Below are 72089 nucleotides of genomic sequence, written 5' to 3'. Positions count from 1 at the left end.
ATAATGGCACCTACTTCATAAAGTTTTTTGAATATTAAATAACATTTACAAAGTACTTAGCACATGTTAAATATCATGTGAACTTAAGATGTAACGTTTACTGTAATTTGACATTGAAGAATCTCAGCTGATTAATTTGCAATTCTAATGTAAAATGTGTTCTTGAGTAGTTGAGTTTAGGTTTGATTATTTAAGGATGTAAGAAAACTGCTATGTTTGAAAAGAGTGTTTTAATATTTAAGAACTTCTCAGAATATACTTGATTCATAAGTTTAAATTTTTAGGATTTACTAGAGTTTTTTGAGTATTTAAAGATTTGCTTTATGATAGTGGTTATAGGGGATTCTACTAAATTGTCATGCTTTATATTTTAAACCAGGTGGTGAATACAAGAGTTTTTATTATATTGTCCTTTAAATCTTTTTGTTTATAGTACAGTAATTTTTTAAATTAGAAATTTGACTGGTAAAGTTGTAAAAGAAACTGATCATTTAAGGGTCTTTAGACAGTTATAAATTGAATGTAAGGTCTTAAGTTTTAATTTAAACCCAGGTAACTGTCCAGTCCTTACAACTAATCAGCCCAAGGGTCAATCCCTATCATTGACGTGCAGACAGCAGCCAAGGCTTAACTACAACAGGAAGGCACCCACAACCCACACAAGGGACACTGCTCCACTGGGCCCTGCAAGACACCTACTACATTCATAAAGCCACTCTTGAAGACAAGGTAACTTAGGAGCCCTACCTAATACATAGAAACAAACAGGGAGGCAGCCAAAATGGGGACACAAAGAAACATGTCCCACATGATAGAACAGAACAAAGCCCCGGAAAAGAGCTAAACAAAATGAAGACAAGCAATCTACCCAGCTGTCCTCAACCTTTTTGGCGCCAGGGACTGGTGCTTCTATGAGAATCTAATGCCTGATGATCTGAGGTGGAGCTAAGACGGTGATGCTAGCACTGGGGAGTGGCTGCAAATACAGATGAAGCTTTGCTGGCTCAAAGCTCACCTCCTCTTGTGTTGCCCGGTTCCTAACAGGCCACAGACCAGAGGTTAGGGACCTCTGATCTATCAGATGCAGAGTTCAAAACACTGGTTATAAGGATGCTCAATAAACTTAGTAGGGAAGAGAAGATGAACTCAGAACTTTAACAAAGAAAAAGAAAAGATAAAAATGGAGATGGAAAACATAGAAGGGAACCAGTCAGAAATAAATCCAAGTAACTAATACAGCCCTTTTTATATAGGCATAGAAGCTGTTCTCGGACTTAAGTTACATTGACAAAAAAGTACTAAGGGCAGTAATTTCAGAATGTCAATAGAAGAGACAGAAAAATATATCTAAGCAATTATAGTCTTGTCACTGCTGTTGTGCATTTATCTGCTAGCCTGTCAGCCTGACCTCAGCAGTTCATAGAGAAGGAAAGAAAAAGGCAGTGAAATCAGAGGTACTCTAGCCTTTCTGTGGAGTTGGAATGTTCTTTTCTCTCTTCCTTTTTTTTTTTGCATCTCTTTTCTTGTTATGGCTTTCTTCTAAGGAAAAGAGGAACAGAAATGGTTCTGACAGCAGACATCTTTGAATTTTGTGCCTTGTCCAACTTATATAGTTTTGGCCTTAAATTCTGTTTTATAGGCTATTAATATAGCTTTACCAACTCTCTTTTGGGTACTTGCCTGTTTTTCCATCCTTTGGCCATTTTTCTGTTGGGTTAGTTTTATGAATTTTCATAAGCCCTCATTGAATCCTGTAATTACTCTGTAGTCTGTTGCAAATATAATTTTTCCAGTCTGTTTTTATTTGTTGAATCCCTTGCCATACAAAAGTTAAACTTTTTTGTAGTCAGATTTATCTTTCTCTTTTTTATTAGCTTTTGGATTTTTGGTCTTGATTAAAAAGGCCTCCATACCTCAAGACTGTAATTTCCTAGAATATTCTTCAAAAAGAATATCGTTGTGATTCAGTCTCTCATCCATGAAATGAAAAGTTATATTTGATCAGTTGTTCCCAAACGTAGCCAGTCCACAGGATCACCTGGAACTTGTTAAAAATTCACATTCTCAGATTCCACCCAAACCTGCTAAATCAGAATCCAGTACTTATTCTCTGTAAAACTACAGATACCCAGAGATGTAAATAGAGGGTTGTTGGTATTGGAAGAAATAAGGAATGATGTGGTGGCTAGGTATTAATGTAAGAAAAGAGAAACAAGAAACAAGTTGAGATTTTTAAAAATAAGGTTTTCAAATACGATTTTTGTAAGCTTGCAACTATTTTTGAATGTATAAATAGTACTAACAGCTCACATTTCTTCATTGTTTACCATATGCCAGAGACTGCTTTATTTGAAGTATTTGTAATCTCTAAAACAGTTCTTCCAAATAGATACTATTATTAATTTACAGATGAGAAAATTGATGCTCAGTAAAGTTAGTTACGTGCCTGGATTCATATAGCTAGTAAGTGGCACAATCAAGAACCAAACCAGGCGATCTGGTCCTAAAGCACTTGCTGGTAAATATGGGAGGCAGGAGAGTTTATGGTTAAATCTAGCTTCCCTTAATTTGAGACTCTGTGAGGAAGTAGTACAGCAAATGGGAAAACATTTTATGGCATCAGTTCTTTGAAAAGAAAAACAAAAGAGAAAGGAGTTAGGGGAAGAGGATTGATCTTTACTCGGGATTATACAATTGCTTAGGCTCACAGGAAAAGTATATAAGAAAGGCATATGTAAAAATCTTGACCAGTGTTCAAGAAATGCAATATTGTGAGTTCTTTTTCTGCACAGAAAAAAGTCTTCTGGTGTAACTGCAGTATTAATCTAGAAATATAATCTGTCTTTAAAGTATATAACATTTAAGTGTATTAAAATAGCTGAAATAAACTTATTTTACTTTTTAAATGAAAAATTTGTTTAAATACTGTCTCAACAATAAACATAAAAATTGCTCTAATAGTAATAGTTTCAGTTATCCACACATATTTTTGTGAATATTTCATTGGAATGAGTTCTGGCAGTAATATTTTTAAAGCAGATTTTTACTTCCATATAATAAGAATTAGAACAAACAAAACTATATTCTGGGTCATAAACCGAATGTATGCAACTGCCATCTCCATTAAATGTAATGTTCTGTGAAACTTGCCATAGTAATCCTAAACTAATAAAACTGGTGTTACTCATTGCAGAAAAAAATATATATAAATGAGTAATGACATAATTTTAAAGAGTAAAAAAAAATTTCCTTGATAAATATTATCATTTTAGAACTTCTAGATAAGTGACATAGAAAAAAGTTAAATTAAAGGTGTTAAATTAAAATTATACATGACATTGGCACAGAAATAGATAGTCAGTGGAACAGAGTATAAAAACCAGACTAAGCATATATGTTAGTTTTTGATAAAATTGACATCCCAAATTAGTGTGGAAAAAATGGACTCTTTAGAATATATGTCAAGGCAGTTAATTGGTTAACCATTTGAATTTTGTTAGATCCATACCTCATGCTAAATGCCAAAATAAATTCTATATGGGTTAAAAATTAAATGTTAAAAAAATATGAAATTGGTTGAATAAAAGCTGCTATAATCATAAAGTAGAATATTAGGTACCACTGAAAATGATATGACAGATTATTGACTTATAACCAAGTTCACTGTATGCTGAACAGTATTTAAATTGTAGAATTTTAAATTGTAAAAATAAAAATAATAAGTAAATTTATGTATTTATACTGAGGAAAGTCAGGAAAGAGAATTATGCTGACTTTTGTCTTTTCAGTATTTTCTGCCGGGAACAGTGAACGTGTACAACCCAAGTACAGGATTATTGTTTGTCTTTGTCTTTTTAAAATTCTGCAACAGTGAAAGAACTAAAAAAAAGACAACTTGGCAAGGGAAGGACAAGATATGGCATTTCCCTGAGGGAAAAAGAGAAAGACACAGAAGGTCAAGGGCAAATGAAATGTTAGGCAACTGAGGCAAAAAATAATGCAAAGATGTCCAAAAGCAGTATAGTGTCTCAAAAAGAGAAAGGTAGCTGAAATCAGGAGAACCATACAATAGTCAGAACATAAAAAGTATATTCAAAAGTGGAGGATTACCTTGATGAACTTAAAGAGCCAAGTAAATGCTAACCTAGCAGTTGTAGAAAGGAGATTCACATACCCAAATTTATCTCCTGTCTGTGTAATGCTTTATGCATTTGTGTTTGGGGGGCAGGGGGAGGGATTCCAGCTTTTATTTTTCCTTCTTTTCACAAAACAAAGTAGAAGAAATAATACAGGATTAAAACCACAAAAGTAGTTAAATTGGTAGAACACCTACATATACACAAAAAAATCCAAATAAGAAGACAAGCTTATTTACAGTTAAGAAATACATGTAAATTTAGTTTGTGATTTTCATATGAAACATTAAAAAATAATCAAAACATGCTACACAGGTGCCACTGTTTACAGCAATATTGAAGGGATGAAAACAACACTCATTTAGGGACAGATACAGCACAAAGTCCAGGTTTTACAGCATCAGTGTAATAAAACCATATTTAATCAGAGTTTAAGAATTGTTCCCAAATCTGCCACATTTTTGGCCCTCAGGTTCATTCCTACAGATTTCAACTACTCTCTATTTCTAGCTATTAAGAGGGAGAATGATTCTAAGATGCCTTCCAAGGTGGTCCAAAGTCTCTGCAGACCTGAGGGCATCTTCCACCCCCACAGTCTGCTCTCACCAACAGCCCTTTTTTGTTGTTGTTGTTGTTGTTGTACTCTTCAGAGAAATATCTAAGAAAAAAGTCAGCCTCCTAGTCACCACCTCCTAGGCCAGTTCTAGGCAGACAAAAGCAGCCAACATTAGCATAAAATGAGAGTCTTGAGGCTTACCTTTAAAGGCTTATTCTGGTCTTGAAAAATTAGTAGGAAAAGATTATTTTCTACTGAATCTCAACTAAACACAGCAAGACTTTTGTCCTTTCTTTATTGGCTGGTCTTGGAGAGAAGGTCACAGACATGAGTCTTAACCTCTTAGTACTTTAGTTTCAGTCAACTGAAAATCTGAAAAGTATGCTAAAAACTAAATCCAAGCTTTCGGAAGCCGCTTTTGAAAAGTCTTTAAGGACCTACTAACTTGAAGTCTTAAGTGCAAGGGGACAAGAGCCTGTCAGATCCCCCATTTTGAGGGAAGGATCAATGTTTCCTACAAATTGCTCAGTTTTGCATGAAGAAGAAACAATACATACTAGGGTATGGAACTAGTTGCATTTTATTCCATGAGGATTTTTCTCCCATGGTTTAGAAACAGAATGAGGAATGCATCTTAATTAGTCTCTTTATCGAAGTGTTAAGTTCTATCTCTATTCTTAAAGCCAGTTTTTTAAGCAGACTGTGGAAGCAGTCAGTATAACCAGCTTCCTGTAGCCACAGACCACCACATCTACATCTAGCTAAAGCAAAGGTCAACTCAGTTATCCAAAGTCACTGCTAACCATACTAAAGGGTGAAGTTCACCACTATATTATTTTAAAGGAAGGTGCCTAAAAGTAAGAATTCAATTAACCCTGGGTGAGAAAAATCAAAACAAGTGATAGTTGTGAATGAGCTGTCCATATAAGGCCAGTTGATGAGAATGCACTCAGCTACACTTGACATGAAGACACCGCATAAAGCCTTAGTTGGCAAGTCTGAATTTCTAGTAACTAAGGGCAGGCGGAGGGCAAGCAAAGAGCGACTTCTGTAACATTTTAGTATCCAGAGAGCATTACAGAAACTGGTCCCGAGGACAATGTATACACCATTAATCACACTGAATAAGGCAAATGTATTCATTTTTCTTTTTGTTTGAGAAGCTTATCTCCCTTTTGGCCATTCCACTGTACTTCAAAATGATTCCACGTTAGTTTAGTCTGGGAAGCAGCAGTAAGAAAGTTGCTGTCAGGTGCATAAGAAGGTTGTGGACTTGCCATCTCAGCCAGGCAACCACAGCAAGAGTCACGGTCATGGTCACAAAGTACATTGTCGGCTTTTCTTCCAGTGTGAAGAAGCGTTTCCACCAGTTCACAGCTCTGCATTGAGTTTTTACTAGACTGCTGCAGATTTCAGAGAATCTCTACTGTTGCTCAGTGGTCCATTTATTGGAGCCAAAAATTCTAAGCGCTAGAATGGAAATAAGGTAGTCAGCCAAGCACAAAAACATAACAAAACTGGAAACACTGGACAGATAGATCTAGATAGTAGGCAGTCAGAAACACCAATGAAATCACACCCATGATGGCAGGTGGAAACCAGGCTCTTTCCCATCGCAGGACTTTATCGGCCATCAGCATTACTTCTCTCCATCCTTGCAGCTGCTCTTCCAGACATGCAGTCTCTGCAGCCTGCACATTGGTGCTGCGATTATCTCCCTCCACTGTTGTCCCCGAGGTCCCGCCTCAGTGAGCGCAAGCCACACTCCAGAGGAGCCACCCTCTGAGACCCACACAGCAACCCCAACCTTATGCTTTTTGAGGGCTTTTCTATACATCTTAATTTAGTAGTGGCACATAGCATCTCATTTTTATGGATGAAAACACTGACGCTTAAAGGACATTTTCTTGGCGATGTGGCTAGTTAATAAAGCCAAAGCCAGAACCAACAAGGTATGATGGGTTGTCTTTGTCCTATCTTGTTGTCCTCTCACAGACTTCTTGGGAGATGTAAGCAAGTCTTGGGAAACTTCCAGTGATTCCAGTAAAGCCTGACAAACTCGATATGAATAAATCACAGCTATTACTAGTATCCACCCAGCCTGTTTGTTTTTTTGTTTTTTTGGTTTTTTTTTTCCTACACACGCAAAGCTTTTAGGGCTCTCAAAGGTGAAATTTTAGAAGTATTGCTGAAAATGAATGGCTTTTTAAATGATCACATTAGAATGAGATCATATTTCACAGATTAACAAAGATGAAAAAAACTGAAACACTGACTTTTAGCAAGGGTTCTGGAGAATAGGTACTCCATGCTGCTGGAAGGAGTGTAAATTGGTATATATATAAAAGATAATCTAATAGTACATAACAAAACTTAAAAATTATTTTCCTTTTTCCATAGTGATTTTATTTTTAGGAGTTCATTCCAAGGATACAAAAGGGTAGATGCCCAAAGATTTGTGTGCAAAGATTTTACCACAACTTTGTTGATTTTTCAATATTTGTATCTTTCTATAGTGACTGAATTTTTTTTTAATGAGCATATTTTTATAAGCAGTAAAATGAATGCTATTTTATTAATAGAAAGATGTAATCATTCTGTCACAGGTTTCTTGCATTTACTACCATAATTCCTATTTGATAAGAACCGCAGCAGCAGTGACCCTGGAAACTCCTGGTTTTCTCTTTCATTTCTGACAAACAATAGAAGGAATAACTCTTACGTTCAATAATGGATGAAAGGCAAGATGGCTTAAGGGAACCAGTGTGATTGGTTGGAAAGAATGTAAGAATCTAAGGACCTAAGTTTGGAATCTGTCTTTGTCTCTTAGCTAGAGGTGTGATTTGGGGCAAGTTGCTAACTTCTCTAAAGCTTTATTTTTTTTTTTTTTCAGCAGTAAAGTGAGGATAATTAAAAATCTCTCCCCTGGGATTGTTTTAGTATTAAATAAGATTAGGTTTGTAAAAGATCTTTGTAGACTGTATGGTTTGGGAATAATAACAATAAACATTTATTGAATGCTATGTGCCATGCAGCATTCTAAGCACTTTAAACGTATTACCTCATTTAACTTAACCAACCCTGTGTGGTTAATGGTTATTATCTTCTCTTGCAAGTGAGCAAGTTGAGATACAGAGAGACTTAGGAACCTGCCCAGGGCCACAGTTATAAAAGGTAGAGCCATAATGGAAGATCATACATGGGGAGAAATGTAGCAAGAGGTCTCTAAGAAGTATTCATGTCTCACCAGTGTGCCAGAGTTCTTAGAGGAAGACACAGTAAGTCCTCCTCAAGTGAGAAGGGAGGACCCAGTGGAATTAACTTACTAACAAGGGTCTTTCTTTTTGCTAACTCAAACAGCTAAATTATTATGAGTTTGGGGACATAAGGTAGGAAAACTCCAAGATTTAGAAATGTTAATAGAGTTTATATGGGCTTACTACTGGAATAGTCTTACTCAATATTTTTAGAAATAATCTGGAAAAAGGAAAAGCAGAAAGCCTTAAATAGTCAGAAGACAGAATTTTTTTTGAGCTTAGAACGTTAGGGCTGCACATGCAAAGGGAGTGCATAGAACCATGATAGAAAAGCTTCAGTGAAGTTGGTTTAAAAAATACACACAACACACATACACACCATTTCGAAGATGACAGTCTCTTAGCTATCAATAACATCCTAGAAGGTGATCCTGTACACATTTTAGATTGTATCTATCACCTCTGTTGTCTCTTCCCTACCTTCACCCCTTTTTAACCTATTCCCAGAAATCCTGGATATCACCAGAGAGCATACGTGAAGCAAAACTGAACCTTCTCACCTCTAATAGAAAACATTAGCAGGGTTCTCATTACTATGCGTAAAGAAAAAAAAGCATAATAGAACTAGACCAAAGTCAATGACAAACAATTAGAGAAGTTAAAGAAATGTAGTGTGTAGTGATTTTCACATAAGAACAGACTGAAAAGACTACGATTTGTCAGTCTGAAATGAATTTTTGGCAAAAGTGTAATTACTCTCTAAATTTGGAGTATAGATGAAGTGTACATTGGTTTTACCAAATTCTGTGGCATTCTACCACATCTTCACCACCTAGCTCTTACACAGAGCAGAGACATGGCCCTGAAGTAAAAGCTCATATCCTTGTACCATAACAGTCTGAAAGCATTATGTTTTTGAGATGCATCCATGTTAAGTTTGATTGCATTGCAACTAGATTTTTTTCCAATTAGATTTTTTAAATCTGAATTGTTCAGTGGCATGATAGTGAACTTAATGGAACAGTGATTTGTGTAATTATCTTGTTTTCCTCATAAATAATTGATTAGAGGAAACTGAAAGTAAGAAGAAAATACATTAACTTATGTAGAGATTATTTTGGATTAATACTCAAGATGATTATGTTCTAAAGAGAAACCAGTGTATCCTTTTTTAAGTGCAAGGAATATGTGGAACTAATTCTATCAAAGATCGTATGTAAATTTTCCAAGATGAGATTATGATGCTAAATGTTTTGCTGTTCCAGATCAACAAAATCAAGACTTAACAAAAATATGGGCCTTCACGGACATAGGGGAGGGGGATGGGAGGCTGGGAGAATTGGGGTGAAGGGTTAAAGAAGTACAAATCAGTAGTTGATGGTTGAGCATGGGGAGCATGGCAGAGGGAATGCAGTTAGCATTAATATGATGGCTAAGTGGAGGGCCAGGGGAAGGAGGGAGAAATTGGGGGGATCGTTTTATGAACATTATAGATGTCTAACCAATGTACTGTATACTTGAAACTAATTTAAATAAATAAATTTACAAAAAACAACATAAAATATTTGAATCAAAAACAACATATGGGCCTTCATAGGAGATCTGTAGAATAAATATACCACTCTTATGAGTGCCCCTCCAGCCAACTTTTCACTACGCAAACATTGGCGACATTCTTTTGTACCTCGGGAAATCTACGGACCATCTACGATAGCCAGAAGTCACCCGTGAACTTCTGATGCACTTGGCCCTGTGCCATATGCTTAAAGAAGTACAAATCAGTAGTTAATAGATGGTCACGGAGATGGAGAGCATAGCATAGGAAATGCAGTTAGCATTAATACATTGGCTAGGTGGAAAACGAGAGAGAAGGAGCAATTAGGGAGATCGTTTTATAAACTATATAAATGCCTAACCGATGTAGTGTATACTTGAAACTAATAAAATTTGAATATCAAAAAAAATGCTTTCGTGTGCGTCATAGAAGTGAAGCTTGAGCTGGCTTGCTGGATATTAAGTTTTCTTTGCGTTATAGCAATACAGTCTTGAGTTTCATTAATATATGTCTAACTCCTAGTTCTTTTCTGGAGCAGTCTCTTCAGTTACTGTTAGGTGTGCCAGGGATGTCATGATCCTTTGGTTCTTCTAATTGTACATTACTATGACTTTTAGGACTGTTGGCCAAAAATAGTTTTGTAGCAATAGAGAACTCTGTTGTCGAAGTGCTTTGCTTATTTCTTTTCCTTAGATCTGTTCTGAGGACCAAGATTCATTTGGGGGATGGTTACAGAATTGAACCATGGTAGGCAATGAAAATATACACTCAAAGTTAAATGAAACAGCCATCCTGTAAGGGGAGTAGACCCTTACTATTAAGTTTCAACTGGCTGCTCTGGCATATGTTGAAGAACTTGGTATCAGTCACGTTTACTTTTTACATTTCATAGGTCAAGAAAGTTTTGTTCTGTCATTCAAGGATTATAGAGCAATTAGTTTATAGGGGACTTTCAGAAATGTTGGATTAGGTGATTTCTTAAAGTGTGTGCCAATAAGCATTAATCCTGAGATGGTTTCTTAAAAAAAGGAGTTCCGAAGCCAAATCCATTTGGGAAAACTCTGCACACTGGATCCTCTCTTGGAGTTTCATAGTACACTTTAATCTTGTTCATTAAAGCATTGTTTGTAGTAATAGTTAAGTCAAAAAAACTTACATATTGGTTGATAAGAGTGCTGACTTAGGATATTATTCAGCAGTTATAAAGGGATGGACTAGATCTTGATCTTCCAACATGGATGGATCTCAAAAACATTAATTTAGAAAAACTACAGAATGGGAATGATGCATATAGAATATAGTTTGTGTGTTTTTAAAAAATTATATGCTTTTACCAGTATATCTGTGTAGTATAAATGTATTTTTATAAAGTCTAAAAGGATTCATACCAAGCAAGTAGTGATAGTTATTTGCAGAAGTGACTAGAATTGGGGGTGATGATCAAAGGGTCTTTTTTAAGAAGGGAAATATTCATGTATTATTTGTAATAAAAATTAACTGAATACAAATCAAATGACTATTAATGTCTAGCTAGTTACTTTCTTTTCTCTCATTGGAGATATGTACTCTGCTAATTCCGAGTGTATCTTTATATTTATTAATTCACTGTATACAAGTTAAACTTAATTTTGAAGACTTCTTCTATAGAATAGGAAGAAAATGCTTTCATTCTAATAGTTTCATTATAATGAAACTATTTTTGGTACATTAAAAGGAATAAAGTAACTTACACAAATCGTCTAGGCTATGCACATTCTCAAGAGCTAGGCTTATGCAAGCTTATTATATATTGGTCTAAGAGATTTTTTGGAAAGCAACAAAGAAGTTTGAACTTGGTTCTTGAGCAGCTAGTGAAGAGCTGAGAAGCAGCAGTTGTAAACTGAGTGAAACATTGTAGTTCAAAACCAGTTAAGCCTAAAGAAGCAGGCCCCCTTTTGGTCTTTCCATTTTTGGTAATAATGCTCTTTCCAACTCCATCAATCTTCTTTATCCTGTTCTTTAGACCTCATTTTGACATCTTCCAAATAGAATTTGAGGACAGTTGATGGTGGTTCTATTCGATTTCACCAATCCCCAGGACCATGCACTTTTTGTGTGTGTGTAGATATGTTTTTTCTTTAAGAAAGGGTAATCCTGAAAAAGCTGTAGCCACATACCAAATTTTCTATCAGAACATTCACTTTATTGCCTCAATTTGCTGGATGTTTTAAGAGCTGTTGTCTGAAAATAAAAAAATTCATCAACTGAAAGTACCTCTTCTCTAAAATAATTTGTTTTCAGGAACATGTATTGACTCATCTTTTCAAAGTGGTCATTTTTATATTTCATCCAAGTTAAAACAGGGACTAACTGATCAGTCAACTTTATGCTCAAAAATGTGTTAATACAGGTTATGAAGGGATTCAAAATTTAATTCACATTATAAATGTTTATAGCACCCCTACATGCTTGCATGTCAGGAAAATTCAGAGTATTAAAACATGTTATTGTGCTTAATAACTTCTTTCTAAATTGGAGTTAGCTTACAGTCTATATGCATAAAAATTGCTGGTGATGTAAGATGATTCTTCCACCTAAACACCAGGTGGAAATCAGTACAGTATAAACTATGAAATTACTAGTAGGGTGAACTTCAGGAATGTTTTCAGTAGTCGGGTAGCCCCCAAGGATGGAAGGGCTGCAGAGCATGACTACCTGGAAGAAAGGTATGAAGGCTCCTGCCTAGCCTCTCCATTCTGCCTAATCAACAAATACCTTGCACATGGCATTTACTCAGTAGGTAGTGTTCATGATGATCTTGCGCTGCTTGGGGGAGTTAGCTTTATAACCAGTGACATCTTGTGAGTTTGAGGTGGGATTGAGGGTTGCGCATAAAGCACAGAAAGTGAGAGAACTTATAAAGGAGAACTTGAGCAAAATAAGTAAAATTTTGTAGTTGTTTTTTTTTATTGCAGGTGATTTCTAGTTTCTACTCTCCTATATATCTATGGTATAAACACCAAATTATCACACCACCATTTAATATGTAATGTTGATCATGTATATGGCCAAAGTCAGTGCATTTGATGTCTGTTTATGGATAGAGCTTAAAATTATTCCCTAGTAACAGATTTATCAACATTCTTAGTGATTTGGTAAAGACCATTTAAATCAGCCCAATTCCTCTCAGTATAAAATCACAGAAATGTCGAAGATATTTCTTCTCAGAATAAGAATGAGGGCTGTCTGTTAGTTCTTTAGTTTGTCTTTCATGACATGGAAGTCCTTGGAAACCTATTTTGAGAGAGTTCTAAATTATGTGTATTCCTGTCTTCCAGGATTTTTTTCTGATCAAGCAGACAGTTGAGCATAGAGTCCAAGGATGAGTGTTCACCGTGACAGTGAGAGCAACAGGTTATTGCGACAGGAGGCCAACTGCCTGATGGATGAAACCTCAGCTGCAGCCCAAGAAAAAGAAACAAACAGCCTGACTTCTGGTCTTCAAAATCTTACTTATTCTCTAGGTCCCAGGAATGATGGTATGGTAATTAGTTTCTGACTTAATGTGGAGGGCTTTCTGACACCTGAACATCCACTCTACCCAGAAGATATAAATGTTCTTAATCTGAATAAAATATCCAATTAATTGGCTTAGCTTACATATCACAATTATATAAGCTAACCATCACAGAAAATCTCCATTTATTTAATCAGTCTAGCACATCTAACTTGGCAATAATAGTGTAAGAAAAATAGTCATGGGTTTGCAGTCAGACGGCAGATTCATATTCTAGCTCTGCTACGTATCAGCTTTAACCATGGGTGAGATCCTTAATCTTTCCGAGCCCCACTTTCTTAATCTAGAAAACAGGGATATTAATATTCTTCTTACCTCACAAGGCTGGAAGATCATTGAGTTAATGGATGTGCAGCCTCTTGATAAACTGTTAGGTTCTTTTTAACTTTCAATAAAGACCATAGCAACAATAATAATAGCAGTTACTATTTATTGAGCACTCACTGTGCTAGAAATTTTACATACATTTTTTTAAATCAAGGGTGGCAACAGTGGTCAAATCTGGACAGCTGCCTGTTTTTATAAATAAAAATTTGAGATACAGCCATCATGCCCATTTGTTTACATACTGTCTATGGCTGCTTTCCTGCTACAGTGGCAGAGACTGTGACCCACAAAGCCCAAAATACATACATTCTGGCCTTTTACAGAAAGTTTGCCGATCCCTTCTTAGATTTCTCCTCCTTTTAAAAATGAGGATACATGCTTCAAAAACTTAGGTAACTTGCTCAGGCTCACACTGCTAGGACATAGGGGACTAGGATTTGAACCTGTGTCTTTCTGATCAAGCTGTGCTATTTTATATAGAGCAACTGACAGAAAAGCAGACTGACTGTCACCCTAGAGTATACTGTTAGGGAAAATTTGTGCAATGAGTCTCTTCCTGCTCACCCATTTAAGCAGGGTAGAACCTGAGACATCCTTCATTAATCAACCCAATTTAATTGCCTCAATGCTGGAGGGTACATCAGGCTTTCTAAATAACTGAACTATTGATTTAGATACGTACTTTCATTTTCATTGATTTAGATACCTACTTCCAGTGTGAAAGCCTATCTTGGTGATTAAAGTGTTTCTTGTTACAAACTTGCCTGTGGATTGTGTGGAAATGTAGCTCTTGGTATACATAGGGTCACACTGAAAATTTACATCCTATAGAAGCTATAGAATGTGAACTCTAGGTAGGTTTTTGGTCTAGAAGCAAATGAGAAAAAAACTGAGTATACTCTAGCTTACAATTCAGTTGGTTATCTAAGTGGCTGAAATCAGACTAATTTCCCACAGGTCATGGGCAGTAATCATGTTCATGAAATATCATATACAGATTTAAAATACAGGATAGGTGAGAGTGAGACATTCAGTTATACCTATAATATTTTATTTATTTAAAAAAATTTTAAGATAATGTAGAAAAATGTTAACTGAGCTTGCCAAATCTAGGTAATGGGCTATATATTTTATATTAACCCTGTGCTTTAGTATATTTGAAATTTCTTTAAAAACATTTTTTTACATTGAAATAAAATATATTAGGACTCTCTATTTAAAAGAATCCTCTGGTGTAATCCTTTTGTAAATACTTGCTCCTGCTTGTCTTCTGTAGACATCCAGATTTCATATATTTAGTTTTAAGCCTGTAATTCACAATATAGTATTGCACATTTTTATGTGCTCTTACATACTTTCTTTCAGTTGATAGTCAAAACAATTCTGTTAGGTAGGTGGAATGAACATTATTCTCATTTTATAGACGATGAACCAGGTTTAGAAAAAATAAATTGCTTAAAGAAAATGGCTCTTTGGTGATACTAGAACAAAAACTGAGATTCCTTACATGAATCCTAATCCATGCACTGAAACTTTGCTGCTGAGAGCAAGACCTGCCTATTCAAAAATGGTGTTGGTGATGTTAGGATTCTCTTATGCATTGTGAAAATGCATTTTTCTGTGATTTTCTAGGAAAAGTGATGAATTAGACAATTGGAAACTATCATTATCCTTTTGGAAAATAAAATTTAGAAACAATTTTTGAAGAATGTGGAAAATGAATAGTTTAGCACACAGAGGTAGCAGGTTCCTTAAGTAAAACACAGGAAATATGAGTATTATTTAGAGACAGAAGTGAAAACAGAAGTAAAAAGTGATTGCCTCTGTGAAACAAGACTGGGAGAGGTCATGAAGTATGGCAGGGGACAGGAGATTGCTGGTTTTTTTAACATGTATGTAGTTTACTTGAAAATTGTTTAGCCATTTTATTCTAAAGTGTGGGCATTACTGTCTTTCTTTCCTCCGTCCCTAGTGCACTTAGAGAAAACAGCTCAGGGGATCCACTATAAGTCTCTTTTGTATTCTTTACTTGCTCTACGCAAGAGTTTTTGCCTGTGAACCCCTAAAAATTTGTGGCTTTTAAAATTTTTTTTTAAGGAGACAGGGTTTATTTTTCCCCAAGACTGTTTGCTATCAAATTATTTTGCTTTGTTTGTATGATCTTTTAGACCTTTCACATGACTATGCCTCTCAGCCAGCAAATCTTCAGTTTCCTCATATAATGTCACTTCCCGAAGACATCAAAAGCTCCTGCTTCCAGAGTGGGAATAAACGGAACCATGAACCCTTTATTGGTCCAGAACGATTTGGAAACAGCACTGTGGGCTTTGGCACTAACATTCATTCCCAGGCACCAGAGAAAGTGACACTTCTTGTAGATGGCACACGTTTTGTTGTGAATCCACAAATTTTCACTGCTCATCCGGATACCATGTTGGGAAGGTAATTGATAATTTCCTTCCAAATGTACTCTGTTGTCTATGAATAGAAATACCTGCTGTTTATCTTGCATTAGGTATGAGCATAAAAAGCACTGTACTGCTGATTTTTCTACCTTAATGCTTTGGTGAGACAGGGCAAGTTGGTAAAAATCGTTATTATATATTTTGGTGATTTGGGGTTGGGCTTCTTATTTTACAAAGCCAGGATAGTGAACAAAGGGAAGTGAAATCAGAACTATGGGAAATAATCTGCTAAATATTATTCCCTATTCCTCTGTAAACTTACTCTAAAGCAGAAGTCAGATACTTGATTTCTTTTACCCACAATTTGTATAACCTCACAAAGGCCATGTTTTCTGAGTTCCACAAGCCGAAGATGCTGGGATGTGGTAAGATCTGTAAGTCATGTTCGTTTTTTTGTCTTCTGTCTTTTAATACAAATTAGAATTAGACAAATGTTTCACATGATACAAGAACAAAGTCATTTCACTAAAAAGCATTAGTTTGCCTGCCATCTATTGCCATTTATGCTTGGCAATAGATGTTATGCTGTCATTTTTTAAAGCCTCTATCACTAAGTTTTCTGAAATAGAATCTTTATAGCTGGCTGTTTTATAGTTTTATGAGTGCTCTCTTTATTCTTCATGTTCCATTCTCTGTGCTGTTTCATTCAGACTATAATCTTATCTTCCTCCTGCCATCTCCTGCCCCCAGCTTTTTAGGGTTAGAGTTTAGGAAGTGGAAGGAGCCTGCTTAGAAGGAGCACTGTCCAGAAATACTCTTGGAGCCTGGGCTGGGAGTTAGGAGATCCTCTGTGGCTGATCATAGACCTTAACTTGAAGAACGGCAAATTAAGTTGATCTTATTTAAAGATCTAACCTCACTCAGGATATTGAACTAATTTCAACTGAGTTAGAAATCAGAATGGACCACACTAATTTGCTGAATTTTAGTTTATATGGGATCTAGCTATTCAAAAATGTGTATTTTTGGATATATACAAATTCACAATGAATCATTTTAACCAAAACCAAATCTATATATTTCTCAAACATCTGAATTAAAGTTAAACTAAGACATAAAAACATTTTCTAAATTGGCCCTGTATTTCATCAGACTTGATTTCCTGACCTCAGTTTTGGTGTCATCTGCACTACTCGCCCCCACAGCACCACCCCCAGCCCCACCTAAAGTGTTCCTCGGGGCAGGCTGGCTGTTTGAGGTAGGTTTCCTCTGAAAGTGGTGAGAAAGAGAAGAAAGGTCAGCATTTTCGGGGTTAAAGATTCTTGGGTGACTGGTTCTTTGAATTTAGGAATGGGTTGTCCCATAAAGAAAAAAATCTGATTTCTTTATCTAAATAGTTTATTAACTGAATCAGCGAAGGTCATGAATTCTGAGTTACTTAGGTTTGGTCTGTCCAGTGGCTGCATACAGTATTTGTAACCCTAGCCAGTGAGCTTACATATGCAGGCCACTAGTCACAAAGGCGACAAGCTGAGAAACTGAGAATGGATTAATGCAAATCCATGCCACTACTAGATAAATAACTCTGAGTTTAGGTTCTGCTAATGATAAGGGCATTATATTTATGGCATCTTATTTTAATTCATGGCTGTCTCAGCTAGACTTCAACCAGAACGTTTCAAAAAATGTCAGCATTCTTTGAAGACTGTTTTTATCGGGATGGCTTTCTTATGTATGGTGTAGTGATTTGGAAAGCATGTGATATGGAGTCTTTTTCTGGCCTTTGAAAAGCAGCCAATTCAGGGTTGGAGGATAACAGTTTCAAATAGTTGAACAGTATGGCTTCCCAGCAATTTAAGGAAGGAAATGGCAGTGAGTCCCTACTAGGAACTCATATTAGGCTGGCTGAAGATAGCAACTGTCTGCCCTGTCCTTCGTGCTGGCTTCTCTTTCCACAGCTCATATATAGAAGTGCAACAGTAGTAGTAGAAGTCATGGGGCCAGTTTTACTAGAGGGGATCTGAGAGAAGGGAGGAAGGATAGGAAAAGATGAATAAGAAAAGCAAGACCTCCTCCCTGTCTCCTCATGACCTCTGAGTTCATGCCCAGAGCAGGCCTGCCTCTCTGAAATACATCAAACTGCTGATAAGCCTAATACCTAGTCTCATTTTCTACTTGACCTGAAATTCTGAGCTTAAGTTATTCCTTGAATCAAAGGACATTTTTTTCCAGAGCTCCACCATTAAAACATATGAGAAAAAGGAAAGCATTAACATCTGCACCTACTCATACAGATTCATCTATCAGATTAGATGTTGAAAAGCAAAACTCAGAAATATTGAGGACTGGCATACTGGATAGGTAAATATTGGTAGAGGAGAGGAAAGGTCAGGAGCATGAGACACTCTGACCTCCTGAGCTGCCCAGTGTGTATACAGGCAGAGTCCTGGGCAGTGTGGGGAGCATGAGAGGCAACCCTCACGCACTCCAGAGATTTTAAGGGCCAACTCTGCAGATGCTGTTTTACTGCATTTGCTGTCACAGAAGCTCACCACAGGCAAACTGTGAGGACTTGCTGCTTCATTCCTCCTTGTACTCGAATGCTGAAAGCAATGGCTGTCTTTCCTGTCTGAAGGGAGTTTCCTAAGCCTTGAGTACATTTTATAGGGGTTGGGTCCCAGCACTCCGTTTAACTTACACTAGGAGAGGGTAAAATGGAGTCTTCCAGAATGAGGTGAAGAAAGAAGTCTCATCTGTGAAGAATCCTGCTGGAGAAGGTAACGTTATTCCCTGGGTGTCTTTTAGGATGTTTGGACCAGGAAGAGAGTACAACTTCACACGGCCCAATGAAAAGGGAGAGTATGAGATTGCTGAAGGAATCAGTGCAACTGTATTTCGAACAGTATTGGTATGTAGTAGCCTTTTATTTACATCCTTTTCCCCCAGGGGCCTGCATGGTCAGAAGCCCGAGAGTTCCATGAGAGTGTATTACTGACTTTCGGGGTCTCTAGTTTCAGTTACTGCCTTTCCAGCTTTATTTCACATTCCTGTAACTTCTAAGGCTTGCTGTGTGAGCTCAATCAGGTATCAAATAGTGATTAAACATGTCAAGATAGCCAGGAGCCACTTTACTATCTAATGAATCGACCAACTTGGTGGTAGTGCTAGTAACCCATCACTTTAACAGAACCAGGAATGAATAGGGGGTTGAAGAAGTAATTTTTCATCTTGTTCTTTGCTTACATTTCTTCTTCCTAATCTGTTTATAGGATTATTACAAAACTGGTATCATCAATTGTCCTGATGGCATCTCTATCCCAGACCTTAGAGATACGTGTGATTATCTCTGCATTAACTTTGACTTCAATACTATCCGATGTCAAGATCTGAGTAAGTGCAGAAGCAGCTGAACTTAGAGTTTGCTTGGAATTGACTGGTAATTTTAACTAAACAGAAAGAGTTTCAAGTGTGGGTTGAAAGCCACCTGCAGAGGCCGAGATGTGATACGAACCCATTCCCTCTCTCGCTTCAAAATACTATGAGGAAGCAGAGTAAATGAACAAAAGGGAACGTGTAGTGGATTTTAAATCTAACTTGACCCTTAAGTCACCAAACTATTTCCTTTCCCTCTTGAGACTTTGGCATTTCAGCCTTTTAACAAATAATGATACAGATTCTCAGATACGCAGGAAGCTTTACTAATAAAGACAAATAGCATAAACTGGCTGAGTTCTTTTTACAATTATTTTTTATCATTGTTATTAACTTAGTGTTTGCTAAGTGCTTTATAGATGTGAACTTGCAGAAGTCTTATTATAATTAACCCTGAAAAATGGGTGATAACTCATTTAACAAATAAGACTGAGAAATTAGCCTGTTCAGAGCTCTAAGCTGAAATTAGAACTGATTGTCCGTCTACAAACTCCATGTTCTTATCATTACCCAGGCTTCCTAAAATTATTTTTAAATTGTTCTTTGAAGTTCATGATACATTTCCCTGCATATTCCATGAAGTTCTCTGGACTTGAGGTTTCTATACTAGGTCTACTACACACTTAGAGTAAGTGCCTTGGTTTTGCCAAGCTTCAGGTTCTTTGGTACTCTGACTCCATGAAATTGGCATCGAGAGCATCTTCAGAATGGGTACTACAAAGAGTCATCCCCAAATGATGGTTCTGGCCCTTGAAGAATTAATGTTTATGGTATGACACTGTATGTCTAACAAAACTTTCATTGATCAGAATGCTCAGGGATTATTAAACATGAGGAAATGGAAGCGTAGTAGAATATGAAACATTTAACAAAATCAGTTTAATTATTGCCTTGGAGCAGGAAACAATCTGTGCCTTTAAATGAGTCTCTTCTCTGGAACTTATCAATGATAACAGCTATTATCCAATAGCCTTTTTCACTCCAGTAATAAATACACTTGGGCAGAGAGGATGTTCATCTGAATTTTCTCCCCCCAGGTGCTTTACTGCATGAACTGTCTAATGACGGTGCTCACAAGCAATTTGATCACTACCTCGAAGAACTAATCCTGCCTATCATGGTGGGCTGTGCCAAGAAAGGGGAACGAGAGTGCCACATCGTTGTGCTGACAGATGAGGATTCTGTAGACTGGGATGAAGACCACCCCCCACCCATGGGGGAGGAATATTCCCAAAGTAGGAGCCACTTGCATGATGTAGATGTTTTTAAGCAAGAAACATGCTACTTAGAGTAGCAGCTATATTCTAGACTGAGCATGAATATCACTGTCAAGCCAGTGATGAATGAGCACAATCACCTGGATGATCAATTCAGTCTAGTGATGCAGGTTAACTTTCATGCTAGGGAATATTGTGAAAGTTGTTATACCTTCCATTGCTACCACTGGTGTCTGGTACTGTGTCAGTGCTGAGGCAGCACATTAAATGGTGATGTCTTTCTTCTCTCCATTCATTTTGTTTTAAATTCTTTTGAATTGGTAATAATTCAGAATTCAAAAAGTCCAGAAGGATATACATTGAGAAGTCTTGTTCCCACCCCTGCCTCCTCTACCCAGTTTTCCTTCTCAAGTTTCTTTTATGTCCTTCCAGATGTATTCAGTGCACATACATAAGCGATTATATACGTTTTCCCCTTTTTTTCAAATGATACCGTATTATACAGACTGTTCTATACCATTTCTTACATAAAAAGCTTCCATGATCTTTTTTTTTTTATAGCTGTATCATATTCCATTGCATGATTGTGCCATAATTGAACCAGCTCTGTTGATGGACATTTAAACTATAAGTTATAAATTATGCTGCAATGAATAGCCTTTTAAACAAAGTCTTTTCACACATGTATATCTCTATAGAATAATATTCCTAGAAATGGAATTTGTCAAAAGCTATGTGCTTTCATAATTTTGATAGATGTTACAAAATTGTCCTCACAAAACAATATATGAAGATTTTCCTCACCCTCACCAAAACAGTGTTTTCCTAAACTTTTATTTTTTCCACTGTTAAAAAAGCACTTGACTTTTAATTTCCATTTCTCATTTCATGTATGAGATTAAATACCTTTTTAATGTTTAAGAGCCACTTTAATTTCCTTTTCTGTTAACTGTATTTTTTGCCCATTACAAAATTGGATTGTTAGTCTTTTAGTGATTTGTAAAAGCTCGTTTGTGACCACTCTTTATAGACAGTAAGGAAATTAGCCCTTTATGAGTTACAGATATTTTCCCCAGTTGATTGTCTTTTTAGCTTTGATAATGGTGGTTTTGGCTAAGTAGAGACATTCATTGTATTTTTATGTAGGTGAGTGTACCAATTTTTCTTTTATGGCTTCTAGGTTTTATGTCATACCCAGAAAAGCCTTCCTTACTCTGAGACTATAAAAATTTCTTGTATGGTTTCTTTCTTATGGTTAATTCATTTTTTAATATTTAATCTGTGATCCATCTGGATTTTTTTTGGCATCAGGGCCAAAAGAGATATAACTTTCATTAGTCTGATTCTGTTAGCTCATCTCTTTCCTCTTACGAAGGGGGTCTTTGCTCCATGACTAACCCCAGATTTATTTTTTCCAGTTCTTTATAGCTCCAAGCTCTATAGATTCTTCAAATATATTGAGAATCGGGATGTTGCTAAAACAGTGTTAAAGGAACGGGGCCTGAAAAACATTCGCATTGGAATTGAAGGTAAAAATGTCCCAGTCATTATTCAGTTTGTGTGGTTTATGGAGTAGGTTGGAGCTGTGGCCACAGCTTAGATCCTTAAAGCCCAGCTTTCAGGGGACCTAGAGAATAGGTACACATGAAAACTACATTCCTACCCAAATTTGAAAGAGTCCTGTTTCTGTTTTTGATGGCCCTTAACATTTATTTTTCATTTTGTTTCCAGTTGAAAATGTTTTAAAGCAGCTGCAGGAATAAGTTCCAATTTACTACCTCAGGATAAAGAGCAGTGAGGGCTAAGGCCACTGGCGGGTAAATGTTGCAGGGCTTGTGGGTTCATCAAGTGGTGGGGGTGCTGTTCTGCCAACAGTCTTGGTGGGGATCTTTCTGGGATCTGAGGGGTCCTTCTGAAAACTGTAGCTTTGGGACTCAAAATTTAAGTTTATTCCACTACATACCGTTGAGGAATGTCTGGATGTATTGACAGAATCGCTTTACATGATCATGAGCACTGACTCCCAACCTGTGGTCTCCACAGAAGGCTCTTGGAGACTGATTCTTAGAGAGCGGTGAAGCCATCCTTTCACCCCTCCATGGTTCCTTGACTTCTGTGTCTTGTTACTCTGTCTTAGTCTTGCCCACAGAACCCATTAGACCTTCACTGTTTCCGACTTAGATTGGAATTTTAAAGTTGAGAGAGATTTTTGAGATCATCTATTAAACCTTTTTCCACTGTGTACTTCTTCCCTAGTCTCTTTGGAAACTCCAGCGATAGGGTCAGAGGGATCACTCTATGTCCCAGAGGAGTCAGTTGAACTGTCCTACTATCAGAACATTCTCCCATATGTCTAAGAGGTTACTGCCTCCCTCTTCAGTCTTCCTCCTATTTCTAGCCTCTGAAGCTACTCTGAACAAGCTTTCTCTCATTTCCACGTGACAGCCCTCCAGATATTTTAGGTGGCATTGTTTTTTTCTTTAGGCTAAATACTCCACATTTCCTTAGTTCTTATATAGAATGCTCTCTAACCAATAGAATTAGAGGACTGGAATAGCCGTGCCTTAGCAGAATTTTTGTAAAACAGTATTATTGCCAGTAACTAAAGGCTTATGAAGTTGTAAGTGGCTTCTCCAGGCCTTTCTGTTAGAAGGGACAGAATTTTTGTTACTTCCCTTCTAGGGATAAGACGTACTAACCTGGGTAGGAGGGAGGAGTGGTTAGAGCTGGGAGGGCATGGTCCCACGCTGGTCACTCCCCCAGCAGTTTTCATGCATAGTCTTTGGATTTGGGAGGAAATTGATGTGGTTATGAAGGAGGAAGTATGGAAGCCAGGGTGAACATTTGCTGACGTCATGAGAATGGTCTTTTTGTCGGTTTCAGGTTACCCTACCTGTAAAGAAAAAATTAAGAGAAGACCTGGTGGCCGGTCTGAAGTAATCTATAATTATGTGCAGCGCCCCTTTATCCAGATGTCATGGGAAAAGGAAGAAGGAAAGAGTCGCCATGTGGATTTCCAGTGTGTTCGAAGCAAATCCCTCACTAATCTGGTAGCTGCTGGAGAAGATGTCTTGGAGGACCAGGAGATATTAATGTATCACCCGCCCCAAGTGGATGAACTTGACCGGCTAAATGCCCCACTTTCTCAGATGGTTTCTAACGACTTTCAGGATTAAGGCCAGCTGTGGGTCCACCTCTCTCCAGAGCTTTTCTGTCTGGGTTGCCCAAAGCCAGTCCTCCCCATGAGTAAGACATGCTTCTCCCCCGTCCTTTCCCTTTTTCCCGTAATTAACGTGTGTCATTTTCAGTATGTCTGTACCTCCAGCAGGGGATGAAAAAGCACTCACTGGTAATTAAGCTACCAGCTTTGCAGCAGCCCTGGTAACTTGAAATTTTATGTCTGGTGCTGTTCACTAAGTCTGCATAATTGCAAAAGCAGGAAAGGAAGTCGAGACTCCTGTTGCCTCATATTCAGCAAAGCAGTTCTCATCCTTTATGCTTTGTTCTTGGCTTTTGTTTTGTTTTGTTTTATACCAGGCAAATTACTTAGCAAAGGGACCAAACTTAAAAGGTGACAATCTCTATCTTCTACAAGTAGACATTAATGGGATACTTGTTAGAGGTTAAAGAAAATGCTGTTCCTGGTGGCATCTGCCTTCAGATTGCATCTGAGAACTAGACTCTCATTCAAAATGTCTAAAAGGAAATTCTTAAGTGCTTAAATTCAGTTTTGTTTTTTCATTAAGGCAAAGAACAATCCAAAACCACATAGATTCTGTGACAGGAAGGATAATGGCATAACAATGTTTATGAAATCTTTTTAGCTTCATGGTGTTTGAGCCTAAATAAATTACTCATTTGGAATGAAACTCACAACTCAAGTAGAACCTCCGAATCAGGCCACTTTGATCATCCTGGCTTGGAATCTGGTGTGAAGCCATAAATCTTCACCCTAAGGCAACACAATCTTCACCCTAAGGCAACACATTGCTGTGGGTATGTCTGGCAGGCCATAGATATGGCTTAAAGGTCTTCAAGATGTGGGTAAAAATTTCTCACAGGTGTTTATTTAGTTTCTCAATAGAAAGACTTATAAGAGCTCCAGGCAGGGAGCATTTGGGGTGAAGCTGGGTAGGGAAACATCACCTGCCCTGGCTTTGTCCCATTACAGGGTTTTTCTTTGTATATTTTCATACTATGGAATTTTTTTGGATACTATGATATTTCAGTTTTTGAAGTAGCCTGTGCGTTGCTCACACTGGGTAAGTAAACTATACTAATGTCATCCCCAAAGGATGAGTTGAAAGGAAACTAGACCTAGAAATTTTGCTTGATCTGTTAGCCCTGTGTTAACAATGCATCAACCCAGATCACTCTCCCCTGTAGAGGTAAATCTGCCGGTGTCACCAGATCACTCTTCCTAAGAAAATGCTCCCAGTACTGAACCATCTTTCCAGATGTCCCTATGGCTGTTAACAGCGGAGCTAAATTTAAACTCATGTGTCATGGGATTATCTCCCATTTTGTGGTAGAGGTCGGCCTTCTAATAACCTACCCAGAGCATTTACTCGTCACAGATTACAAAGAGGCACATAGTTTCCTCCAAGTTAAGAACATGACTAGTTTTCTTAAATTCCATTCCCATAAGATACTATAGGGCAAGCTACTTGATTTCATTTTGTGACTGCTCTAGTCAGAGTCCTCTCAAAGGTGAAATCAGATGAGTATTGAAACCTGCTCTTTCCAGGCCTTTAGAACAAGTGTTCTCAAGAAGTGTGTTCTCTGTGCATGTGATCAGCGTCACAGTGGATGCTCTGTTCCTTTCTCTGAAAAAGTAATGAGTTAAAGTGAACCATCTCCCACCTCCAGAGTTCTTCTGATTGCCATTGGCATCCATTTGTAAGGCTGTTGGCCGAGGTCAGGATTATTTTGTAGCCAGAGGGTAGTTTTATTTTTGTGAAGCTAATTGGCTCATATTTGAGGTCAGGTTTCACTTTAACCTTACCAGTACTACATTCATATCCACTAGTAGTTGGCCAACCCAGATAATTGTTTAATGGTGCTTCCTTTAAATTTCTCAGTTGACTTCCGTGTCATTACAAAGGAAATTTGCATTGATTGTGTAGTCTGTGATATATGTAACTTGTTATACAGCTTATGTGTTAACATTTAATAAGTGTAAACACGCAGCTAATATTCTTTAAAACTAATTTAATTAGTGCTTGCTTAGGTAAAGTCAAGTATGAAAGTATGGCATGTACTTAACACTTTTTCCTATGTAAATGATTAATTTCCTCAGGCTTTCAAGAACTAGATCACCAAATTGGGTGAACATAGTTTTAACCCCAACCCTGTGGGGGTTTGAGTAAGCTGAAAATCTGTAGAGGTAAATCTGCCGGTGTCACCAGGCAGTTGTGACTGAGGGAAAAGCTGGGCCCTCAAATTCTTTCTGGTAGAGGTGGTTTCTTGTGTGTCCCATACCCTCCTGGCCTGTAGCTCAGCATCACTGTGATTCAGTGGCTCCCCTCGGCTGTAGCTGCTCTGTTCCCAGGGCCGGGACATTCTGCAATGGCAGGACCTCTTAGTTCTCATAGGGACAAGGGCTGGGTTGTGGTCATGCCCTTCAGAATCAGTTACTGGCCACCTGGGCAAGAGGTGTTTCTAATAAAAAGATGGGAGTCAGTTTTGTTTTTCTAAGTGCCTACATAAGTAAGCCAGGCTGTTTATATAGAAACATTTTCCTAAGAAAATGGTTTTAACCTACACTATCTTACTCAGAGGTATCTCAGTAAGCCAAGATGAACCTGAATTTGAGGTTTAGAATGTGAGTTTGTGTCTGCATCCATTATCACGTATAGTTGAGGAAACATTTGACATTGAGGAGTTGGAGAGCAGTGGGCAAGGAGACAGCGTTCAAATGTGCCTGTTGAGATTACTTAATGGTTTCCCCAAAGTGGAAGAAAGGTACTGAAAGAATGACAGCAAAAAAGGTAAGGAAGCTAGAAAGTAGCTGGATTTGTTGCCACACAGTATGCATAAGCCAATATTATTTTAAACTAAAATTCAAGAGAATGGCGTTATCTTATGTATACAGGTCTATGAAAATACTGTTCCAACGGGTCTTTGTGGAAGTAAAATCAATCAGAACACAGGCTTTAACTCATACTGTCAAAGTGTGATAAAATGCCCTCATTGAGTGAAAATAGAAAGGGTTTTAGTAATTTATTCAATGCCACTTCTTGCCATCATTCTGAAATTGTTAAAATGGGCGTAGTGAGTTCAGAAAGCAAACTTGATGCCTTCTTGGGAGATGGAGCCCCATTCGTGCTCTGGGTGGGACCACCTCTGCAGGAGAACACATTTTCTCTTAAAGGCAAAATGCTTATAGGTTTTGCCTCTTTACTTTGTACTTAAAGTTGCACATGTTCACCTACCAGTTGTTTACAAAATCCTATATTCGAGATGCTTTTTTTTAATAATAAAATATTATCATTTGTGTCCGTGTTGTTTTTTTAGCCAGAAACAAACTTGGAAGTCAAGACTGTAAAGGTGACTGAAAGGTGCAGCACCTGGACTGCCCAGAACAGTGTCTCTCCTGCAGCAGCCATGAGGCTTGCCTCAGACTTGTGTATTTTCCCCACCCTGCTATTTCTTTATAACTCTAGGTTCCAGAGCCCTAATAGTCTCCCTTCTCTAGTTCCTGGTTAAACTTGGATTCAAGATTCTTTCAACCCTCCAATCCAACTAAGTAGGACCCCACAAAGCTACATGTAAATTTGAAAGGTAAGAGGACTCTAACTTCTTGGATGTCCCAGTTTTGGTTTAAAGCAAAGTGAGGAGCCATGGCAGCAGTGAAAGGCAGTTGAGAAAACAGAGTGGAGTCCAGACATGTCCCATGGAAACACTGCTCTCAAAGTTCTTGCTCATCCTTTGGTCCTATCTAGTCAGCTGAGTTCCCTCAGCTCACTTAGCCTGGGAGCTTATCGGTGACACAACTTCAGCAGGGCACCAGCAGGCCTGCCTTTGCACAGAAGTTAAGAACATGCTCTGAAGATCTGGCCTGCTGAGTATATTCTGTGCCAAATGCTGCTTGACCACAGGGATACAATGACAAGCTTCTATAACCATGTAGAGAAGATCTATAAACAGTCCAGGTCACTCAAGCCCAAAAGGGTGTAGTATTCAGTTTTTACTGTGAGGAGAAGAGTTGACAAAATTCTAGAAGCGACACATAAACCAAACTGTGAAGGATGTGTACTAGTTTTGGATCCATGAATATGAGGGGAGGAGGTATTCCAGGCCAAACTCAACTGTATGAGCAAAGATGAAATAACTGCTTATCAGAGAAATGGGTGGGACGATGGCAGAGATGAGGCCAAAGTAAGGAAAGACTAGTAACCTCAGACAAAGGTTTTTGGTCTCATGAAGACTGCTGGGAGCCCTCATGGGTTTTACGCAGGAGAATAACATGATCAGACTTGAAATGTAAAAGAATTTCTTTGGCAGCAAGAATGACAGACCTGAAAGAAGGACCAGGGGCAAAGAGGTCATTTAAGAAACCACTGCAGTGGGTTCAACAAGGAATGAGGAAGGTACTGGTAGGATGGATGTCCATACTCCAGAGCTGTACATGCTTACTGATGGGAGCCATGTAATAAGTTCCCAGCATGGACAGCTGGGGGGACAGCTAGAAAAAAAGAGGCAAGAGGAGCTCTGGACAACTAGTTTGAGCCTTCCAAATGGAAATTTGGAAGGCCTTCCAAATGGAAATTACTAGAAGGTGCTTGGCTACATGGGATCTGGAGTTCTGGGAAGTGGTCTTGGTAGGTTAGTGTCTCCGAAGACCACACCACAAGACGTGATAGTCGAAGCCACAGAATGGGGCAGATCGCCCAGAGATCATGCGTGAAAATAGGACAGTCGTTGCTCTGAGGAGCAGCAGTTTAAGTGGTAACAGAGGAACTGCAAAGCAGGAAGTCAGGTGGGAGGAGAGTTTTTTTTTTTTTAAGTCAATGGTGTAAGTGCAGTACATTAATCAAGAGGACTAAAGAGCAGCCAAGGAATACAGCAGGACACTAGTGACCAGAGGAAGGGTTGTAAAAATACCAGCATGTTTTATACATGGGATAATTAGTACTAACATGTTTCACACAAGTGACAAACCAGATGAGGAGGTTGAAGTGGGAGAGGGAAATGATGTAACAAAAGAGTGCAGAGTTCTTCATAAAGTAATATTCACAGCCTAATGCCTCTACCACAGCACAAGACCATTCCTCAAGCCTCCAAAATCCTGGACATGCCACTTTCCCCTGTCAAATCACTGCTATTTAAAAACATGTCCGGGAAGCTTCTCTACGCTTCCAAACAACTCCAGGTGGCTTAACAGTACTGTTTTATCAATATTGAAGTATTAACTTTACAAGTGATGCTACATTCTGTTAAGCTACTTGGTGAGAATTCTCTCCTCAAACTGATCTGCAGTTCAGAACCACTCCTTCTTGCGTCCCCTGAGTGCCTGGTATTGAACTCTGTATATAAGGGGTGCTTAAATGTTATTTGGACAAGATGTTTTTCTCTAAAAATATGCCTGAAAAGCATGTAAGGACTGTTTTTAAGTCCATGTTGGCTTTGATAGATCATTCCAGAGAAATGTATGCTACCTAGAAAGGAAAATACCATTCAATGAATTCTTTTGAGATCTAAAAACACCATCTGGGTTACACACAAAGGCCAAAGAGAGACAAACAGGAGAAGGTGGTCCAGGAAATATGCTTTCTGAGGAAATGTGTCAGAGAAAAAACTATTAGTACTCAATGACAGAGGATTCCTATAATGCCATATAGATGAGTTTTGAAATTAGCAATGTGCTATTCAGACCCTGAATATTAATCCTGAAGAATTCATTGGTATGTTACTTTTGGAAGTAATTCTAAAAAGGAACAGACAGTGAAGAAAAGTCTGATGTACTCAAAATCAAGGGGACAGAATGACATCAGTATTGTTTCATTTTAGTACGCAGTGCTGTTAAACTATTATTTTCTAACTCCCCCTAAGAGAGTAAGAAACAGAATTATCTCTGAACAAGACCAGCACTGAGCCAACCCCAGCATGTTTCTTGAAACCCATGAGCCTTGGGAAAGGCAGTACACATTCTGACTGCCTTTAGCTTCCCTCTGACTGTAGTTCCTACCCTGGTCTTTGCCCCTTCCTTCTTGCCTCTTCAAGGCTTCTTCCCCTAACCTAGAGAAGGGCCTAAGAAGTGGGACCCAATAGGACTCAAGTACACAACGACAGAACCCTGCTCTGGTGGACACGGGGGCGCTGAGAAGTCTCATCCTGGAAGCTTGTGACATTTCTGGTCAACCCCAGGTTAGGAAAAAAATGGAGCTAGGTTACAAGTAGTTGTACGAAGGGTCTGCCAGCTGACAGCGCTTTTGTCAGCAGGTCTCCCCTTGGCCTTACTGCAAGGGGAGAGCCCACTGCCCTGTAACACTGAACCAGGTCGAAAGAGCACATGTGTGAGACACGTGTGGTGTCTTTATATGGACACCAATTCAGAAGACTCATTCTTAGGGAACAAAAAAAGCAGATCCCAGCTTCCCTAAGACAGAAAAACACTGTTTAAAGATGGTGATACAGTGTTCCAATGGTTTGTAGACAAAGGGATTAAAAGAAGCCACCAGTACTCTGCCTCTTTGAATTACAAGCCACATTTGCTTTAGAACACATCACAGATTACACTACTATTTTCACACAGTTTATTCCAAAGTTCAAAAGTTAAAATGTGGACATTTCTCCCTAAAACAAATTGTCCCCTGCCACTCCCCAACACGCAGACTATCACCACTCCTGTTACATCTCTTTACCCATGCTTACCACACACTCTTGCAAAACATGTGGGGGTCAACACCCCAACTATTTGGTAATACAAAGGAACTACAAAGTTACACAAAAGAATCTCATTTACTTCCTTTTCGCCATTAGACCATGAATGAAAGATTAAGGGGGCAGTCACATTACCTTCATCCAGAGTCAATACTTAACTAATATTCTTTTTTCTTCCTCTAAAACATTAAAATCCAAAGCAGTTTCACTTAGTACTGTAACTTTTTGATATTCCATTTTTCTTTTCTCAATGGCTAAGCTAGGACATACTTTCTTTTCAAAGCTATCTTAACAATGTCAAGACTGGCAATGTCAAGAAAACAGTCTCCCAGTTGTAGCTTGGCCAAGACGCTCTGCAACAGCCAAAGTTACCACACAGGTGCAAACGATGCTTTAAGAGTTATCAAAATTTTAAAAAGTAATAATGAATTAATATGGAGCCTCCACATTTTTCTGATGCAGCAAAATTCCTCTAAAGGTGGTGGCAGTTGTGAAAGAGAAGGCACTTTGTGCTAAAATTCAGAGGGTGTCTCATGAGAGAATGCCACAGCAGAGGCCTGGTCAGCCCAAGCTGCAGGTGACCCTTGAGGGTAGAGAGAAACATCCCCTAGGAAGGCATCTGCAAAGGAAAAATCTATAATCATGATTCCAAGGCAAAATGGCATTTAAAGTCGGGAGAGAAGAACTACCAAAAGAGAAGACAAAACACAGTTGCACCAAGGATTGAAGAGTGAACTTGTTATGAAGATCTGTAGGCTGGTTTTGCACTTTGTATTGGGCTGGTTCCCTCACCACTTCCAAGGAGGTTCTGGAGACTGAGCAGGAGCAGCACTTTGGCCAAGAGGGTTCCAGGCCTTCTGCCTCTGCCTGGGCTCTCCTTGCTGTGTTCCCAGGAATAAACCAAGTTCCTGTTGGCAGCACTTGCAGGTGTTGCTGGTCCACGTCTTGGGGATTTTCTGATACAGCCACGAAGAGAAAGTGAGGGTTTGGTTTTCCACGTGACCCGGGACTCCTTGGCAATGCCCAATGGCTTTGGGGGCCTTCTGAGAGCAACAAGGGATCAAACTGGTATTCCCCCATCAACACTCAGAAGAGCAGCAAGAGTATTTAGATGGGTGGGAGGACAGAAATCAATGGATTAAAGGTCTTTATCCTAGTACCATATATAAAGTGCACCATGAATGGAGGCTATAAAAGCCACTCGCCCGAGGCCGAGGTATGGGGAGAAACTACCCTCACCACCCTGTTAGAGGATAGTGGATCATTTCCTTCAGCCAGAATGCTGGCTGCTGAGACTTTTGTTATTGCTGTATTTCCTTAGTACTGTGGAACTTTCAGCTGTAAAAAAAAAGAAATACTTGGTGGGCTTGGTAGAAAGCATGTCACAAAATCACAGGAATTGTCTGATATTCAATACATTACAATCTCAATAATGCTGGATGATGGCTGTTTTTCCCCTTCTGATGAACTTTAGGAAAACTCAAGTTTTTTGAAGAAAAAAAAACACCTATCATATTGGCTCGTGACGCCTCTGAAGAAGCAAGACAGCTGCTTGTGGCCAATGTAGTAAAAATGGTTCTTTTTTTCCTACAGCTTTTCAGATGCATTAAGGAAGAGAATCCACTTACTATCACATTTCAGGAGAGTTTACCATGACATACAAGTGGGTTCCATAAACTTCTTGGAAGCAATTTCAAAAAAGTGTGTGAGAGGAAAACTATGATGTTGTACAAAACACTGCTCCATTTAGGATTCCATTTCAAAGATACTATTTTGCTGCTTTCATATAGGAAGGTATTGCCCCCCGTGCAGTTAGGCCTTCAAAGCGCTTGTATGTGTAATTGATGAAGACCCAGTCTTTGTTCTTGTAGTCAGTCTCAGGGTGATTACTTGTTGCCACTGGAAAGAAACAGATGTGAGAGCAGATTCACTGCCTTACCCCGATGGACTACTCGGAACGGAAGACATGACATTCTGAAGAACATACCACAGTTTCTATTTGGGAAGAGTTGTTTTTCGCTCTCTGCGAATTTTCTACATTTGCTTGCCTATATGAACTTTGAGCCTCATTTTTTTGACAAATATTTTTAAAGTTTTATTTTCCCCTGTCATTTTAGGTTGCTTAAACTTTAATTTAATAAATAACAACAAAAGAACAGATCTTTGGGATTTACCCGCCCGGTTGAGAAGTCTCAACATGGAAGTTTGTATTCATCTTCCATTCAACAAGGTGTCACTGCTACCCAGCAGCAGCACTGGAAAATACTTACAAAGAACCTGAAGATCTGAAGTTCCTCTCCACGTTCTCTACCCTGATTTATAAATATCACCCCAAAACTGGGGGGAAATAATGCGCTTACAAGGCAGCAGGAGGCAGTGTTGGCAGTATTACCTGTTGGCTTAAGAATATCAGATTCTGGAAACTCATCGAAGTTTGAAGTATCATCAATGCTTTTGATTTCAATAGATATTGCAGCAGGTCTCTCTCTGCCAAGAACAGACATGCCAAAAATTATTATGGTTAGTAATTATATGGATCATACTAATCAAGTCTTTCTCCAAAAGAGACCCGTGGTCTGACATGAGTAGACTATCCACTGGCAGGTAGAGTTTATTTTCTCTGAAAAGCTTATGACCACTGACCAACTACACCACTGACTATGTCCATACAAAATAAATTACAATGAAAAAATATAAATAACAATTATTTGTAGATAGGAAAAAAGACAAGAATAATGAGAAATTAAAGTCCAAAATTAATGCATTCCCTCTGACAGCCTGCCCCATCTGCTAAAAAGGGAAACTGGACCTCTAAGAGTCACCTCACGTAGCACTATGCCCTTCTACCAGAGGTGCCAACAAGTAGGGTGGCTAAAAATGCGGCACAAAGGAGGCAAAGGTAAAAATCACGAGGATGCAAATCAGAAAACAATTACAAAACAGCTGACAACTTCGTCTTTGGCTTAGCAACCAACAAATGCTAAGTAAGATAGTATGGGATTGTGGTAGGCTATGCAGGTTCTCATTGCCATTAGCAACACTCTACAAATGCCAACATAATGATTATCCCCCTCCCTCTCCACTCCTCTCTGAGCCACTTCTCATCCCAATCCTTTGTCCACTCCTTTCTATCTACTAGTGATAGTCCCTACCCTCTGGGCAGAGTCAGTCCTGCTGGTGGTCTCCACACTAGAGAGGCTGGTGTGTTCTAGGTAATATAGCAAGGGCAACACCATGGAACCCTAAGTTCACTTTGTAAATAACTGTTGTGTTCAACACATCTCATGGCACAAGGCCAAGAGGAAGCCCCAACTCAGGAAATTCAGGAAAAGACCCTGAATTTCTAAGAAGCTCTCTTCCCTTACTTGGATTGCCAATAATGGTGTTTCCAAATTAGTATTAAGCAAACTACAGATTTGCTGAAATAACTCTGAAAGCTTTTATATGCATATACCTGATATGTTCCCAGTCAACGCCTTCAAAAAAAGAATTACTTTTGATTTCCTCAACTCCAGGGGCTCCAATCCTATGTTCCCATTCACAGCAAAATCTGGAAAAGACAGAGGCCTTTCAGCGTACCTCAAGTAGTCTGTTTGGAAAAAGAAGAGGAATAACCTCTTTTTAAAAAAAAAAGGGGGGGGGGACTGGGAAGAAGCATGAAGCAGACCCAGAAAATAATGAAAGCCAAAAAAAAAAAAAAATGTCTTCACTTATGTCAAAAAGCCTGGGTGGAGGCAGGGGAGATGTTCTCTGACTGATACCTCAAAATCAGATCCTTGGCTTTCTCAGAGATAGGAACTTCTGGAGGAAAAGTCAAAGTTTCTTTCCAGTTCATCACCTTCTTATATGTCTCTTGAGGGGTCTCAGAACAGAAAGGTGGGTAGCCTGTAATAAAAAAGGAACTCGGAGCTTTTACATCCCAGAATTCTGAATCTAAGATTATTCTCCTTAATACGATTCTATAGATCTATAATGATCATTTATGTCCTTCTCTCCATAACATGGACAGGACTTCCCACTCTTCCCAGAAATCACCTAAATCAATCCCTCCTCTACCAAAAACCCAAAGTGAAGTTGTACTTCTGGTACCACTAGGGAGCCAGCTAATAGCTGGAGCTGGGAAAAGAAAGGAGGACATAAGCAGAGTTGCAGATGTGAGAACCACGGTGTCCAAAGAAGAAATGAAAGGATGAAACAACATCATTAAGAAATGGCTCCATTCTAAGAATCCTTATATGGGTAAGGTGCCAAACAAGTTGAATAAGAAAAAAGCATAGGTTTTAAAAATGACTACTACCCTTCTTTTGAGAACTACAGACAAAAGGATAAATATAAAACATATTACTCCACCTGCCCACCACACAGATTACATCCACCTCCAAAAGTATCCATCCAGTGTTCCCAAAGACAGGACAGCCAAACAGACGCCACACCAGCCATCACACAGACTCGCTTGGTACCAGCACAGATATACTTACTCTCCTAGTGCTCTTAGGCATATGGTCACCCACCCCTCCCCCGATGTGTCCCCTAAATGCACAGACATATCATCTGAATAAGAGGGAGAGAGGTCAGAGGGTTCCATGCTTTGAAGGCTGTGAGAAAGGACATAGCAAATAAGAAAAGCATATGAGGCAAAGCCCAGGTAATGCTCTCTGCATACCATGGATGTTTAATAAACGCCAGTGACTGAAAGAGCTACTAAATGGAAAGGATGAAAAACTAGAAGAAAAACATGATAAATCATCAGCACAGCAACCACATGATGCCTGGATGCCAAAGAATATAGGAGGATAAATTTTATGGCAGAGAATTTTCTACCCGGGAATCTACTTTGAAAGACAAGGCAGGGTGTGTGGCGGTGGGGAAGGAGAGTGCTTAGATCGCCCCAAATTGAAAGAGTTTATTACCAAAGTAGGAAAATTTCCTGGCTACACAAAAAAAGCCATCTGAAAGCATGCAACTTACCGATGAGCATCTCATACATGATCACCCCAAGCGACCACCAATCACAGAGCTTGTTGTACCCGGTCTGCATGAACACCTCGGGAGCAATGTAGTCAGGAGTACCTACTGTGGAGAAGGCCTGAAACACGTACCACACGTCAGGGAGGCCCAGCTGCCCAGAGGTCTGTTCTAGAGACCAAAAGCTACCTAGAGCTAGGTCTTCTACAAACCAAACAAGCGGAACAGCCTTGCTATTTAACAGCCTAGCTATTTAATGGCAAGCCTGATTTGCCAGAGCACTTTTGAAATGAACAATAAAGTTCACTAAGTTAGAGGTACTTGTCATAACAACTAGTACCATACCCAGTGTCAGGCTCTGTACTTCTTATATGCTTATGAACCTAGTCAGTCCTAACAAAACTCAGCAATGAGGACCTTAGTAACCCAACTTCGCAGATAAAAAAATCTGACACCCAAAATCGCTTGCCCAAGGCCTCAGAACAAGTGTCAGAGCACAGTTTGAAAATTAAATATCTTGCTCCAAATTATCCCTCCTTCCACCACATATATTCTTTGACTTGAGAAAATCATAAAGGGAAGTTTTATTATCAAAAACTAAAGTTCTATCCTATAGGTCAAAGGCTTATAAATGTCTATTTACCAAACTTATTTATATAAATAGTTCTTAGAGGAACATTTTCTAAATTCAAGTAATCTATTCTCATATACCAGGACACAACACCTTCCAATATGCTCAGCACCGGAGGGATTACCACATGGAAGGCTCTATTTTAGGTGCTGTCGATATTACCTAACTTCTAAAATTAAAAATTACAGCTGTGTTGTCTTTTTAAAATATTAATTATGAAATACTGTAAACATACAGGATAAAAAGCACAGACAATATAACACTCGTATAACCATTACCCATATTAAAGAGAGGTTAAATCATCTGCCATATTTGTCTCAGATCATTTGTCTTTTTAAAAGAAACAAAACTAAAGAAACTACAGAAGCAATTAAAGCCAGATAGTCCCTCCCTACCTCCCCACTGAAGTTAAAAATACCCCGAAGTTGCTGTGCTATGCTTGTATGAATATTCACATGAATGACAAATTACTCTTGTACATTTCAAGTTTTAATAAAGGGTTTCATACTGTACTGTATTGCTCTACAATGCTACAACTTGCTTTTAGTTCGCCCATTGTACTGTTGTACACTATTCCATTATAGAAATAGCAGTGTTTTTTGTCCACTCTCCTGTAAATGGACATTTATACTGCCTCCAATGTTTCACCATAACAAGTAACACCTGAATAAACATTCTTTTAACATCTCTTGGGCACATGTGCAAGAATTCCTCTAGAGAATGTAAGAGAAACAGTATCGCTGGGTCTTGGATTAGGAGCATCTTCTACTTAGACATCTTCCAATGTCCTCCGAAGTGGTTTATACCTATTTAACACACCCCCAGTGGAGATGAGCTCCTGATGTTCCACATCTCACGAACACTTGGCTTTGTCAGATTACCAATTTGATAAATATAGAATGGAATCTCACTGTTTTAATTTGCATTTCTCTAATTTCTAGTAAGGCTGAGTGCATATTCATATATTAATTAGCCATTCGGGTCTTTTTTCTGTGAATTTCTGTTCAGATCCTTTACCCATTCATTTTTTGTTACGTTATCTTTTTTCTTATTGACTCGTAGAAATTCTTTATGAATCCGGGGCATTAATCCTGATTCAGGACATTAATCCTTTATAGTTTTACATATTGCAAATATCTTCTCCCAGTCTGAAGCTTATACTTTTTAATTATGATTTTTTAAATGATGTAATATTTGCCACATATCAAAAATGTGTAATCATTAAATTATAAAGCATAAGAATGAAAATGAATATTCATGAGTTCATCTGAAGAATCAAAATAATACCAACATCATTAAAACTAAACATGTACTCCTCCCTATCCCATCCTCCTGCCTCTTCTAATTCCTATGCTCAATTTTCTGTTTATCATTCCAATATTTTTAGAAATTTAATTTTGCCACATTTCTATAATGAGATCTTACTGAGTTTTGTTTTTGAGCTTTGTAAAAATGGTATCATTCTACTTGCAGTCTTCTGCTATTTGATTTTTCCTCTCAATGTTTTATTTGTAAAATTAATCCACATTGTCACATGTAGCTGTAGTTTATTTTCATTGCTGTAAAATATTCTATTCTGAAATGTAACCATTTCCTGTTGATGGGCACTGAGTTATTTCCAATTCATTGCTATTTTGAAAATGCAATAAACATTCTTATACATGTCTCCGGATTCACAGGTGCAAGTTTCTCCAGGGCATATGCCTAGGGGTAGAAATGCTAGGTTGTAGGATATACACACGAATCGTAAGATAATTCCACAGCAGTTGAACCATGTGGCCTGTTTTTTCATTTTTATATTTCAATATAAAGTTTATTTTTTCCTTAAAGTAGTAAAATTATCAAGTTGTTCTTTATGATTTGTACTCTTGAATTTAAAAAATACTTCTTTACTCTGAGATCATAAAGATCTTACCCTGTATTCTAAAATTTTCAAAGTTTTACTTTCCATCTACAATTTATTTTTGTGTATACTGTAAGGCAGAAATCTACTTTTTCCATATACATAATTGTACACTGTTTTCTTTTAAATACACATATTAGGTAACATAAATGCCAGAGCTTTTTTTTAAAGCCTTAAAGTCTGAAACATGGATTGGGCCTTCCCCGAGAAGCAGAAATATTTTCATTCTAATTATAAAGGTTAATAAACTACAGAAGCCCTTCAATTTAGAGACTAGATTTATCCCAGGAAAGCTGAATGTTAAGTAAACCTTATTTCTTCAAAGATTTCTATTATAAAACCAAAGTTCTATTGCCATGGGGAAAGAATTCCTTTTAGATACTAAGGTGTTATAACATTCTTGGAGTTATAAAACATGGCCAGTAGCAGGCACAAACCTATAGTACAAGGTAATACTCCCACTCTGGGACTAGAGTCCTGTGACTTAGGAACTCACTCTCATTTTACCACACTGGTAAGTACCAGGTAGTAGATATTTCTAAACTAGGGACTGCCCCCTTCCCAAATCTTTGTCTGTTTTCCATACCAGGGTGTTCTCCAAGTGCAAGCTCTTAATACCTCAAATCTATATCCTTTTTCCTTTTGTTGGCTGGGTATTTATAGATTTAATTAGAGCTGCACTCTGAAAAAGCTTTGTTGACTGTTAACAGTCATTTTCAAACACATGATATGTTCCAACTTATGATTTCATTTAGAATTTTAGGGGAAATAAAGCAATTTCATTTCCTACTCAATCACTTCTGTAAATTCTACACTAAAAAAAAAAACCTAACGAAGATCGGATGCCTAGATGTACTTCGTCTCTTACCTCTGTGGTTTAATAACTTAAAGCTGACATACATTTATTTCCTAATCAGTTATCGAGGCCCACGACCACACAGCAATTTAAAACATTACAATATGATTCGAGCAGCCAAGGAGTGAACCTTAAGCCTCTACTTTATTCAGTGATTTTCAGTGGACTGAAAAATAATGGGCTGGGTGAGCAATGTATTAGGCTTAACCTAGAGCAGTAAATTTATGTTAAGCATTAACTAATATTAACCTTCTACTTGATACTAGCTGAATGGGATCACTTATAAATGGTCAAAAGCACAGGGTTAATTGACTTTTTAAAGTCTGAGAGGTTGCTTTATTTTCTTCAAGTTATCAAAATAGGTAATAGGAGGATGACCTTAATATGGTTCCATTTCTACTATAGATAAAAAAGGCAAGAACCTTAATCATAGCACGAGAAAAAACATTTTAAACTATTAAAGGACATTGAACTCCAAATACGAAAATTGAGAAATCTCCTTCTTTATAGACTTATAAGTGGTTCCTAGTAAGTCTGACATGACCCTTTGGTGTGTGTCAAAGAGCATAAAGCCTATCTCAAAGTATAAGGATTATTTAAGGTATTTAAGCTTAATTACCCCCCAAATAAGTATTAGTACAGTGGCCAAAGGTTAAATCTTAGCTGGCTTTAAAAAAGAAAAAAATCACAGAAGATTCCTTACTTTTAGTTAGCTTCCAAAACATAAGTAAATATCAGTTTCCCAATAATACAGGAGCTATTGTTTAAGAAACAGTCTTTTCCTTGGAGAATCTATCTTCACTGCATAGTAGAATCACCCACAGTCCTTATAAAGATCAGATACCCAGTCTACAGCCATGCCACCCTGAACAAGCCCAATCTCATCTGATCTCAGAAGCTAAGCAGGGTCGGGCCTGGTTAGTACTTGGATGGGAGACCACCTAGGAAGACCAGGTGACGTAGGCATAAAAAAATAAGGGACTGTAAGCTGACAAGGACCTTGCAATCTGTGAGGTCAACCAAGGGTTGCCTCACCTAAAAAAAAAGAAAAGATCAGATACCCAGACTATACCCCGAACCAAGTGAATTAGAATCTCTGGGGATGGGATCCAGACATCGGAATGTTCTTAAGTTCCCCAGGTGATTCTGATGTGTAGCCAAGGTTAAGATCTACAGCTCTATGGTGAGACATAATAGAAGCATCTGACTAAATTTGTTTCTAACCCTTCCTAACATTCCCTAACCCTTAACAAACCATTTAAATAGTTTTTCAACCACATATACAGAATTTAGACATTTTTTAAAGAGTATCAGAGTGCCTAAAGGAGACTACGATGTGACTATACTAAACTTAAGTAGCCCCAAGTTGTTAGAAAAAGATTATCAAAATTAATTTCAGTTACTGCATTTCCAGAATTGTTTAAGTTGATGCCTCTCCCAGGGCCCAGGTTTAACATAAAATTCATAACACTCAAAGCATGGTCTGAGGCCCACTGATGGGCCTCAAATAAATTTCTTTTAAAAAGCAAGACTTTCCTTTGATTCTTTCTATCCTACAGGCTCCCATTTTCACATATGACTGACAGCTACTCACTAGTGACCTACTAAGTGAGTTATTAAAGATACTATAGAGAACTCTAATTCAGTATTTTATTAAGAAGTCTGGCTGAAAAACAATATTTGGCAAACCTGCCAAGTTGTTATTATATACACTAACAAGCAGAAGTACCACCATTTCTAGATAATACATGTCCATGATCATCTTTCCAAGTTAGTCATAGTTTTCCACTGCTGCTAGTCTTGTTTTCTAATAACCATCTGTTAGTTTAGCTTTACCATCATCAATTTCATTTGCTATGGGTTTCTAGCAAAGCCTAAGTATGCAGTGATATACATTTCTATTATCTCTAGTCAATAATTTTCCAATAACTAGACATTAGGACATGTACATTGCATTTCAAATATGAACCAATGAATCAGAATAAAAGTTTGTTAGAAAGCAATATTTCACTGGTGAATTTGCATTATTTAAATAACTTCCAATATACTATCAAGGCATATCCAATGTTATTTTTTAAGCTTGTGGGGCACAATTTTATGTATAGACACTCAAATACTTACAAAGTAAATAATAAGTATTTCCCTTAAATTTCTCTCCAATTTTTAACACCAAGTTCCTTTTTCTACCACAAAGCAGGAAAGGGTAGGGCAGGTGAATTGAAGTCTTGACTTGATGAAGTGAATCAAATTTTTAGAAGTTTGAGAGTGACTCAAAATTTTAAAAGTTTGAGAACCATTGCCTTAAAGCTCTGGGCAAGTATCTATACTGAGTTTTATTTTGAGAGACCTCCAGCTTAAATATAACCCCTTTACCACCATAAAAACAGGGAAAAGGTGAAACAGGAAAGAAAGGGATTGTCGCCAACGAAAAAGGTCAGAATGAGGTGATCCAATGAAAATGTCACAACCAAACAACCTAATATTACCTACCCTACTTCAAAAGATTGCATTTGGTGCTACCAGCATAACAGTGCTCTATTATGATAATCTTAAAAGCAAGGGATAGATATGCTGCAAACATTTATGAAATGCAAATTTATGCACATGTATTTTGAACATATTCATATTTGGTTTGTAGCATTTAAGAAGCTATAGGTATTACTTACTAGCTGACGTCTATTTCTTTTCCAGGTTTCTGCTTTCCTTTTGGAATTCATGTTCTGGAAAGCTAAAAGTGGAGAACACAAGGTCTGATCAAAGTTCAGACAAGAACTTTTACTTCTTTTTTATCCTCTGGTTCAAACCACATGAGCCCTAAAGTCTGCCTATACATCAATAACTCTGGGTGACACATTTCCCAGCAAGTCTGTAAGCCCAAATCAGAGGCTCTAAAGCATTTACTCAAAGAATTAGACAATGAGAGTTTAAGCAGCACTTCCATGTGGATCATATGTCCAGAGTGGACATGGGCAAGCCTTAATCGGAATTACAAGGAATTTAATCAGAATTGCAAGAAATTCAGTCTCATCAGAAGCAAAGGTCCTAAAGTAGACCTAAAACATTCACAGTTTCTCAAAATTACCATCAAATTTCCAAGAATATTAACTGTTGCATAATCAGAGACTTCTGAATTTATAATAATTATCTGACATAAACTTCTCGAAGATGAATTGTCACTTTACTACACAGTTTCAATGGTTTGATAGTGCTGGAGTGGAAGTAACACTCATAAAGATAAATTTCTTTCTGCCATGACAGTAGATAAACCTAACCTGGAATTGTTCTCAGGACTTGTTGTTCTCAGGACTTTTTCCTCTACTTCCCCAAATTCCTCTCCAGGAACCTTCTCAGCAGAGCTCCAAAGCAAGCTCTTTTGGTGGTACTCACCTTGCCTCATCATACAATTCAAATCACAGGCAAAGTTGGGGAGGTTTTTTAATTCTCTAAAGACTCAAAGTGAGAATCTCCTAAACTGTCCTGCATAATCTGGTTACCAAGGGAACAGCTCCTCTAGGCCCAATTAAGGATAAAAAGGCTAACATCACTGTTAACACTTACTGAAATCACTGGGGAGGCTGTGGTTCAGATTCCTATAAAATTCTGTCCTATGTGCTTTTTTCAGTCCTGTGCAAAGGCCGAAGTCAGAAAGTTTCACATGGCCCTATGGGGAAGAAAAAACAAGGTAATGGATGGATGAACATTCACGGATGTGGAACAGAATGTTATCTTCTCCAGCTCCTTGCAGAATCCATTACAGCTCCACAGCCAAAGTATGCTGTCTTTTTTTCTTTTATTACAGGGAAAACGTATATAACAGCAAATAAATTTTTATAAGATCACCCCAAATCCTATTATACTAAAAAATTTATTTTTATTTTTGAATATTCTTTTTGTCCAAATATAAACATTTAAACATAGTTGAAACCTCCAGAGCATCTAAATTTTACTATTTCTTAAACTAATTCAAATATTCTTCTGTTTCTACAGTCTTCAAAATTACCACTGTTAATGTTTACAGATAATATTCAAATGACTTAGTACATCATGGTTTATTTAACTATCTCCCTAATACCAGATGCTTACCTCATTTCTAATTCTTCACTCTCAGGTTATGTGGATTACAGAGAGGGCCTGTGTTCTCATTCCTAACCATGCCTGGTATAGAAGACAGCCGTAATAAATGGTTGTTAAATGAGGAGTAAATGAACAAATCTTTGCTCATATAGTTGCTTCTTCTTTTAAATTATTTTATTAGGGTAAATTCCAAGAAGTAAACTATTCCAAAGACAAAGGGAATAAGCTTATTCCATAGTTCTTGATAAAAGCTGCCATACTGTATTCCAATCATAAGTCTCTGATTCTATCATTCCCCTCAAGAAAAACTCACACCTCTTGGGAGCCAGACACCATGCCTTAATTGTGTTGTCTCATTTGTAACTCTTAAGCAGCACTTCTCAGACTCAGAGTCATTAAATGGCTTGCTGGTAAAATGGCAGAACCAAAGTCATAAATCAACATGATCTTCCTCCCAAGACCAAGATTACCTAACTTTCCCAACCCCCTGATCTCATGTGGAAAATGGGGATAATGACATCTTCCTGGCAGGAATGATGACAATTAATGCATACAAGGCTCCTAACCTTGTGCCTGGCACATAACTCGCCCTAAGAAAGAGGTAGGTGTTCTTGGGGTGGTAAAATTTTAAGTAGAGAAGGAGGTAAAACCAAAAATAGGAGAGAGAATCCTGATGCTCAAGGATCTACACTGATCAAGGTTGCATAATTACAAGTGGTGTGGCCAACGCTTGGGCCCCAACGACTTCAACATCTGTGGTCTTTTTATGATATCACCTTCCTTCAGGCCCTAATACACAAACTTCCCAGAGTACAAGGCTATAGAAGCCCTGCTCAGATGGGTCAGGTTTTATTTTTTGATTTTAAAGAACTCCCATTAGATTTGACTCTGTGTGTGTGTGCACGTGTGCAAGCATGAAAGGTAAACTGCCTAACAAAGATAGCTTTTGAGCCTATTAACCTTTTTTTTTTTTTTTAGATTTGTAAATAACTTATTCTATAAGCCAAGGAACAGAGTTTAATTTGTAGTTTTCATAATTACACGTTTTACCTGGACACCTCTAAGAAAGGAGTGTATCTTAAAGACTAGTGCCTAGAGCAAATGCTATCAAGCCCAGATTTTCAGAGAATTGTGTAGCTTACTCTGAGTGTACAGCAAAAATTCGAAACTTCTACATTTTCACTTCTACAAGCCATATGGCTAAACACATAAATGAGCTCACTTGTAAGAACATTTTTCTATAAGTTTGGGCTAGCACAATATAGAGAACAAATGTGCATCTAGCAGGGTTCCCCAATCCTCCTCAGTTAGAGTCACCAAGTTCTTGACCTTCAATGTTTCCTGGACCCAAACACAGACCACGGAGTACAAATAAGCCAGCACTAAGACACCTGGGGCACAGGACCAGGGCACGTGAGCCCAAGACCAAAGTAGGGCCAGTGTTTTATTAAAAATATATCTGAACTTAATCACATAGAAAAATACTCTCATATACATTAACATTTTAAAAGCAGAATACCAAGCTATTTACTTCTAGGATGCTAACTGTATATAAATTATTGATACAAACAGAAAAGGTAGAAAAGCTATTATACCAAAATGATGGTTATCTCTGAACAATGAGATTATAGGTATTTTTCTTTTTTATAACTTTCTGTATTGTTCAAACTTTCCACTATGTATTATTCTTATAATGAAGAAAAAAGCTATTAATCAGAAGAAATTATCTGACAAATTTGCCCTCTTAAAACAGAAAGCAATGGTTTTCAAAGAGAGAAAATCAAAATTTCAGGGTTTTCAAAGACAGCAAGAAAAAGAAAATACCCTAGGAATCAAATTTTCTTTTCTACTTAAAAATTCAGTCGAGACAGCATTTCTGTGTAATAGAACATAACATTCCGGAATTTTAGGGTTGGAGGGAACTTTGGAGCTCTTCTGAATCAATATATTCACTTTACAGGTAATGAAGTCCACAAGAGGGAGGGACTTGCCGAGGGGTACCCAGCAATCTAGTAGCACACGGATTCTCTACTGATTTGCTGCGAACCTAAGAACCAATCAACTAAGCTCATTTGCATGTCAAATAATAAATATAAAAAGGCCATTACTGACTCTTTTTTAAACAGATGGCATAAGATTTGGAACCTAAACTTTGCTGTTGTTGCTGCTGCTGTGCCTTACTTCCTGGTTGTCTGGGTTCCTTGACTGATGAGGCTGCCCAACAGAGGGATGTTCAATAGGTAACACATTCGTATAGTTAATTATGTGCTGAGAAGATGATTATCTTTGGCTTTAGTACAAAATAACCTTTTAAATCAATTTTACTCTTAATAATTTTCAAAAATGCCTTTTATTTTTAAAAGGAGCATTCAAATTATAGAATCATAAGCCTTTCAGAGAAAGGAAGTAACAGCAAACTTACCTACAAAAAAGAAAGAAAGAAATACACAAGGTAAGCTCACAGTTCCACAGCTTCCCTACTGCGATTACCACAGTAGATGGTAAACTACCACAGCGCAGGTGTTAAAGCAGAAGCTGCTCAGATGGGTAAATACACAACTGGTTATGCTGCTAGCCATCCTCCACAGTACCTTGCTGTCCAGAAGAAGGTTGTCTGGTTTGATATCTCTGTGGATGAATCCAAGCTGGTGAATGGAGTCTATAGCTAATACTGTTTCTGCTATATAAAACTGAGTCTCCTCTTCTGTCAAGGTGTCTTTTTTCATCAGTAGAGTCATCATGTCCCCTGGAAACAAGAAGATACAAACCACCACACACACAAAAAAAACACATGAGTAAGTGCCAGTTTTCAGCTGTGTCTTCCCTATCTGCCAACATTAGGCAAGGCTAAATAGGCCTCTGCTGTGTTCCAGAAACTGACCCACACTATCACTATGGGCAGAAATGGTAAGTAGTTTCTAACATTTAAAAAGTAAAATTCTCAGCTATGGAGAGCAAAGCACCTAAGCTAAATGATGCTGCCCACTGAGCTATAATTTCCATTTTACTTAAATGAGGTCAAGGGAAATTTCTCTCACACTAAAAAGAAAAGAAAAGAAAAGAAAAAAAAGTAAATTGCTTAGGATAAATTTTAAACTAGCGAAAAAAGCTACTTTTAATTTTGTCTGCACAAATATCTGCAAACTTCTCTAGAGTCAAATGGCATTTCTGCATAGGTTATACTGCTATTGTTATAGAGAGAGGCTGAAATACCAAACAAAAATGTAAACATCTGAAGAGGCTGAAAACAAGCTCTTCAATTTCTATTCACAAAACACTAGAACAAATAAAAAGGTGGATTTCTATCTAGCAAAGTGCTAATAACAAAAAATAAAAATAAACTGAAAATGCTCCATGCTTGAATTTCTAATAGTGCCTTCCAAAAATGCACACTGAACACCTCCCTCAAACAGTGGGGTTTTTTTTCCTCCAGTGTTTTATTATAGGTATTTAAAAACACAATAATATACTTTATGCAACTTTTACAACACAGTATCAGTAGTTTAGCAGTTAAGAGGTAATCTCAGTTTTCTGCAAAGTCAAAATTTAATTATTTCTGCTTAATACTAGCAACATAAAATGGCAAAAAATCTGATCCTAACTCAACAGTTAGACAAAAGCAAAGCAAAGAAAAATAGGTATAAGTAGTTTAAAGCTAAGAGAAACATTTAAAGCTAAGGAAAAATTCAGTTTAGATCTCATATAAAGCCATTTGTTAGAAAATAGGAAAAGGTGAATTGAAACATTGAAAAATGAATTCCTATTCACTCCTGGCAGCCACACATTCAATCTGGAGGCACACCAGAGACATGGGGCAGCACATTCAGGCCAGCTCTAAGGTAGTTGTGTGGTCTTACACTGTGGCCCAGGAGAGCAGCCAATGGCCTCACCTGTGCGAGCTTGCCCAGATGATCAGAGAGCTCAGGCCAGATGGTCTATGGCTCTGCCGGCCAGCTCCACCGAGTGCAAAGGGCAGGGTCCAGGAGACATGAGAAGCTATGGAAGATGGTGCAGGTAAGGCTTGAGGAGACACATGTCAAGGGGCTGGTGACCGAGCTGGTTCTTACTCCTACTTAAAACTGGCATCTATATAATAAAAAGTTTCTCCTCATTCTATCAGATTCTTGTCTAACCTTCATCAATTCTTGATAAAAAATTATTGATGACCCTACATGTAAACTAAAAGGTGTCAAAATATCAAAATAGTATGTCATAATTATATCTGCTTTGCTATAGAACCAAAAAAGAAAAAGTTGTCTTTTTTTCCCACCAGAGTTTACTCACAGTTTATCTGCTCACTGGGCAACAGATTGTTCCCCAGAAGAGATGGTATGTCCTGTTCTGTGTCTACTTTGGAGCTGTCTTAGGAGATGCACGTGCTAAGTCACACAAAACTTGAAATCTCAGAAATGAGAAATTGATTCTGTCTACTAATATAGGCAATGAGAAATTCACTCCTTAGTAACAAGTTATAAAAAAAGAAACCAAAAAGTTGAAGGAAAGAATATTATAGTTTCAATTTTGTCTCTTGGGTAACTGATTATACATGATTCCCATTGACAGGAGAGCAGGCAGAGTCCCTAGTTTATTCCTATATCTTTAGAAAGAAAAAGAAAAGAAAGAAATGTCCATCTGAAATCATGAGAATGAGTGAGAAGGTTACTTTTATGGCACTAAGAATTGTGGAAAGGCACCCCAGCACAAGACAGGTTACTGACTTCCTTTACAGACCTAAAAAAGATATAGAAAGTAACTCTGTGAGCACAATTAAAAGTAGAAAGGAGGGTTAATTGAGGTGAGAGAGAAACCACAGAACAAAAAGGAAAAATGACCTTTCATCGTCATGTAATTACCTCCAGGCAGGAACTCCATGATTAGGTAGAGGTTTAGCTTATCCTGAAAACTATAGAACATTTTCACAACCCACAAACTGTCTGCCTCCACTAGAATGTCACGCTCCGCACGAATGTGGCCAACCTGGAGGTATACGCATTTGATTAATGACAAGCTTGCTCTGCTTTATTAGACTGTATATTTGTTTAAACAATTTAAATACTATTTTGAGTATTAAATTGTGATGATGCAAAAGATCTAATTTATGCTTAGGCAAACCTACTTACTCAAAATTGATAACATTTGACTCGAAGGTATTCAGTAATAAAAACTTAAGTGATGAAAGGAAATGGCAAAATGAATGGCTTTAATGCAAACAGCAATTTTAACAGGGCTATAAATTAAACCTCTGATTAGTTAAAATAACCATTATTTTGCATATCTGTTTGTTCTAATACAGTAGTGCCCCCTTATCCGAGAGGGATACATTCCAAGACCCCCAGTGAATGTCTGAAACTGAGGATAGCATTGAACCCTATATATTATATACTATGCTTTCTCCTATACATACATACCTATGGTAAAATTTAATTTATGAATTAGGCACAGGTAGAGATTAACAACAATAACTTAAAATAAAATAGAACAACTATAACAATATACTGTAATAAAAGGTATGTGAATGTGGCATCTCTCAAAATACCTTATTGTATTATACTCACCTTTTTACTTAAAAGAAGCACTTTACAGTTTCTCTTTTGCATAACTGAATTGCCAGCATCACTGCTCTTATACTTTGAGGTCATTATTAAGCAAAATAAGGGTTACTAGAACACAAGCACTGCAAAACCATGACAGTCATTCTGATAACCGAGATGGCTACTAAGTGGCTAATGGGCAGGTAACAAATAGAGCGCAGATACACTGGACAAAGGGATGATTTAAGTCCCAGGCAGAATGAAGCAGGATAGTGCAAGATTTCATCACACTACTTAGAACGGTGTGCAATTTAAAATTTATGAACTGTTTATTTCTGACATTTTCCATTTGATATCTTCAGAAGACAGCTGACCACAGGTAACTAAACTCGTGGAAAGCAAAACTGTGGATAAGGGGGACTATTGTAATTTTTTATGATAAAAATAAGCCTCAAGATGAGGCTCTCTAAACAAATCCTGGCTCAGGCCTGCAAAGATATCTACAATGACAGTGCCTTGGTTGAGAATCCTAGAATATACCACAGCATTCAGAACAGTACTGTGCAGAGTATATGCTCAATGAATTCTTACTGAATTGAAAAAGAAGAACACCTAAGAAATGTTACAGATTCAAATTTATAAAGTTTCCAGTTTCCTACTTTTACTGAAATATCTAGTTAAAGAGACCAAGTTGCCAAAGGTTTGGGAGAACTGATAGAATTACTTCATTAAAATAATGTTTTATTATCAAATTTACCTTATCTACTTTAAATATATAACAGTAATAAAAACAGTACCGCATATTATCAAATCCTGCTCCCTCTGCCCTCATATAAGTGCCATAAGATGCAAAGTTGGGCTGAATCAGACATAAATTTATTAAACCCAGCACAATCCTTGAATAGAGGTTTTTGTCAACATGTGCTACAGGGCTTGAGTTTTGCAATACTGGCACTACTCAGGTACGGTTGTTCTTTTGTTTGATACAATGTCCTACACGCTTGTTTGTTTTATTGAAGTATCTTTGGCAAAGCAAGACACTCTTCTTCCATTTGGACACAGATACCACCACCCCTCCCCTGTCTTACACCAAACCTGCCTCATTCTTCCATGCTAACTCCAAAGGGCCTGAAGCCATTTGAGTATACATACTACTTGAGTTTTCCATCTCTACTAAAATTGTTCTTTGGGAAATTTTTAAATAGCAGAAAATTTTACATTTTTACATCTCTATTTACAGTATGAGGATGGAAAAAATGGAAGATAAGGGTGATAAGAAACAGTGCTATGAAATTGTGAAGAAGCCGAGTTAAGCATCTGCCTTTACTCAGCTTTAATACAGAAGCAAAGCTTTTGGGAAACACTAAGGCCACTTGCTGAACTGCAGCCGTGGCTATGACCCAGTCCTTACCAGACACGAAGGCTGTAAAAGGCAGCCTTCACCTGCCTCTGCCTCCCTTCTCCCTACTGCTGGGAGCCAGAGAAACGGTGAGGCACTATTACTACCACTTGTCGCTCACCTTGGAGGACAGAATGGTGACTGCAAAATTCCGTTTGTCAAGGGAGAAACTGTAGTCACAGTGAGTACACCTTGCCCTTCTCTCTTGGGGCTGAAACAGCAACTAGGAACCTCAAGATCTAGGAATGAAGTTAGGTGAATATAGGGTAGGGGACAGAAGAGCCAGAGCTGGAACTCACACCAGAGGTTCCCTTTCCCGTTCTATAAATATTTAATGGGCTGGAGAATTACATGCTAGTTGCTATCCTGGGCACTAGGAAAGAGAGAAAAGTCAGTCTTTTGTCTCATCCTAACACTATACTGGCATCACAACTGGAGGCTTTCCTTTTGCATTAGAAGAGAAACACGAAGAAACTAGCTAAATGTTGGTCTCTTACCCTTTAAAATTTATTTTCCAGGTAGCAAAAAGTTCTACCCTGTGAGACAGAACAACCTGAACTCTCAGTGGGTAGCTTTAATTCTTGCTCAGTTTAATAAAAGGAAACAAAAAACTTTTCCTCTAAATAGGGTACCTACACCTACAAAAAGCTAGGCTCTGAACCTAAACTTTGTCAGCCCTATCTAAATGTGATGGGTTTGTCCTGGTCTCATTATTCTCACCTAGCACAAGTCTGTTGCTTGCTTCTTCAAGATGGCTGACCCAGGAAGAGTCTGTGTCCGGAAATTTTAACTTGACCATACTGAGCTCAAAGTTAGGGAGTTGACTCCAACAGCAAATCCTAATTCTAACAGACATTCCCTTTACTTACATGTAAAAAAATTTTAGAAATTAATTTTGAAGAAGATACAATACTTGAGAAAATGTTTTTACACAATATGTTTGGATCATCTCTGTTATCATGCTGGGCAACTGGCACATGCGCTAATTATTTGATAAAGAAAAGTTTTAAGCCTTGGTTAAACCTATAGAAAATATGTCTTGTAAAAATAAAAATTACTTGTAAAATACAAAATATATTAACTAATCAATACGGCTTTATATTTTCCATTTCAAGATCAACTGAAATTCTTTCAGTGCCTATACCCATACCACACACTAATTCTCATATAATAAATAGGGCTGTTGTGCATTTTTAATAAGGTTGGTATCAGTATAGACTATAGCGTCTGAAGATTCACTGCCAAGGTATTTGATACTCTCAACCGAAATTCCTGGCAGTCTACTAAAGCTTCTGAGTAACATGAAAATTAAGGAGAAAATATAAATTCCAAGTTTCCAGTCTCCATCCCTACTCTTGTGCTCTGTATCCAGAGCTCTCCTTGCTGTAGGGTCTCTCTTTGTCCTCCTATAGCATCTCTTAGAGGATATTTGCAGCAGTCACCCACTACAATCTGTTCTTAAGTGACTGCTAAATTAAACTAGATTTATAGATAGTCAGCATTCTCATTTCTATTATACTGTCCAATATTTAAAATTTATTTTGCATAAAGTATGTACGCATCTTATAAACCTATTTACAAAGTAGGTTTAGGTTTTAGAAAGTGTTCTTAATCATTAAAGAAGAATTCGCTGTGCCATTTACATTATATTTTTTCAAATTCATTAAGAAGACAGTTCTTTTAGGTATGCTGAGCTACTCAGAAGACCCAACTTTGGTTTCAGTGTACATGATGAAGTATATTAAGACACATTTTAGATCACACATTCCAAATTCTAATTCTTAAGCCTCCAAGGTATGTATACAATTTCTAAGTTCCAAGGTATGTATACAATTTCTATCTCTTAGCATTCAGTAAGGAACATTTGAGCAGGTGTGACCTCAAAAGAAAGATCCTCATGACAAGGACAACTTGTGGTCAACTGGGAGACACAAACGGCAGATGCTTCTCTAAGTTTTCAACTTTAAAAAGACTGCACATAACATATAGGCATTATCTGTACTTTTAAAATATATGTAACTGCTTATTTGTTGGAGAAAGAAAAGTATTCGTATATTCCTACATAAGGAAAACTGTAATGAAAATATATATTTCGATTAAGCAAAAACAACAGTTTTAGGAGACGAAAAGTTCATAAGCTGACTAAAATCGCTGCTAAAATTGTGCTTTACCTGCTCTTTTTCAAGCATATCTGCTTTACGGAGTATTTTCATTGCATATACATGTCCTGTATCTTTCTTCTGAACAAGCCGCACCTAAAAGTTATAAAAGAAATCCCAAGTTAAAAGTTCATAATGCCAAGCTAATGCCTTCATGTTATAAAAAGTAATATTTAAACTGAAAAAGTATTGCAATTTTAACATAAGCAATTGGCCATTACAAAGCAGAAGAAAATGCTTTTTGATGTTACAAAATGGACGTTATTACACACAGTGAAGTCAGTGCTAAAAACATCCTCACATATCTCCATGTATGAACAGCTTTGGTTCCCTAGTTAAATGAATCAATCTAATTTAAAACTCTCAGTTTCGAACATAAGGACTCATTAAACCCATGGCACATGTCATGCAGTCAGCTCAAAAAACCTAAGTAAATGATCACAGCAATGTTTAAAACAATAGCAAAATCTTGTGCATAGAAAAAAAATGTCTGCAAGGAAAAAAACCTATAATGTATAATTAGGAAAATATGGTTTTATGCAGTTTTCCTTTCTCTTTTTAATTTCTCAAATTTTTTTGAGAGACTAAATAAATTAAAATTAATGGTGTACAACCCAAAGAAAAACTTCTTGGCAATTCCCTGACCATCCTCCCACTCCTCTCCCATGATATGTAGGTTTTCTTCTCCCTGCACCTTTCTTCATGTTTTTCCTGATTGAGTCCCACATCCCTTCTTCACTGAACAGAAAGCAATTTAGAGGTGGTACTGTATCTCTACCTCTAAGGGGCCAACAGGGATTCTGAACACTAAGGAATCAATTTAATTTTTCACCTGTTGTTTTAAAAATGCATTCACAATTCCCCTAGGTACTATTTTTTAATAATATGCTGTTCTTTTTATACAATGATGATGAAACTATTGCATCAGTAAATCATCCACTTTGGATATTTTCCATTAATAGGGATGACTTTGTATGGGTTCATTCAAACCCTCCCCAACAGATTGCTCTTGTGACCAAGCAAGATTGCATTTGCAAGATTAGCTGGGATAAAGTTACAAAATGCTTTCAACTTTCTACCACTACCTATCTAACTCATTTCTATAAATTCTGTCTTCTAGGACTATTTTCTTAGAGCTGTACCAATCTGGCAGGAAGAAATAAAGGGTGGAGATTTGCTGTTAGTTCACTCCTGGAGAGGCAATGTGGTACTAGGAAAAACAAGAGCTTTAAGATCCAAAATCTGGGCCCAAATTCCGGTACCACTGCTCAATGGCTATGTGACACATTATATTTCCCCTGAGCCATCTATAATATGAACTGTCATGATTATAGGAGAGAAACACTCAGTAAGTAATAAATACTGATTTCCTTCTACCTTTCAACTTCTAGATCAATACTTAAAGCATCAATATCATTTCTGGAAAAACAGAGAACAGTCAGAGATCTGGGACAGGGAAGAGGGGAAGAAAGTGAGGAGGACAAAGTAGTTAAGATATGGGGCCAGTGTGCTTGATCCAACTACCCCATATCTCAGTTATTTCAACAATCATGAACTTATGGTATATTAGAAGCTTTGAAGTTCTGTGCTATTTTTATAGTTGATAAGTAGCTGTGTGTTTTTGTTTTTTACCTCACCAAACGCTCCTCTGCCTATTACTTTTAAGGACTCAAAATCTTCCAATCCAAGTCTTGTTCTCTTTAAACGAAGAAATTCTGTTTCTTTCCGAGCATGTGCTGATCTCCTGAGTCGTTTCTAATGTTTAAATAAAGGGAGAGAGGGATAGGAAGGGGAGGAGTTGAAATTCTGCAACTCTGCAACAAATCATATTTGGGCCACACTAGACTAAGCATAATCTTTTCACACATGAAAGCACCACAGAAGGACCTTTAAGAGGTCACTTCTCTCTTCCCCAACCTTCAGATTCAATAACCAAAGCATGCTGAACAGATGGATGCTTCCTCTGAGGACTTCTGTCTTTTCTAATGAAAGATAAACAATCTACATTTTCCTTTAACCTTTGTTATGTAAAATAAGTTTTTTTTAATTTTTGCATTTTTTACACGTAGCAGTTCATTTTACACTCTAACTTTCTATTATTCTTACAAATTTGGGGTATTATTCACCATTTTCCGAAGTTCTATGATTCATTTCTATTTTTGAAAGAATTTCCACTGCCATTTCAGTTTCTTGCAGTTTCTTGTTAACTGTATTTTCTCCTGCCACATTGGTGAGCATTGCAGGAAAGGGCTGTTTTGAGAGATATTTTGCCTTGATAATGATTTCAGAAATTTGTCCCCACTACTATGGATCCTTCTCAGTGAATTCTATAAGTATGCTATAATTTGCTTTTTTAAATTTTGATTTGATTTTGTCTCTTTCTTTTCTTGGAATTCTAATTTGATCTTAATTAATTGATTATAACCGTGCCAGGAGAGAGATGTCTTTCTCTCCTGAGTACTTCATAATTAACTTCTCCCTCTACACAAATATAAATCCCAAAGTGCACCAGTCCTCATAAGTTTCTCTGTTACTGAGCCAAAACCTTTACCCCATGCACTAAGGCTAAAAAATTGCTGAATAAGATATGTCCTGCCATGCTGGGTTTCAAAGGAAAAAAAGAATTCCAATTTTAATTACCTCTTCATCTTTTAGGCCTTCCTCTTCCATCACTTTTTCTAACTTCTTTTGTCTAAAAATAAATAAAGACATGCAAAGTAACATCTGAATAACTTTCTCTAAAGTCTACAAAAACATAAAAAAATTTTTTAATGATAAAAACAGGTAAATCTCAAAAGGCCTCATTAAAACAAGAAATTACAGTTACTATGACAAGTGAAAAGATTCCCACTCTGTTAGTTCTATATTTTGAAAAAGACTGTATAAGACATTAATGCAACAAAGAATCTTATTTCGAAATGAAAAGTTCTCTTTTTTTTTTTCTGGGGTATGTATTTCCTCCTTAACAAACCACAAAACAGCTGGTGTTTGATAACCTCCCATATCAGGGTGTTTCTCTCCCTCTCCCTGATATCTACTTCCTTTATTTTCACATCTTCCTCCTCCTCCCTGCCAAAAGCAAAAAGTAATAAACAACAAAGGTAAAGGCAGAATTTGAAGATTCAAGGGAGGAAAATGATCATAAAAGGTGACTCGCACCACTAACAAAACTTAAGGACCCTAAATCCCTGGAGTACTAAATTTTAGAAACTGTACTCAAGAATATTTTTGATCTAGTCTCATACTGATTTGATAAAACTAAAAGAAAACAATTAAAACTTCTTTACAACCAATTCCATATAAACTTTATTTATTCAGCATAATAAATGACAGCACATGGGCTAGAATCTCCCCTCCACCACTTATCAGAATTTTAGATGACAGGCAATGAGAGCAGGACAGGGAAGAAGAAAAGTTCAGGGTACATGAAGCAACAGCACGTAGTCTAGTGTGGCTGAGGCACACAGCACTTCTACTGCCACACTAAGAAGGCCGGCTCTTAGTCTGTAGACAATAAGAACTTACAGAGGCTTGTGCACAAAGAAGTGATGTGATAAGGTTTCTATTTTAAAATGGCAGCCAGCAGTAATGAGCTAATGGACTGGCAGGAAGAGCAACTGACAGACTGAGGCAAATTAAAAGCTACTGTAAGAATTCAGATGTGCAGGAAAGATCTGGAACTAGGGCTGGAAATCTAGACTAGAGTGAAGAGAGGTATTGCAAAGATGACCAATAGGCAGTAGGTGTCAAGGGTAAAGTTTAGAAGTTCTTGTGTGGGAGGATAATGATGCCACTAACCAAGATAGGAAACACAAAGAGAGGAACATGAAAAGATGATGAGTTTCATTTTGGTCAATGAATATTTATTGCATTAATAGTACCTAGTTAAAATGAATATATGGTTAGAAATCACATTACGAATCCACAGACTCAGATGATGAATTAAGAATGTGTCCAAACTCTCAGAAAGTGAAAAGATCCACTCTAATCCTGATAGAAAGAAGAAAGTACCTACAGGGTTCCCAGTCTGCCCACTTTTCTTCTTCTAGTTCCCAGAATATTTTGAGATATGCATCTATATGTGCTCATGTATTGGAGGGAGAAAGCTGTACTGTTGATAGTTTCCAGAGTGTAAATTAATTCCATTTCAGTGGTCCAACAGTTGAAATATGGAATAAGAAGATTCAACATAATGGCAAGAACTATAAGAATTCAACATGCTCAGCTCTTTTTGTGCCTTGAGTATCAAGTACATCAGACCTTCTAACTATGTATTTTTTGAAAGACCACACCAGAGTGGGCTAATAATACAATGTGTTATCACACAATGTGTGTCACAGAGTCCTTCTAACTATATTTTAAATCTAAATTCAAATTGAGAAGTTTTCCACAGCTTTATATAAGTGTCAGAACCCCGGGAGAGAGACAGGACACTTCTACACTTAGAAGCCACACCCACCCTCACTCCAGCACAGCCTTCCACAAGATCCACTTATTGTCATGTGAGCCCATTTCCCACATGTATGGGATGGTAAGTTCTTTTGAAGGCACAGACCACCTATGAATTTTCCTTCTCCACTAAGAATAGTGCTTTGAACACAGTAACCTTTTAAAATGTATGTTGCTAAATTAAAAAAAAAAAAAAGGTCAGAATGTATATTAATGTGCAGACTCATTCATGACTACTACTTGTAATTAGCTACCTTTTCTAAGACTAATTTACACTCCCCTCCCAGCACAACTTGATTCAGAGGCAGCAGGGATAGAAGAAAATGGCTAGTCTATTCTACAAGAGTGTAGACAAGAGTGTAATTTGTTTGATGAGACACTAAAAATCAGGAAAAATAATGTAGAAATAAACAGTGGTTATTATTTCCTTGAACAAAATTGAGAAAATTCTCAAGATATCCAAAAAAATAAAAAATAAAAATAATATTACAGATTTTTAAAAATCTCAACAAATTGCTTTGCCTGATATATCATCGGTGAATACCATTAGGAGGTCTAGACTTACCCATCCCTGGGGCTTAAATAAAATTGACATTTGCTCACATATATCAAGATCAGTTAGGAAAACCTGGGTAAGAATATCTAAGAGGAGGAGAAGGACAAGCTGGTTCTCAGAGTTTAGGTAAAACATAGGAAAGTTCTTATTTGATTTTTGGGTGTGGTGCGGGGAGAAGCAGACTGTTATTGCCTATTAAATTAGGATTTTGCGACTTTAATTAATCCAGCAAAAGAGTAGTCACGAAGAACAGAAACAACACAGAATATTTGTAAGAGGAAATGCCAGTTTCCTCAGTTTTGATTTCACTCTGATATAAATTATCCAAACAATTTTTTATGAATAACTAAGCAAACAGCAACACCTACTGTGTACCTAAGATCACATTTGATAGAAAAGAGAAGAACTGCTGTTCTTAGGGAAGCTTACCAGAGAAGCTTACCATCAAAGGCAAAATACAGATTAAATGAAGAAGATGATCTTGCCCTACTGAGTGGATTCAGCTTATAGTCTATCAGTAGCATTAACAGGAGACTATCAAACAGGTGTTCTGCAACACCTTGTGATGGGTACTAGACTTCCAGTTCAATTGTTTTTAAACAGATCAGGAGAACTTGCTATAGCGTTTCTATGAAACTGCTGTGGACAAAAAAGACACTGCCCAATGTTCTTGTTACTCTACTTTTATACAGGAAACAATTCCCAAGTGATTTTTATTCTTTCCTCTACTTCTAGGCTTTGGTCTCATCTTCCCCTGCAGTGACTCCTTTGTTTCAAATTTAAGCTAGTGCTCTACAATAAGAGGAACAATGCAAAAGTTGCATTTAACTGGGAGAAATACTAGAGATTTTAAAGGCATTCAGACGCGGCACATACAAACAAAATGAAAATTTGTACTACAACATGATCTCAAAATTTACTAGCCCAATACTTATTTCAAACTGCTCATCATATATTAGCCATATACTTAAAATAAAATGTTTACTTTATCATCAATTGTCTCACATTATTAAAATTCTGCTTATTTAGCAAGCATCTAAGTTTCCCTGGTAACATCAAAAAGCTTGAGAATCCATGTCTGACAGCTCTAATTTTAGCATACTTACTACTACAGTAACTCCTGTCAATCACTGTTTTTCCTTGATAATTTTTATTTATTTTTTAAATGCCTACAGCACCTGGTATTCCTAGGCGGTCTCCCATCCAAGTACTAACCAGGCCCGACCCCGCTTATCCACTTAGCTTCCGAAAATAGACGAGATCGGGCATGTTCCGGGTGGCATGGCCATGGACTATTTGATAATTTTTAAATTTTCTTGAAATAAAACCGGAAATGATCTTATTAAATTGTATCAACAAACCCGAAATCGAGTATCAACTTATGATAGCACCAAAACTCCCCAAAATACTATGAATAGATGAAGACACAAAGGACCTCCACAGTAAGAACCACAAAACACTGCTGAGAAAAATTAAAGACTTAACAAAATGCAGAGATATACCATGTTCATGTATCAGAAGATTCAACAGTGTTAAGATGTCAATTCTCCCCCAAAATGATCTACAGATTCAATACAATTACAATAACTCTATCAGGCTTTTCTGAGAAACTGATAAGCTGATTCTAAAATTTATATAAACATGCAAAGAACCTAAAATATCCAAAGCAATCTTGAAAAATAGAAGAAAAAAAGGAACTTGAGGATTTACACTATTTGACTTCAAAGCTTACCACAAAGCTACAGTAATCAAGACAGTGTGATACTGGCATAGGGACAAATAGATCAATGAAACAGAATAGAGAGCCCAGAAATAGATACACACTTATATGATATTTAATTTTCAACAAAAATGTCAAAGCAATCTAAATGGAAGAAAAAATCTTTGTAACAAATGGTACTAAAATAACTAGATATCCATAAGGATAAAAATAAATCTCAATATCCATCTCATTCCACACATACTTATTAATTCAAAATGGATCACAGAACTAAATGTAAAAACTAAATCTATAAAATTTCCAGAAGAAAACATAGGATAATATCTTTATGACCTGGGGGTAGACAAAGGTTTCTTAGAGGTCACAGAATGCAATAACTATAAAAGAAAAAAATGCCAAATTAGATTTCATCAAAATTTAAAATGACTACTCATCTAAAGACATTTAAAAAAAAAAAATGAACAGGAAAGCCACAGACTAGGAAAAACTATTTGCAAAACATATATATGACAAAGGACCAATATCTAGGATAGATTTAAAAAAAAAACAAAAACCTACAATATGGTCAAAAAATTTGAACACTTCACAAAGGAAAATATATAAATGGCCAAAACCACATAAAAAATGTTTAACATCATTTAATCATCAGGGAAATGAAAATTAAAACAGTGAGATACCCCTAAACATCTACAAGAATAGTTTAAGTTAAAAGACTGACAATGCAAATGTTAGAAACAAATATAAAGCAACTGGAACGCTCATACATTGTTGGTAATATTTTGGAAAAAGGTTTAGTAATTTCTTATAAAACTAAACATATGCCATAGTATGTTTATGACCCAGTAATTCCACTCCTAAATGTTTACTCAAGAACTGAAAGCAAATGTTCACAAAAAGATCTATACACAAATGTTCGTAGAAACTTATTCGAAATAGCTAAAAACTGAAAAAATTCCAGACGTTTATTACCAGAAGACTGTATAAACAAACTGAGGTATAATCAGAAAACAGAATGGTACTCAACCATACAAAGGAACAAAGTATTGATAAAATAGCAACATGGATGTACCTTGAAAACATTAGGCTGAGTGAAAGATGCCTTACTCAAATAAGTATTTATATGAATCCATACATCAGTGATCCTCAGCCTTTTTGGCAACAGGGACCTGTGTTCCTATGAGAATCTAATGCCTGTTGATCTGAAGTGGAGCTGAGGCAGTGATGCTAGCACTGGGAAGCGGCTGCAAATACAGATGAAACTTCGCTCACTTGCCTGATGCCTACCTCCTGCTGTGAGGGCCTACCTCCTGCTGTGAGGCCCAGTTCCTAACAGGCCACTGACCAGTACCTGATTTATATGTTCCATTTGTATGGAATAGGCAAAACCAATCAGTTGTAGAAACTAAATCACAAGAGTGGTTGCCTGGTGTTGAAGGGGAATCTCTAGGAATAAAAAAACTTTCTGGGATAATGGTAATATTTTATATCTTGATAGGGGTTTAAGTTATACACATGCATGAATTTGTCAAAACTCAATGAATGGTAACCCTTAAGACTGTGCATTGCATTATATGCAAATTTTACACTTCCTTAAAAAAAATATAAGTATTGAACTCTAGTTTGTTATACAAGCAGAAATATTCAGAGGTAAAATATACTAACATCTGTAACATATTATGAAGTACAGCAAAAAAGTTAGATTAATGAATGGAGAGAGGGATAGACATATGGATATATGATAAAACAAATAACTGTACAATCTAGATGATGTATATACAGGTATCCGCTGTACAATTATTTCAACTTCTCTGCACTTTTGAATATTTTCATAATAAAATGTTGGGAAAATTTTTAATTATGAATTACCAAATGAATAGAATATACCAGATCAATAACAACAGCTGCTACATCATTAAATAAGTGATTACTAGGTATGAAGCAGTATGGTGGGTATTCGCATATGTTATATCTAATCCCCAAAGCAATCCTGAAAGGCAAGTAGTATTATTCCCATTTTCCAAATGGAGGAACTGGTACACAGAAAGACTAAAGAACTTGCTCCAGCCGCATATAGCTACTAAATGGTAAAGGAAGGATTCTAAACCCAAGTGCAACTATATAAAAGCTATTCTTTCCAACACATGACACTGCCTTAATGAACTCCAAGGATTTGGCCCAATTAATTTTTTTACTACCATGGAATTCTGTGTTATTGATATAGTAGTAGAAATAAGTGGGTTAATAACAAGGGCTTTGGAAATCAATGACATTGTCATTCCATTGTAATGGGATAGGCTAAAACATGGCTGCTGTTATTCTTGCCTCCTTTCGACGATATTATGAATATGTTTTATGATATCAGACATAAATGACAAAACCATGACACAATTTTCTCAAACAAAATTCTTTACCTCATTTCTCGTTCTTCATGTTGAGCGATAAGGTTGCTATAAAAATTCTCCAGTGTCACTTTGGTCATTGTCACCCTTTCCTTTGTGTGATTACTCATGGACGAGCAAGGTGTTGAGCCTGTCATTGCCATGGCTGCTAGAAACAAAGAAAAGAAGCAGTATTACTTTTTGAGTTAGAATCTGCCACTTATGTGTGCTCCTACCCTACTAGTAGGAATGTAAATTAGCACAACTTTTCTGGAGGACAAAGAGTAATATATAACAATAGCCAGAAAAAAGCCAAACAGAATACTTGGTGAAAATAAGTATATATTAATGTCCTATGACCCAGCAATACTATCTCTAGGTAAAAAACCCAGAGAAATTGTTACACAGGCTCTTAAGGGAACAAGCTCAAGGATGTGCATTACAGAGGATGTTCATTATACCATCATTTGTGTTATGGGAAGTTGGAGGCTATTCAGTAAGGAAATAAAATGCCGTGGATGTGTACAAAGAAATACCATGCAACAGTCAGAAGCAAATCTACCTATACCTAAAAGTGATATGAATATATCTTTAAAACAGTGTTGTATTTTTTAAAAGGAAGAAAACATGATCACAATACCATATGTGTACAATTCTCAGCCATCTAGAAATCTACCTTGGAGAAATCAAAGACCCATAAGGAATCATACATAAGAGGGTTTAATGCAGCACTACAAACAAAGGAAAACTACAAATAACTTGAATATCCACAACAGAACTGATTAAATTATGAAGAATCTTTTAATATGCATACAATGAAAATATGTTCAAATGTTTAATGTTAGAGAAAATGTTTCCAATCTAAGTGAAAACAGGTTACAAAACAGAATGTATACCATGATCTCAATTTTATATGTTTACTTTAAGTGCACAGAATTATTAGAAATATATATAAATGTTATTAGTAGCTTAATTCTAGGCAGTGAGAATACAATAGATCATTTTATTCTTGTTTTGCTTGCTGCATTCTCTATATTTTCTTCAAGAAGCATGTATGATTACCATTAAGTTATCAATAACTTAATTTACGAATTCTACATTTTAACCCATTGCCCATTTAGAAAAAAATAATGCAGCTCACTGCCAGCATTACTTTAACATCATGTGTAGGAATGCTATGTTTTCTAGGATTTGACATTTTCAACGACTGAGAATTACTATATTTTGTAAATGGAAATATCACTACTAAAAACAGAATGCTATAAATAGAATATAATTTGTTTCCAAAGACTGTCAATATATTAGAGCAATGCAAAAATAATAATAAAAGCAAGATACTTTGTGGTAAACTTTGGGGGTGAGGTTAGGACTGTAATTATCTTGGGGGAAATGCTGTTGCTGTAAGCGCCGCGAGTATTCTCGGAGCAAGCAAGAATGGGTTAAAAAAAAATCTATGACTAAAATGCTGATCTATAGATATATATACTCTGACATGTCTTATGGTATATGATAAATGTTCACTATTTTAATTTACAAATTTAAAGAAGGCCTATGATGGAAACAATATTACAAAGAAAAAACCTGAATCATAATTTTAGTGATGGAAGATATCTTAAAAACAAGCAACCCTAACTTTCTAGTTTTCCATGAGAAAACTGATACCAACAGGTTTAAATAGAACTTTTTTTCCCTAAATTTAAATCTCACTTTGCCCTAGAAATTTTTGCCAACCTATACTATCACACTTGGCCAGTCTGCTCCCCAATCTTGACTTGCTCCAATAATGCTCAATATTTTATCCTTGTTATGCCTCCCACCCATACAACTTAATCCAAGTCTGTCTTTTCATCCCAAAATAAAGCTGAGTAAAAATTGGGAGAGGCCAACATCCATTTTCAAAGACAGTGCATTTTATAAAAAAAATTTCTGATTGTCCCCTTAATGCTTAGCAGCTTTTTTGTTTTTGAAGACTAAATTAAGACTTTTAAGGCATGTGCAAAAAACACTTGTTAGTACTAAGAAAAAAGACTTAACATTATACAATTTTATAAAGTCTACTCAGAGAAAAACACATAAATAATAATCTTTTCATTGCAAAGAGATTCAAAATCAAGGCTCTACTATGGAGTCAAACATTTTGATTCATTATGTGCCAAAAAGATCAGTAATCACAAATTTTAGACATTTAACTTAGCTCTACCTCACTATAAAATATTACTTTTTATGGAAAGTTTTTGCTGATACCAAAGCAAACGCAAGTGTTTTTAGAACATCAGAATTTTTTTTTAATACCTCTATTTGGCTTATAAAGCTTGGGTGTGGTTCCTTATTTGTCAGCTCGCACCCCTTCCACCCACAATGAAAACCACATGCACTCTAAGTTGGGTGAAGAAATTTTAAAATCAGATTTAAAAACAAGTCTGAAGCAAGTGAGCACTTTGCACTCCTCCCTTGTCTGAAAATTTCTGGAGACCTTTTAGATATTTTAACAACTTAATTTACTTCAATTTAAAAATACAACTAGAGAGAGTTTAAGCCTGAGACAAACAGTGCCTTCCATATAATAGGAGGGTAATAAATATAAATTAAGCAAGTTAATGATTTTTCGGTTGTCAACAAGGCCAAAAGAACGAAATTACATTGACATTTATGGGTGTATAAATATGGGGCGGGGGTAGGGAGGCTGACCCATTTAAGTAGCTGGCATGACTTACTAAGCTTTCAAAAAGATCAACAGGAGATTAAGTACACTCAAAGATGCTTATGTAGTAGGCCGACAAATTTTCTAGCAGAATGGTTTTTAACCTTCACAATCTCTAATGTAAGGCACAAGGTGCACTGACCTTCCCTTTAACCTTTCTTCAAAACCTCTTACTCCTCTTCCTCCACTCACAAAATAGTTAGCCTAATTTTAATAAACTTTCATCGAAAGATAAAATTACTCTTGCCATATAACAATTGATAGGCTTGCTGGGTCAATCAAGTATTTTTTATAAGACTGGGCTTTCCCTCGTGTTTTCAATCATTCAAACCATCATGCCCTGACCTAAAGGCCATTGGAAGCCCTTGCCCTATTTGTATTATCATCCAACTCTGCAGAATTAGAGAATAGGTAGCTGAGAAATTTTTAAAAGTTTAAAAAATTTTACAAAAGAACGTGATCCTCATAAGTCAGGGTAGGTACTGTGAACGTAAAAAGAGATAAAATGAAAACCATTGTTTTATTCAATCTAAATAGTTATGCCTGGTTGACTGATTATACAATGGTACTCTGTTACCTCTATAATACCCCTTCTCTCACTAATTCTTTATTTTTGTGTTATTGACAATCCAATATCTTACATTTGGACAATTCAACATTGAGGTTAAGACGATTCCTTAAGAGTCACCTATCTAGTTTCTCCTACTAAACTCTAAACCACTGGAAAGCAAGCAAACTGTCTTATACTTTTAAATATCTTCCCCCGTCTCATGCACAATACCTTATAAAAGGTTTACTAGGAAAAAAATCATTGTTTATGTCCATTTCTAGGAGTTGAGAATATATATGAATGATGGGGATAGGGTTGAGACATAGAACAGTTTTCTATACAGAGCTGGAGGAAAGAGTTCCGGTCCTCTTATGAAGAAGCTAATATCTAATGTTATTGTGGTGGTTGCATGTTTAGGGAAACCACATCTACTGCCTGGCTAATTCTAATTTAGAACCAAGGTGAGCTGAGAGGGTGAGGAAGCACAAGGTCTACTTCACTCCAACCTTCCTCTGCACATTTCAAAAAGAACAAGTTTGTCTTTGTGTCTTGTAATCAATTCAAAATGCAACTGAGAGATGTGCTCTCTCTACTAGCCAGCCGTTCTGCACACTTTCTGACAGACTTTCCTCTTAATCCTTATTGACTTTCCTTTTTCATTCTCTTCTTAAAAGAGTCTTCACTAAATTTTCCTGTGATTTTAAGGTTATCTGAAGCCCAGTACCCTAAGAATAACCATGGAGAAGGAAGCAGTCAAAGGTACCTCAAGGTGGGCTTCCGACATCGCTACCTCATAAAACAGCTCTCAAGTTCTTAAACTCCAGGGGAAAAAAAAAAGAAAAAGAAAAGGAGATGAAAATTGGTAATGAGCAAGATCCCGGAGGGGACTGAGAGGTAGCAGCTAACAAAGCTGGCAACACGGAAAGAAAAGAGCCTGGCTCCCCGCCCCAGCTGCATACGAAGAAAGAAAAAGGATGAGGTGGGGAGCCTGCGTCTGGGAAACTGTGGATAGGACCGATAAGGAGCCTCTGGAGACTGGGAGGAGGACTGTCAGAAGGCTGAGAGAGGGACCGAGAGGACACGGCTGGAAAGAGGGCGCAAGCGGGAAGAGGAGATGAAGGTAAAAGCCTGGGATGGACTGAAGACAGCGACAGCAAGACACTCACCAGGGCCCCGAGGGAGACAGGACTGGGGGCGGCGGACAGCCGCAGACGCCGGCCGGGCCAGCGGTCTCGAAGTGCGGACAGGCGAAGCCCCAGTGGCAGCAGCCAGCCGGCCAGAGGAAGGGAGGGAACCGGTGAGGGCCTCTGAGGTAGGGTACGAGGGGCAGTTGCGGCTGAAGACAACAGGAAGCGCCCCAACTGCCGGAAAAGACGGAAACGCGGAGGGGCCAAGGTTGCCCCGTCCCCCGCCGCAGAGAGGGGCTGGCGCGGCGGCCAAGGGCCGAGACTGCGCAAGCGTGACTTCCCGGAGACGCGGCGGGATTTCAGGACTGCGCGTGCGCGGCCGCGCCCCACCCACCTAGCCCCCTCCCTGTCTTACCGAAGCTGAGAGCCCTGGGTGAGGGCAGAAATGTAAGGTGTGGCGCGCTCTCCGGGTGGGTGGGGCCGGGGGCAGGTTTCCTTTGTGTTTTGTGTTGTTTGGGTTTTTTTCTTTTTGGTTTGAAATAATTATAGACTCACAAAAAGTCCCGCATACCCATCACCCACCCAGCTTCCCTCAACATCTTACATAACTACACTACATTATCAAAACCAGGAAATTGACATTGGCGATGCAGTTAACTAGACCAATACAATTAAACAGAGTACAGCCCTTACTAGGATTTAACCAGTTTGGCATGCACTCCTTTGTGCGTGTATATGCGCGCGTGTTCGCTCTCGACTAAAATTTTATGAAACGTGTAGTCGTTCCACCGCCCCTCCCTTGCTTTTCGAACATTGGAGCACTAGGTTGGCTGCAGCCGTTGGCCCCACCTACTCTTCCTTAAAGTAATGATTAACATTCCTTACATTGGGATCAGGCGATCTCTCATAGGTTTGGACATGGGCCACTGGGAGGGCGTCCCATTGTGCGTAGAAGAACCTGCTTTTCAAGGCCATGTAACCGCTTACTCTGTACCATTCCATTGGGTAAAGAAGTCCTAAATTGACTAGCCTTTGGGCACCCACTAATTCCTCAAGAAAGGAGGATAGTGCCCTTAGCCAGAAAGTGTCAGGCTCTTGGAAATAAATGGTCCCTGCCTGTCTTCAAAGAGGCCATCTAGGACGTGAAAGAAGCATGTGTGCACGTCATTCATTAGGGTATTTTGTGATATTATGGTGCCTCTCTCTTTTGTGTAACTGTGAAACCATAGGTTTTGGTTTTATCCTTCAAGCTTGGGGTCCCAGGCTTTATTTCCTTAATGGTCTTAAAAACATAGACCTCCGTTGACTATCATCTTTCTAAACTTCAAAGCCCAGTTTTCTTTGTCTAACCTCATACAAAAACCATTTCACCTTTCATTCTCTCTGTCGAGAGGCCCTTCTCCCCCAATGCCTTTGTCAAAGTCCTAGCCATCCTTAACAACTTAATAACAGTGCAAGATGTTTGCACAGTGCTTTCCACCTTTACTCATTTTTATCTCAGTTGGTCCTCACAACTCTGGAAAGTTACATAGTTAGGTGTTTTTTTATTATTCAATAGTTGACATATTAGTTTCAGGTGTACAAGATAGTGATTGGACATTTATATGCCTTAGAAAGTGATCACAGTTAAGTCTGGTAACCATCTGTCACCGTGCATACTCTTTATGATTTATGATATTATTGACTAAATTCCCTATGCCATGTATTATATCCCCAGGACTTATTTTATAACTGGCAATTTGTACTTCTTAATCCCCCTCCCTTTTTAGCCCATACCCCATCCTCTACTTCCGCAACTATCAGTTTGTTCTCTGTACCTATGAGTTTGTTTCTGTTTATTCATTTGTTTTGTTTTTTAGATTCCACATATAAATCATACGGTCTTTTTCTGTCTAACTTATGATAAGGTTTTGCAGACGAAACAACTAATACTCAGAGAACCAAAGTGATATGCTTGAATTCTCACAGTTAGTAAGCCAAGTAGCAAAACAGGACTCCATTTTCTGACTGTAAATGCAATGTTTTTTCTGCTTTCTCCTTTCCTTTCCCTAAAGCCCAACTGAAACCTTATCTTCTCCTTGGAACCTTCCTAATTTCAGAAGAGGGATTGTCTTCTCTGCTCTCTATATCCCTATAATGATCTATCTGTACCCCAACTTTAATAACTACTAAAGTTTTCCTCAAAATAGCACAGCCAGAATATGCTGCTCTCTGCATGGACCCAAAAAATGACATTTTATCATAACTCCAATAAGTGTAGTGGACATTTGTCATCCTTTTTGACTACCTGAATCCCTTTCATGTGTTTCCCACTTCTCACTACAAAACTAAAAATTCCATTATTTTCTCTTCTAGACTCCCTTGCAGCTAGGGAGTGGGCACAAAACCTAAGTGCCACCAATCACTTACACTTGCCCCAGATTATGACTTGGAACCTCGGGTGATCCAACCATACACTTGTAGGACTCGACCTCATTTGCCTCACTCTAGTACTGGTGTTGTCAGATCCTGCCTTTATTGATATTTTATTCATCATGAAATTTTTTGACATTAATTTTTATTTTTTAAATTATTGCATTAAAATATTATATTTATTGCTTAGTTAATTTGCTGCCTTCATAAAATCTTGTACCAAGGCAAATTTCTACCCTACTCCAAGCCCTAGAAAGATCACTCTGAATTTGTTCTGGAAAGAATGGTAGCTGCTCCATACAGTTTTTAAAGACCTCCACAGAGGTCTCTACTGGAATTGCATCACACAGCCACCCTTCCTGAGAAGACAAGTACTTAGCTTTTTTATACTCTGCAATGAAAACAGGCAAGAAAGGGATTCGGGATGAATATTGGGTTATCCAGCCAATAACGATTGTCATGGTAGCATATATTTCTTTGCTGTTCTCTTTTAATTTGCTAATCTAAGTGGAGAACTGACATTTGGCAGGACCCTTATTAATTGACTTCTGGTTAATGGGAACATTGAACAGAGTCGATTCCTTTATATTTTATATATTGCCAACCTATCCGTCATACTTGGCCAGATTGGTGGAGGACGAGGAGGAGGTGTCTTGCTCACCTCACCCTATATTTGTCTCTGCCCTCATATAATTATAATTACAATATACTTCACCTAATCTATGCTCCTCAGTTCTATAATAGATCTCTCTAAAATCTCTTAGGAAAAAGTAACCTTTTTATAGTATACTGAGTTCTTCTTCATCCCCATGGGACTCGAGTTCCTTGGTTTGAACATTAGCACTTTTTTGTCTTGCTCTGTCCCCCTAGTTTCAGATCCACTAGCCTCTCCCTTCTCATTGTCCCAAATTGCTTCAAAGGAGTCACCTGTTTTTCTTCCAGCAGACTGACCTTCGATTGCTTCACCAGCCAAAGCTCAGTCTCTCAGCAAAGACCAAAATTCTCTAAAGCAGGAATCCCCGGGCCACGGACAAGAGGAGGTGAGGGCCTGCAAGCAAGCGAAGCTTCATCTGTATTTGCAGCTGCTCCCCAGCGCTAGCATCACTACCTCAATGCCACCTCAGATCATCAGGCATTAGAATCTCATAGGAGCACCAGTCCCTGGTGCCAAAAAGGTTGGGGACAGCTGCTGTAAAAGACAAGCAGTATGTGCCCCATCCACTGGTGCAATGACATCAACTGTGCTTGGTGCCTGCTAATCCACTGCTTCTCTAACGTGCACACAAATTCTGTGGGATTCAGTTAACATACAGATTCTGATTCAGAAAATCTGGGCAGAGCTGAGATTCTGCATATCAAGCAAGCTCCCAGGTGATGCTAATGCTGCTGGTTCACATACCGTACTAGGAGTAGCAAGGAACCTAATCATGTATCTAAGTATAAATGAAGAAGGAAAAAGTACCCATGACCCAGCAGACCGAGGTTCCTACTAGAGTCAAACTTTGGTGGGGCAAGTGAGGAACCTAGGGCACAAGAGTGAAAGAGGCACTCAAACCCAAGTGCACCCTTTGCACTTGCATGACCCTGAGAGTGAGCGCCTCATATTATGTGTCCTAGGCACACCACTTTCCCACCTTGATGCCTGCCCTGGTCACTATCAAGTAACATTTGGGTCGGTATCCCTCCAGACTATTTTCTAATATGCCTATAAACACATATGGGATCATATTGTATATGATCATACTGTATGTAATTATACCTACATGTACAGTATTATATCTTATTCATTTATATTTGTTATACTATTTTTAAACCTTCAAACTCTAAGACTTTAATCTCAACAAATTTATTTAATAATCCTGTTCCTCTAAAATGTGCATCAGTTGCTTTCTGTGAGTGGAAGAATTAAGAGTGGTTATTATTTTCTTCTTTATACTTTTCTGTTCTTTCCAAATTTTCTACATTGGACCCACATAACTTTTAATTTAGTGTTTATTATCAAAGTAATGCATGTATGGACTCGAAAAAGACCGATCTACAAGACTTATAATGATAAACAGCAGTTCTTTGCCCCACTCATCCTACCAGATTCACTCAGCAGAAGCTTTCATTGTTTCTTCTTCTATTTACCTCTTTATTTCTAAGTAACATTGCTATTTATTAAGTTTTCAGTTTTAGATATTTTTTTAATTTCCTCAGTGAAGAGGAGAATTTAACTCACATCACAACTTCCACACAACTTCTTCTACTATGCTCCTTAAGCAGGGCAGAAAAATTACCCTGTCTTCTTGTACAATTTTTTTGTTTTCCCTGGAGATAACAGTTCCTCCAGTTTTTTGCCCTTGTGTAGTTTTGTTTGTTTATTTGTTTGTTTGTTTGTTTCCGAATACCTATCACTGATTGCTGACAAGAGATGCAGTTCAGGTGAGAAGACACACACAGACTGAAAGTAAAGGGATGAAAATGGAAATGAAAAGAAAAAGCTGGTATAGCAATAATTATACCAGACAAAATTGACTTTAAAACAGAGGCTATAATAAGACACAAAGAACCCAGTAATCCCGCTTCTGGGTATTTATCCAAAGAAACCAAAAACACTAATTCAAAAAGACGTATGCATCTATATGGTCATTGCAGCATTATTTACAATAGCCAAGATATGAAAGCAACTTAAATGTCCATCAATGGATGAATGGATAAAGAAATGGTACATATATATAATGGAACATTACTCAGCCATAAAAAAGAACATTTTGATGATTGCCAAATGGGAAGGGGTTTGTGGGGATGGATGAAGAGGGGGAAGGAATTAAGAGGTACAAATTGGTAGTTACAAAATAGTCATGGGGATGTAAAGTATAACATAGAGAATATAGTCAATAATATTATAATAACTATGTATGGTGTCAGATGGGTACTAGATTTATCAGGGTGATCACTTTGTAAGTTATATAAATGTCTAATCACTACGTTGTACACCTGAAACTAAAATAATATTGTATGTCAACCTTAATTTAAAATAAAAATTATTTTTAAAATAAATAAATAAAATATCTATCACTGATTTATTTGCAAGTGTTCTGCCAAAACTAGAAAACTTTTCTCAGATTGTGGTCAAATTCAAAGTTAGTCTACCAGCTCCAATTTTTTCTCTACGGTCACCCCTCCTGGATTTCTCTGTATTAGTTAAGGTTCTCCAGAGAAACAGAACAAATAGGAGATACATATACGGAGAGAAGGAGAGAGAGAGAAAAATCGATTTGTTTTAAGGAACTGGCTCACACAATTGTGGAGGCTGGCATGTCCAAAATCTGTAAAGCAGGCTAGTAGGCTGGAAACTCAGGCAAGAGTTGGTGTTGCAGTCTTGGGACTGAAATCCACAGAGTAGACTAGCATGCTGGAAACTCAGGATTTCTATGTTGTCATCTTGAGGCAGATTTCCTTTTTCTTTGGGAAACGTCAGTTTTTGCTCTTAAGGCCTTCAACTAATTGGATGAGGCCCACCCACATTATAAAGGGTAATCTCCTGAATTTAAAGTCAAGTGATTGTGTTAATCACATCTAAAAATACCTCACCATACCCCAGTCTGGTTGACACATAAAATTAACCATCACGCCCTTCATCCTCCTAAATAATCTCTCCACTCCATGTCTTTTTTTCTCTTTAGTGTCCCCCTTCCACTGAATTTCATGGACCCCCCTTTAAGTATCAACTATAGCTTTCAGTAAGTATTTCCCAGGTGAATTAAGACAACCCATCAGGGAATTATGCTGGGGGTAGACAAAATTGATAGGAGAGTCAGTGGGTACCTTCTCCACCCCCATCCAGCTGCCTTCTCATCTCCATTTCTTTTCCACAGTCCTAGAAGAGCAGGAAAGAGAGTGCAGAGCTCAGACAGCAAATTCTCTAGGGTAAGTGCCAGTAACCAAGCCTGGCCAGGAGAAAAAGAATTTATTTGCAGCTCTAGTCCTTCAGGGAAGCATTAGTATAATTAGCCGGGTCTGCAACAGTTATCTGATCATTTTTATACTATTGCTTACGTTACAAACCTGAAAATCTCAAAGTAAAAAAAGCACTGAATGCAAAAGTAGCTTTCATATTGTTTCTTGGTTTCAGTCTTACAGATATTACAGCACAAAGTACAATGATGGCTTTAATCATAAGATTTTGCGTGCATGGTTTTGCCTGCTTAGAGATTTTTATTTTCTTTAAACTGAATGTTTATGATGGGGTCAAATTAATTGAGAATGCTTAAGATATGCAGATTTTAAATTAATTTTTTTCCAAATGATTGTGTGTGTGTGTGTGTCAGTGTGTCATGATGAGTCAATATTTCTTTGAGAATTGAAGA

General features: G+C 37.5%; 2 protein-coding genes and 3 pseudogenes across 7 annotated transcripts in view; 2 read left to right on the top strand and 3 right to left on the bottom strand.

The window, feature by feature from the left end:
- The window catches only part of KCTD20 (potassium channel tetramerization domain containing 20), a 35183-nt gene extending 8244 nt beyond the window's left edge, over positions 1 to 26939 (top strand). For 3 of the 4 annotated variants that reach the window (XM_025043722.1, XM_006907324.3, XM_015585917.2), the window contains exons 2-8: positions 12822 to 13022; positions 15556 to 15829; positions 18598 to 18700; positions 19062 to 19182; positions 20262 to 20459; positions 21860 to 21970; positions 23325 to 26939. In XM_025043722.1, coding sequence (XP_024899490.1) covers positions 12866 to 13022; positions 15556 to 15829; positions 18598 to 18700; positions 19062 to 19182; positions 20262 to 20459; positions 21860 to 21970; positions 23325 to 23617 — 1257 coding nt within the window. In that variant the 5' untranslated portion in view covers positions 12822 to 12865 and the 3' untranslated portion in view covers positions 23618 to 26939. Of the gene's footprint in view, positions 1 to 10197; positions 10252 to 12821; positions 13023 to 15555; positions 15830 to 18597; positions 18701 to 19061; positions 19183 to 20261; positions 20460 to 21859; positions 21971 to 23324 lie in introns of all 4 variants that reach the window. The other variant, XM_006907323.3, reaches the window with a different exon arrangement.
- LOC112476124 lies at positions 3056 to 6842 on the bottom strand (annotated as a pseudogene).
- A 3243-nt stretch (positions 26940 to 30182) lies between the features above and the next one.
- STK38 (serine/threonine kinase 38) lies at positions 30183 to 65688 on the bottom strand. Of its 3 annotated transcripts, none has more exons than XM_006907321.3 (14): positions 65365 to 65688; positions 60981 to 61116; positions 54485 to 54536; positions 53477 to 53599; positions 51857 to 51940; positions 47609 to 47732; positions 45347 to 45501; positions 42240 to 42342; positions 41348 to 41409; positions 35295 to 35412; positions 34088 to 34211; positions 33781 to 33876; positions 32719 to 32813; positions 30183 to 32225 (listed from the first exon to the last, which is right to left on the bottom strand). In XM_006907321.3, exons 2-14 carry the CDS (start codon positions 61109 to 61111, stop codon positions 32095 to 32097), a joined length of 1398 nt encoding a protein of 465 aa, XP_006907383.1. In that variant the 5' UTR covers positions 61112 to 61116; positions 65365 to 65688; the 3' UTR covers positions 30183 to 32094. The 3 variants fall into 3 exon arrangements, with proteins under 3 accessions (XP_006907383.1, XP_006907384.1, XP_015441371.1); XM_006907322.3 differs by having other exon boundaries at positions 60981 to 61113; XM_015585885.2 differs by lacking the exons at positions 33781 to 33876; positions 34088 to 34211 and having other exon boundaries at positions 60981 to 61113; positions 65365 to 65647.
- LOC112476140 lies at positions 39529 to 39647 on the top strand (annotated as a pseudogene).
- Positions 58016 to 58142, bottom strand: LOC112476168 (annotated as a pseudogene).
- Positions 65689 to 72089: the final 6401 nt, after the last annotated feature.

This window comes from Pteropus alecto, unplaced genomic scaffold (genome assembly GCF_000325575.1).
Source record: "Pteropus alecto unplaced genomic scaffold, ASM32557v1 scaffold202, whole genome shotgun sequence".
In the NCBI taxonomy this organism is placed as follows: domain Eukaryota; kingdom Metazoa; phylum Chordata; class Mammalia; order Chiroptera; family Pteropodidae; genus Pteropus; species Pteropus alecto.
This window is presented reverse-complemented; position numbering and strand designations above follow the sequence as displayed.

Bases quoted from the DNA above. Each gene is read 5' to 3' on its own strand.
- STK38 (XM_006907321.3), bottom strand. From the start codon at position 61,111: ATGGCAATGACAGGCTCAACACCTTGCTCGTCCATGAGTAATCACACA. The intron at 35,413-41,347 runs GTAAGTAATACC...TACGTGTTTCAG, and splicing joins AAAGAAATAGACGTCAGCTA to GCCTTCTCCACAGTAGGTAC. The intron at 34,212-35,294 runs GTAAGTTGCATG...TTTTTATTACAG, and splicing joins CATGTATGAGATGCTCATCG to GCTACCCACCTTTCTGTTCT.